This window comes from Scomber scombrus, chromosome 7, assembly GCF_963691925.1.
Source record: "Scomber scombrus chromosome 7, fScoSco1.1, whole genome shotgun sequence".
Classification (NCBI taxonomy): domain Eukaryota; kingdom Metazoa; phylum Chordata; class Actinopteri; order Scombriformes; family Scombridae; genus Scomber; species Scomber scombrus.
In genome coordinates this window covers 26,934,469-26,998,940 of record NC_084976.1, presented here as the reverse complement: position 1 = coordinate 26,998,940, position 64,472 = coordinate 26,934,469, and the positions used below count along the sequence as shown (strand labels likewise).

Here is a 64,472-nt window from a genome sequence, read left to right as displayed (position 1 = left end):
CAAATCAGAAAAGTGGGTAACCTTTGCTTTCTTTCTTTCTTTTTTTTTTTTACACACATGTGACAGTGTTATAAACAATTACTATTCAACCCTGCTGTGGACACAAGATATTAGACCAGGTGCTTGAGCCAGCAGTCTGATAGTAAAATTAAAGGCCTTGTGATAAAAGTCACGCCTATAGTCAGGAGGCATGTGTCCATTTATCACACATTGTCATACCATGCTTTTGTTAATGAGCCATTCAAAGTAGGGTGGATGCAAATGGACGAAAATAGCACAGTTGGCTTCCATTAGCTGCATTTTAGATGTGTTGAAATGTTGCATGTCTTGTGAAATGTCTGGAGACTGAAACTGAGATATACAAAAGTGCATTCTAAGACCTTTATCTTACTTTCTCCTCTTTCGCCCTGCTCCCCACTTTATGTTTTGCATTCAGGGAAGGTTCTTTAAGCAACCTGTGACCTGCGTCATCTCCATTAGAGAACCACTTGTGTGACCTCACTGCACACAGGAAGTGGAGGGCCCCCCCACCTCCTATTCCCGTCCCTCAGTGCTCAAGAAAGGACTTGATTTTGGAGTTGCAGCTGCACAGAGACCCTCATACACACACGCATCCCATTAAACTGCCACTGATCACCGTAAGCAGTTCATGCCCTCAAAAAAGGCAGTTAACTGAGAGCAAATGGGAATAAGAAAGTGAATATACATCATTGCCAAAGGATGTGATTGCATCAATAAATACACATCCCGAAACAAGATTACTAATGGGAGATAGGCGAGCAGAGAAAATATAAAATATTCAGTTTTAGGTAACTTGAAGAGGGTTTCGATGGTTTCTTTATTTTATCTATTGAAAGAGGTTCAAAACAAACTTACAGGGTATCGTCTTGTGCCATAATAGCATATCATAATGATGCATCCTTACATTTTACTTAAGAAAGCAGAATTACTCATTTTAGAATGCATTTAAAGAATACATAACATTTAACGGGTACAGTGATTTAGTATAGCTCTTCCATTATGTAGGGGGAGTTAAAGAACAGTCAAAATTGAAGAGGCAGAGGTAGACATATTCTTATCTTCACTCCTTTCAAGCCCCTAAAACCACTGGATTGTACTTTTACAGCAATTAAAAAATTTTCAAGTGTGAAATCAAACCACAACCAAAGGATGCATTTTACAGCTATTGATGACTCAACCGAACATCATTTGTAAAAACAGTGGAGATCCCCTTTAATAGGAGTCCTTACAGTAATTCAAATGTGTTCTTTCCTACACCTGCAAGTGTTCCCCTAAAGACCTACTTTACCTCCTGCCGAAGTGTTTTGTGCAGCATCACTTCAGCAAAGAAAACATCTCCCATCTCTTTTTATTCTAAGGAACATGGTCACTTCCACCACCGCCAGTGAGTCTAGAGGTCAGCTACTGTGAATGGTAAGGGTAACCCACAGCTTGCTAATGAAATAACAATAGCAGGAATGTTCAGAATGTCCCCAGAGAACATAGACCCAGCCTATGTTATAGACTACTGAATACACTATCTCTGCCTTTAGCAAATGGTAGCATTTTGAACAGCAGGGGTGGGGTAGCATAAGGAAAGGGTGGATATGAGGCTAATTAACTATGATAGATTTACTGGTTGAATCTTTGTTTGCACTTGCAGAATCTATTGTAGCTAAGTCGTTTAGCCAAGACAGTTTTACACATTATTTTTCCAGTAATGTTGTCACTAGAGATGATGTTAAATGCACAGTTCCAGGTTTAGTTAGGTTTCAGGCTTCATAAAGCAGCACTATTGTTTGTTATCTCGTCACTGTCTCGACTCAGCAGGGTCAAAGGCCACCTTCACCTGTAGGGGGGCGGTAAATCAAATGATTTAAGACCATGTTGTCTTTTGTTTGCTGTAGTGTGATTTAATCAGGCAATACATCACACGTCATTCTGCACAAGTGTGTGTGTGAGCAAAGGCAGAGAAGTAGGGAGAGATAGAGTGTGGGAGAGCTCCATGTTTCTTTGTATCTCTCTCTAGGGTGCTGGGAAAAGAAGCGCTGTTTGGTCTGAATCATCTGAATTGAACCTGCCTCTCATTGTGGGCTGGTATTTTGACTTGGGGAGGATGTATGTATTATACATTTTACATCCAAGAGTTTTGCCATTTACATGTTTTAAATACAGTACTGTAGCTACACTGCACTGAGACAAAGCTAGGCTAAATTTCAATGTAAAAAAGCACATGATGACTCATCTAGCTATAAGCAACGTCCTTGGCTTGTATCTGTCTTAGGCTTCATTTTTATCCCACCTCTGTCCTGGGTTGTATCTATCCAAATACATGAGCCAAAAGTAGTTAAAGGGGTATGCCAGCAATTTTTCAGTGCACTAGAGAAAAAGCTAGTGGGACGCAAGAGAGAGATTTTAAAAGAATGCCTAAATTTGAAGCAGCAGAGGCAGCGTTATTCTGACTTTAGTCCTTAGTTTGAGTCAAGCTCCAGAAACACTGGATCATACATTCCCCATAATAAAACTGTGCCCATGCCTCTGAAAATAGACACTCTGGCTTGTAATGCTTGATTTATGTCATACTGTGAATGTGTGGTCTCCTCCAGTGCATTAGCATTTATCAGAAAGTGACATTTAAAAAGGAGCCTTGAATATTAATCTACATTGTGTTGTTTTTTTCTCAAATGAAATTCTGGCATCAGTTACTGTATGTACATATTTCTATCTAAGGGAACTGGTAAATCCAAAAATGTTGAAAATAATTACACCAAGCATTTGCTGTATCCGAGGTTAACCAATAAATAACATAATCAGTCTTTGCTCATAGTTTTGGTAAGGTTATTTTTAGGGGAAATTACTTTAAACTGTTCTCCATATGGCAGACAACACAGCCAAGCACCGCTCATTAACACCTCTTGCACTGCTCTTTCTTAAACAGATTTTCCTGACCTCTCAAACAACAGGTGGCATTACCAGGAGCTCATTGCACCGTCTTCAATCAGGAATGTGATTCCACAGCAGTATGTCTCAAACAGCAGTGAGCCTGGTAGACCATGACGTAATGGCCTAAAACGTGCTATCAGTTAGAAGCAGGGCCAAAACACGTGGAGTTGGCTCCTCTCCGCTCACCCCCGGGGCCCCTCTCTATTCTCCTTTTCCTCCTCTCTCTCTCCCTCACCCCCATCCCCATCCACCTCCCTTCTGCTCCACCGCACTCTCTGTTTATGAGTGCATGAATCGCTCCATTTCACTATACCCACCTCCCAGCCCACTACCAATCCCACAACTGCTTCAATAATAGAAGTCCAACCCCCCCCATCACCCCCCTGTACTTTCATTTCCATGACAACCCACAATGAGGAGTGGGAGAGAGAGAGAGAGAGTGGGGGCAAAATAGCAGAGGCAGGAAAACAACGTGAATGAGAGGGTGGGAGTGCCTTGCCTTGACCTCTGCTTCCATTTAGGAGGGAAACCTTCACTACAACAGTTTGAGTTTCAGTGAGGTTAAACTGACCAATGAAGAGGGCAGCAGGAGCAGCATCAGCAGCATCAATGCTAAGGCATCATGCAAGGTGCGCCTGAAAGCTGAACTGACTCTTCAGTAGCAAGGAAGCAAACTCAATTCTCAAAGCACTTCTCAAAATGTATAGTAAAGTGCTGAAGAAATAAAAAAAAGAAGATGCAGACATGACAAAATAGATCACGACCAGGGCACACCTGCGCCTGAAAGCTGAACTGACTCTTCAGTAGCAAGGAAGCAAACTCAATTCTCAAAGCACTTCTCAAAATGTATAGTAAAGTGCTGAAGAAATAAAAAAAAGAAGATGCAGACATGACAAAATAGATCACGACCAGGGCACAGCTGTTCTTTGAAGTAAATGCTAATGTTAGCATGCTAGCATGGTCACAAAAACAATGCTAACATGCTGATATTTAGCAAGTATAATGTTCATCATTGTTACCATCTTAGTTTAGTGTTTAAGCAGGATAACAATGATCATTAGCACTAAAAAGACAAGAACAGTTGAGGTTCATGGGAATATCATTAGTATTAGTATTTGGATAAAATAAAATAAATAAACCAATTAAAATGTTGACACGATGATGGCACATAATGGTCAGGGGGTCACCAAATGAATTTCCAACTATTAATGTCTATGCAAAATTTCATGGGAATCTTTTCATCAGTTATTGATATAATGTAGTTTTGACCAAAGCGGGGGATCCCTTAAACAAGGGGACAAGGTTTACAAACCACAGAATATATATAGTTATAAAAGTTATAAACATAATATCAAATAAAATAAAACAACCAAAACAATATTGGCTATTTTTTAAAAGATAAGCGCTGACTTGGCTTCTGACAATTTGCATGGGGCTGAGTCATGTTGTATAATGTTACTTTATGGTCCAAAATATTACAAAAGGTACATTTTATTTCCTATACATGCATGAATGTGTTAAGTACTTTCAAAACGTAGATGCAAATTCATTAATTGTCTTTTCAACCTTTAAGTACTAAAAGGTGACAAGGTCAGTTTCGAGTGACAGAATCATTGATTCAACGTCATATTGACGGACAGGCAGCCTTCAAGGTGACAACAACACAATAGAGATAAACAATGGGTGAAAGGTCTTGAGGTCAAACCCCAGTGAAGCTTTGTCACACACACATATCACACACACACACACACACACACATACACACACACATACACACACACACACACACACACACATACATACAAAAGATTAGTGGTTTTAATTCAACTATCTGGATTACAGCCAGGATTAATTCTATATGCCTCAGAACTGGTGAGGGTAGCTGCCCATTCAATGTGTGTCACTGCTGTCTGGCCTGCTTTAATACTGTACATGCCGCCACTACAAACTATTCTTTTTCAAATGTTGCAGAGTCGAACATAAGTGATGATGTGTCACTTGCTTGTAAAATGATTCCGTCCTCCTCCTGATGGTCATAAAGATAACAAATTGTCCACTAAATGCTCTTGAGGTAGTGTGTGTGGCAAAAAAAAATCCTTCATCAAATCTCTGAATAACAATTCACGTATAATAACATATTCTTACGAGTCTTATTACTCCTGTGAGGTGATTAAAGACTAAATTGTACTATTTACATACATCCTAAAACAGTAACGTTGTATCGTCACACAGGGGAGTGACAGCAATGCAAAGAATTGTGCTTGTAATCTACTGTCATATGATCATATTGGACATGCTCCGCTGCACACACAGTAAAATTCTGCACAGTGGAGAGTCATATACCAGTTTAGAAAAGATATGATGGCCCTGATCTGGTCTATGTGTGCATGTAGTAAATGAGCATGTGGGCACCTGGAGGCATGAAAGCATATGAGAGCACTCTTTATTCAGTGCTCAGTAACAGAAGCACAGCAGGCAGCTTGTTAGTGAGCTCTGTAGTTGATGATATGTTATAAAATGAGCTATGAATTGGGAATTAGCAAGCCCTTGAAGTGGTGGAGCACGCAGGGCCACAATTAATGTGTGACTGATTCATTTTAATCAAATGAAAAAAAGAAATGTTAAAATCCAGCTTTCCCCCACGCATGTTGGCACAGGCTGAGACCAGGACAGTGGAGGTGACCTGTCCTATTGGAACTGGCAAAAAAGAGGGTGAGTTTAGTAATCCCCGAGGTTGTGGGGCCTCCTAGTGTGACGTCCTCAATCCCCCGAAGACCCTACCAAAATCCCTCTGACAGCAGTCCTCATTATTTGCTTATCAGTGGTTTAGCTCCACCTCTAGTCAGAGTAGAGATGAAGGGATTTAGAGGAAAGAACAGAGGGAAATGAGGATGAAAAGAGGAAAACAGAAAACAATACAAGCGTGATTTCCCTTGGTTCCCTTGACATACTTAAAACAAGGGAATGTAATAAGAAATGAAAAATGTGTCATTATGATGAAAAAGAAGCTAAAAGTAAGCTTATAAGACAAGAGCTACATTGTCAGTGCAAAGAATGACTGTAACCTTGACTGTGTACTCTCTCCTTTGTGAATAGATACATTCTCTGCACCGTTATGTCTGATGAAAGCTAACAGTTTGCATCCTATTAGCTGGACAAGCCTAATGCTATTGTGTTATAAAGCTTATTAGAATAAGGGAGACTCAGGGGGTTGCACTCACATTACATTCAATTATCTGTAATAAGAAATGAGCTTGAGGTGACAGTTGTTGCCTGCGTTGTAGCTGCGATAACTGTGACTCACACTTAATACAAGACTTTGGCATTGGTGTGTCAAACAACAGCCACTTTATGTGAAAGATGCAATTTGGAAACATTGTGTTCAAAATGTACATCTGCAGGCAATGTGGATATAGGTTTTCATTGCTGCCAGATACAGTAGTGTTACAGCTGATTTTACTGTTTAAAGAACTAATGATTAGTAACAGACCAAAAACCTGCAAACATGTAACTCTCAGTGGCGCCTGGCTTGACAGCAATTTAGTTATAAAAAAAAAATCTTTCAATTTCTTTTAATTCAAAGGCTTTAAATGAGGCTTTTAAATGATCCATTAATAATAGTTACACGCTGGACTGCATATATTTTACACAATGCTCATCATTAGCACGTAGAAACCTCACGGTGAAACAAACCTAAACTTTTGAAGACTGGTTCAAACATTCACTGTATAGAAGTGTTTCGCTTGTGTATTTGTTATGAATCCATTCATAGTGAAGCAGAGGAGAGGAGCGAGAAGACAGGATGATGCCATATTGAATTTTGGCTGATAGAATATGAGAATTCATTTTTGTTATGTCACCATCCAAGGACACCCTGGCTTGATTTATTGGCCCTCTATCTTTTGATTTTTTTTTTTCTCCCCAGCATTCTGGATTATTGCAGAAGTAAATCAGAGATTGTCATCTTCACCATGAGAGGCTTAATCGGAATTTTGGCCTAAGGTTATGGAGAGTTTTTTGGACGGCGTGATGATGAATGAATATGTGATGTCATTAATCTATGAACACAGGAAAGGAAAATGCCAGTTTTAAATTATAGTTGGCTTTGTACACAAGCTACAACACACTGCAGCTCATTTTAATTACATGGATGACAGCGTTTACGTTGAAGTGATATAAAACATATAGCATACATAATGAATACTCTAAATTATGGTTCAGTTTTTGCAGTATCTTACATTTAGTTTACATGTAAGAGCACGTAAGGTCACATAAGGTCGTGTAAATGCAATATGAATACATCCTTCCACACAGTAGGTGACAATCGTTCAAGACAAAAAAACTGAATAATACATTACTCATAGAAATTAAGGACCAAGCCCAGTCTCTCAATGAGGTCATAATCCTAGTGGCAGAGCACTGGAGCTGACACATACAGTATTGCATTTAACAAGCATCTGTGCAGCTTATCAAAATAACATCTTCTGATCTCACACGTGAATGCTGAGAATATCAGGCAGTGACAACACAATAGAAAAAACTAATCAGATATGTCTTTTTACACTTGTGTTAAGGTTAATACTTACTATGTTTGCTTTCCCCTTTTGTTTCTATATATTAGTTTAATATGAACCCTTACTCAAAAACAACTTCTAGGTTTAAACCTCAAAAGTCAAGTAAGTGAGAACCAGGTAAAATTACTAATAAAGACCTTGCAACAGAAGACCTATTCAGAAAAGAGGCTTAACACTAAAAACACACACATACACATACAGTAGCCACAAGTATATACACACACACACACACACACACACACACACACACACACACACACACACACACACACACACACACACACACACACACACACACACACACACACACACACACACACACACAAAGCCCACGATGCTGTTTCTAAGGAGATGTCAACATCGTGAAAACAGATGAGGAAACACGTGTGGAATTTTAACACTGTTCACCGCTTCATCACTTCTTCCACCCTATGTCACTCCTTCAAAACGTTCCTCTCTGACTGTTACAAACAAGTAACTGCATACAGATAACAAACCAATCTGAGGGATTCAGTGTTTCTTTATTGTTTGAATGAGAACAGGATATGCAGCACAACAAATCCACGTTTGTCTCTCCAGAATGCAGTGACATTTAGTTTAAATACAGTGTACTCTTAATAACTTAGGTCCTGCTAAGTTTTCTGAAAGTAACAGTAAAACAGCATCAAAAGAAGGCACCATTAAACTTTCTTGTCTGCAGACAAATCAATACTCAACTAGACAGTAAATATAATCCCACTTGCCAAAGCCCTGAGAAGATGTAAAAAATAAAATGCTGGCAAAATCTAACTTCAAAGTGAAAATTATTTTACTTTACATACTCAAAAACTGTAAGAAATGGTCAGTATCCTTAAAAAATACATTCACAGTTCAAGAAAGTAGCCATCTATCCTGCCTTACATCCGTTCCCTGCAAAGTCAGTTAAGTTCGCCACTACCGCTCCAGACGATACAGGACCAGCCTGCCAATAAATCAGTCCTTTGATGTACAACATCAGCAGCCATTAAAGAGGAGTGTCCTCGCTGTCCTCGTTGTGCATGCTGAGCTGGGTCTTCCGGTGAGCTGTGATAGCTGCCCATATTCGACACAGCATACCTCCTCTGAAACACCGATAATGGACAGATTTAAACACCGCAGGAGCGTTTTGGTAAATAGTTCAACATTTGGAGGTGCTATTCGGAAAAACACAGGCTAGCTGTTTCCCCCTGTTTCCAGTTTTTATGTTAAGGTAACTGGCTGTTGGCTCTAGCTACATATTTACTATACAGACATTAGAGTATTATCAATTTTCTCATGTAACTCTCAGTAAGAATGTGAATAAGTGTATTTCAAAATGTTAAACTATTCCTTTAACTCTAACAAGGCACAATGGGTATACTGCATCTTTTTTTACCCACCACTACGTTACTGCATGGACAGATAGTGTGAGAGTGATGTGTGGAGACAGTTTACCTTATTCCACAGTACATCAAGTCATCCCTGCAGGCTATGTGGAGGAGACAGTCCAAGGTGAACTCATGAGAGAGCAGCTAGAAAGCAGGATGACACAGATGTGGATTAATAGTAAGTAACCAGCCTTTTGGAGTAAAAAAAATAGGTCAAACTGCAGTTAATTCTACCTTATTGATTGTGCCTTGATCTACAGGTATAGCCTGGAGCCACTGCACCATCGCCTCCACATCTGGATTAGAGCTTTTCTGTGAATCCAGCCCTATATTATACAGAGATCACACCGCCAAATGATACACATTACAGGCAAGTAAGTATGTCATAGTGTTTATGTTACACACAACAAAAAACCTTATCATGATTCCTCAGCTAGACTGATAATCATTATCTGAACTGAAAAGTCAAGTTTGAGCACATAAGCTGATGATTCGATGGTCTACGCCTCTGAAAAAAACCAGTCAGGCAGAAATCCAGGGCCTGAAGCTGAGGTGTGGTAGGGCTTGACTAGCACAAGTGTTAAACTGTATGGGAATCACTGATTGTATTGATAAACCAAAGAGGGCTTGGTCGCTTGATGCAATACTGTTCATGCTGCAACTTGTGTGATTATCACAATGACTAGATGTTTTACTCCTCAAATGACAAACTTCTTTAGATAAAATCAAATATGTACTGTGACATAATTGCTTTACTACATATTACGAGCAGGAGAGGATCATAACAAAAATATTTACAATACCTGGATTTCGAGGCTTGATGATAAATCCAGATAAAATACAATATGCAAATGAGCCTGAATGTGTGTTTTAACATGCTTAGAGTACTTGAAAGGTGGGTTTTGACGGACGAAACCAAAGCTACAGGGTAGTTGAAAACAATATGAATTCAGCACAACTAGTGCTGGAAAAACAAACAAAAAACCCATATTTAGACACACTATCCAAAACCCTGTGTACGAGCACAACAACTATAGTGCTATCTAACAAAAAAATGTACCGTCAGTGTCTGCTGCTTTCTTCAGTGCATCAATCTGTTCCTGTTTCCTCTGTACAGAGTTCCTCAGTAGCTCCTGGTACTCTCTCTCCTTCTCGCTCAGCTGACTCAGCAGTCTGAAACACAAACAGCCATCATCACTCAGCAGAAACCATTATAACCTAAAATTCTCATTAATCACTGTGTGCTTCCTTATTGACAATCCAGTGTTAGAGTTAAATACATTTTTACAGAAAAAAATATTACACTTCATTTGAAAACGACATACTCCAAAGGAAGGAATTCCCAGAAAATGGGATTCTTTCTTGAAGCTAATTAAGAAAATGTGTAGTGAAACATAAAATACAACCAAATGCTACCTTCTGGTCTCTAGTCGTAGGTCTTTCAGATTCTCACTGAGTGGACAGTTGCTGTTGAAGACTATGTCTTTGAGGGAGTTGGGGCTGACTGTAGCCGGGATCTCATTCATGAGCCCTATATGTTGTGTGTCTCCTGGCTCCATCAGCTGGTCGGGGACAATAACTACAGGAGTGTCTGGGTCAGCAGACTGCTCCTCTGGAGTGCTGTCCTCAATCTCAAATGAGGACTGCAGCTGGAGTTTGAGCTCTGAGACACAGAGAGGGGGATGGTGGGAGGAGAACAGAAGAGGCAGACACGGAATAAATAAAAAACTGGAAACAAGAACATGAAAAAAGATGAATAATGGTAGTTTATATATTAAAAAGTACACAATCAAGCAAACGATATATAAATGCTGATATAGACACAAATACAAGAAGATAAAATATAAACTGAGAACTGGTTGACAGTATTTCTTCCAAAGATTTAATCCAAAAAAAGCATTGAGTCTTTACAGGAAAACAATAAATGCAAGCCAGCTTCACCTGGGAGAAGCACTGTGATTGCATCCTGTACTGCCTGTCTCAGCAGATTGTCCAGAGCAAACATCCAGTGAGGTTTCACCTGCTGTTGCCTCAACACCTTCTTCACCTAAAAATAAAGCAGATAGTTTGCCTGAAGCTGACAGCAGTATAATTACCAGGAACATTTGTGCATTGAGTCCAAAATAAACCTACCGCATCTTGGAAGCTAAACAGCACCGCCTGCAGGCTGTTCAGAGGAACTGTAGCAGCAAGCAGCGTGGCTCGAAGGTCCACTAGACTACTGGTCAGCTGCTTCCTGTCCGGAGAGCGGATGTTGTCTCGCAGGGAGCTAATGAGCTCGGTAATGTGGTCTGCAGTGAGTGATGGCACCACGCCGTGCTTTTAAGAGAGAGTACATTTTTTAAGAAAGATTTTTTTTTTTTTTAAATACAGTAGTTCTAGAGGCACTTATAGACTTTAAATAGTGCTGTTCATTTGTATAGTAACACAGGAGAGGGCTGTTTTCCCAATTTATTTGGAAGTTATTGACTGATAAAGTATTTTTTAAGTATGATGGAATATGATTATTTTCTTTCATTCTTATATATTGGCCCTTTAAGTCAGGTAGTATACTGCAGTGATATCACCTTATATTCATGAATTTGATTATGAATAAATGAATGATTAAATCAATGAAGCATTGTAAATAACACACACAAATAAATGCACAAAAACATAAGTAATGTGCAGATTCTAATGTTTCCTCTAATGAGTATGGTATTTTAGGGTTAGGGTAATAGAGCCATTACCTCTAAACATCTAGCATCACACACACAAAAATAAAGAATTCTAGGTTTTTATTTATATGAATTACTATTTTGGAAACAACCAAATGAATTAGTGAAAACAGCCAAATGCTCTTGATCTTCAATTAAGCAGATAACAGAAAAAGAACCATACTCATGGCTGAATTTGTTCTGGGCTGCCATGTATTAGTTAGGTGGTGAGAAAATGCTGAACCCAGTGTTCCCAAGAAAGATGTTTAACTTGCAAGTTTAAAAAAAAAAAGTAGTCTGCAATCACAGGAAACAGAGTTAAGCAACATGGCTGCTGTTCATATAATCTTGGGTTTTGACAGCAGCACCAACAGTGCAACACCACATTGGTGCTGCACATTTTTTGTAATATCAAACTAGAAGGGGATCCAGTAAAAAAAGGCTCATAAACTGTCCTTCAAACATCATGACCGTGGCTAATATACAAGCGAAGACTTTGCTGATACTGATTGTCTGGCCTGTTGGATTTTCTTTACTCACCTGAGGCACAGATTCTTGTATATTAGAGACAACGCAACTGATGTAGTCAGTGAGCACTCGATGCAGGGTGGCTCTCCGCTCACTGTCCTTCCTCAGCATGAAAAGACCGATATTCTCAACTGTTGAAGCTGGACTGCTCATGTCTAATGGAGAGTCCTCAGGTATTCTGGACAGCAGGGGGCAATAAAGGGATCAATCACACTAAATCAGCAGATTAAGATAAAAAAAAAAAAAAGTAATGTATCTACAGAGATGAAGATGAAAAGCCACAGTTCAACAATGCATGTGATTCACAGTTTTTCTCATGAGTAATCTTTTTTTAACATCCGATAGAGTTGCACTAACATCTTTTCATAACACACACAGGATGTAGCCTTGCCAGACATAAGACTGCAACCACAATGTGGTTTGCCACTGATGTAAGATCCTGTAGAACTGTGGGTAAGAGATTATGAGGCTATTATCTTCTGTTGAGCAATAATCTAACTCACGGCAGATAGCCGGTTGTAGGTGGGCTTTCTGCGATGTCATCTGATCTGAGGGCAGACTGGGTACTCCTGAGGTCCAAAGAACAGGACAGGTCAATGGAATCCGAGTATGAATCAGTGTCCTCCACAAGGATAGAGATTGGTACAGACAGGCTGCGTTGATAGTAAGCTGTAAAACCAAGCGAGATTATGGTTAGATAGTGTATGTAAGTGTTAAAAATCTATAAGAGGAACCAGATTTCATAATAACACTTACTATACAGGTCCAAAAATAACAGTTAGTGAGTATGGCTAACAGAAATTAGATAAGAGATGAAAGAAAAGATAAATATGATAAAAAATGTGATGATTCAAAAGAGTAAGATACTCGATACATGCACTGATTAAAACTGATAACTTAATATTAGAAATAGGAGCGGTTATATGGATTTGAAGAGCACTGAAGCCTCACCAGCAGAAAGGGGGTCTTGAGGTACTAATTCTTGTGGAGCCTTGGCCCTCTTTTTGGGGGAGGACCTGAGGAACGTGTCCGACAGCAGCTCTGTGGCTGTGGCTCTGTCGTCTGGGTTCGGCACGAAACTGTTCATGATGAAGACCTTCGCCGCGTCTGACATGCACTCAGGAACCTTGGGGTGGATCTTGAACATGCCCACCTTGGATGAATTGTTTAAAGATTACCAACAAAGTGACTGAATATCTCACAGTGTTGTGTAAAACAATTGATTCAGGACTATCCCTTTAAGAGAATTGTGAAAACAACAATATTTGCATGTATTAACATCTACATAAACTCCAGCTACTAGTTTCCCCATCTTTACCTTAAACATGGCTGCCTGAGGACTTCCCAACTCATGGAAGGGTGTTTTGCCTGTTGCCATTTCGATAATAGTGCACCCGAGGGACCAGATATCAGCAGGCTTCCCATAACCCCGAGGCCCCTGGTCTATAATTTCTGGGGCCATGTACTGCAGAGTTCCTGTTTGAAAACCATTATAATAGTGATGAAAATATGACTAATATGATCAGTTCACAGACAAAAATATGTCTTTATGATGCAGTTAAATCTGTAAATGGGAATCACTATCGGGGTTATGGGTGTTTTCAAATATGCAGCATCTTACCAGCAAATGTCTCGGTACAGGGGTTGATTCCTGCTAACCGTTTGGAGGTTCCAAAGTCAGAGATCTTCAATACTCCACTATAAGTGTTGATTAGGACATTGTCACCCTGCAGCAAAGATACATTTATCCACATAAAGATTTGTCACAAACATCTTATCCCATAAAGCCAGGATGAAATTATTGTAGAAAAACATTTGCCATGGTTACTCTGCTCACCTTAATATCTCTGTGAACTATCTGGTTGTCATGAAGGTATTTGAGCCCCTCAAGGATCTGCTTTGTGTAGAAGATGATAGTGGCTTCATTGTCTTTCAGAGGACCCCATTTGGAGCGCAGGAGGGATGACAAACTTCCTACAGGCAGGAATGTAAAATTGCAATAAAAACTGAACATTGAGTCCTGCTCTGAAAATATTATTTCTCACATGTTCATGAAGGGAGCAATGTGAACATGACATTATTTCTATTATTGGTGTCACATTGGAGGATTATAAAATTCTATCTATAAAATGTTTTCCCGAGAATTTCTGAACTACATCTGGCAATATAAACTATTGATTGGAGTTTTTCACATTTCTTCAGAAACTTCATGTTATTGTCTGAAGAGATTTTCCCCCAATGAGAAGGATGTCTTTAGAAACACCCACTTCCTTAAAACTCACTTCCAGTACATTACACAATCACACATACAATTCTGAACAAAGATGTGTGTGAAGACAGGCCAGGACTTCCTTGACAGCCTAATAAAGGCATCATCCTGTATTAAAGCCACACTGTAACTGGAGAAATGCAGACTTGAAAGCAGGGGCAGGGCTTCCTTAATTTGGCACTTCCAATGAACCACTAAATATTGGCTGGACCCACACACCCCAGGCTGCTTTCATTCCAGTGAAAGTTTCAAAGACCATTATTTTATTTGATGAATATTAATATGCCTGTGTATAACTATTAGTTTGTAGATTACATAAAATGTACAGTGTTCCAGACAAAGACAAAGGCATCAGTAATTGCATAAGCAGATGTTATGACATAAACATAAAACACAATTGAAAGAGATTATATTGTGATTATACTGATCATACTGTGTTAAAATATTATTCAGCTTTTTTGTATTCAATGTGGCCAATAACTCATTTTAGACACCCGGTTTCCTGTTTTCCAAACTAAGTGTCTGACTTTTGAGCAAATAACAAAATAAGCTTTTTGATAATCTAAATGTTTTGTTCCTTTCTAATTTTATGAGATATAGTGTGTCTGTGTGTGTTTGTAGATTAACCTCCTGGTACTTCTTCCATGAAGATCTTAATGAAACCATCCTGACTGACAGAGCCCAGGTACTGGACAATATTCCTGTGCTTCAGCCTCTTGTGCAGAGCTATCTCCTCATGGAGGGGCTGGGAATACCTGGAAGACACAATACCTTATATTAAAGTTGATTATTTTAAAACATACACACAAACAAAAAACACACGCTGACTGTTTGTAATAATAGTAATGTAATAATGTGTAAGTTAAATCTGGCATATTCCAAATAAACCAGTTAACTTGAATTTCCTTGCCGATACATGCAGCTTATATCTTGTTACAAAATATCTTGTCAGTATATACAATGTCACAAGACAGCTGCTATTGCACCACACTGAAACTGTTGTTTCCTTTCTCTTTCTGTCTGCACAACATTGACAGGATCCTTATTGTGCTGTCATTTTATATCTGGTCATCACTACCTACAAACGCTAAAAAGCTTTATAAGAGGAGTGACATAAGATTACCACTAATATGTTTTAGACATTAAGTGATTTAAAGATCGCATTTCCTTCCATGAGATCCATTATTCTCACATAACACTGCAATATGAGTCTAAGCTCTTCATAGAGTGATAATCAAAGGATGAGAAGTCTAAACATTCATCAAACTCCCCCAAGATTTCTAAAGAGCACTGGAGATCCAGTGCATGCCAATGAGTGCAATCCCTGCCAAATATTTTCCCATTATGGTTATTATGGAGAAAACATCCATGCCGGAAACACTACAGTTTAGTGTCTTCCAGTGAAAAGATGACCAGTGAATAAAAACCAGTGTGTGTGTTTGTTTCCCATACGTGCTGTCTCTCTCTGGGATCTCCTTAATTGCGATGCGTATTTGGTTGCTCGGGTCCCTCCCAGCATACACCACGCCGTATGTCCCTTTACCCAGAACCACCTTGTCGCCATTGTCATTTTTCTCGTAGATGAACTGCAGTGTAAGAAGAAGATGGCATGAATAAGTGTGGAAGGACTGAAAGCATAAGAATCTGAGAAATTGTGAGGAGTTTTGCAAGTAACAGGAAGTAGGAGAAAAGACACGTTAGAGTGAGAGAACAGATGGTTCATTCAGAGGCTACTGAAAACATGAGTGTGGAATTTTAAGGGTGACTACAAAATGATATGCTGTAAACATGCTTTTATTCATCATCTATGTATTTATTCATAAAATATATATAACACATAATGTAAAATTATGTGGAAAATATACAACCATGGGAACATTTCTTCTTGAGAATTTCGATCTTCCCTAACCCTGAGCATTCGAGTTGTTTTTCTTCTTGTTGACACAAGTGAGACTTAAAATAGAGCACACTCTGCTCAAGAGGGGTGAAAGGGTGTAACTCACATCTAGTATTCCCCCAGTTACATGGTCTGGGTCCTGACCAGGATCTTCAGCCTGCTGAACGAGAGAGCTCACCAGCTCACAGAAACTGGGGAGATAGCAGTGTGAAAAGAATGTAGTGGGAAATATACTTGTGGTAGGAACAGCTGGTTAAATAATGGCAGTGAATTAAATGAATGCCAGTAAAAGTAGCAATAACATAGAATACATGCTTGTAGACTTTTGCCAAATAATTTACTCATAAAAGGCCAAAATCCAGTATATAGAGAGGTGGAAAAAATACACTTTTCTAAGTAAACAACTGAGTTCACTTCATTTGAGCCAAATGACCCAAACTTCAAAGGACATTTACAGCATTTACAACATTATTATCCCATTTATGTAGACATGCATATAGTTTCAGTTTTATTTCTGATTTGGCATCATATAGTTCTAGAGAAAAACTACAGTCCTTGATTTGAGCACCACAAACAAAACTGAGGTCGAGTCAGTGATTTTGAAGAATGCTTGTTCAATACACTTTTTGCCAATATTTCCTAATGAGTGTCTGTTTTGTGTGTGTGCTGAAAAAAAATCTGGTGTTCACAGGGTTTCTCTGTCGTGGTGCGGCAGTTTGTGTGCGCTTGAGTGAAAAAAATGAATCATGATTTGACAGACAAAAGTGTTCAAAGGGATTTAAATCTTATACCATGAAAGAAGTTTTAGTTTGACTTTGAATTCTATTATATTGAGGTGGCTGCAGCGAAGGATCTTTTTTTGGGATGTGGGTCAACTGATTCTTTTTTCATGAGTGAAGAAATCTGTACTAGTGGGACATAAAGGAAATATGACTCATACATTGTCACACTAATTTCTCTGGTGCACTGATTAGACTTTGAAATTATTTCGCAAATCTAGTTGGCCTATTGTTTCATCTTGTAACGCAGGTTACTGCGTATCAGCCCATCTATTTGTCAAAAGAAATTGTAAATCAATTAATTTGCACTACCTCTCATAAATACACACAGAGAGAACAAAAACCTCACACTGTCTTTTATCCTATCAGTACCAACCCATTACTCACTCACCCATGACAATGAAGCTCAGAGGGGAAGCAGAGTTGGAAGTCATCTGAGTTGTAGTGGACATACAGGAAGCAGCTCCGCTCATCAATTTTTGAAGCACTTTAAAAGGAAAGAGAGATTAAAGATTTGAAAATGTTCAAATAGTCCCTAAAATAATCCCTAATATATTTGTTTAGCATTGCAAACTATCAGAAAAACCTATTCAAAAGAAAAGGTTTTCTATTCTATAGAAACAACAGCTAATGTTTACATTTCAGTATCAGCTTTGGGGTAAACACGTGTAGGTAAACTGGTTTATTCAGTAAAAATGCTGATGAAGTGAAAACGTATTTCTCATCTTACATTAAAAACACTAGTCTGGTAACTCGTTTGTTTAGTGTCTTCATGTGACCCAGCAACTGACTGTTTTTTGTGATGAAAACTGCCCAAGTTGCAAATCAGTAGGCTAAAGTACACAGTGGCACTGATCAGTAACTAGAGAGGAGCCAATAAAAAAGCCTACAAGCAACAAAGAATACAGCCGTATTGACAGAAGGAAAAAAATCGGACTGACAGCCAAGGTTTCCAGGACAACCCTAATGTTTTGGGTCCTCTGGCTGTGCCGCAGGCTTGAACACACCCAAAACAGGGAGCAGATATTTGAGAGATGTTAGCACATGCTGTACTTCACTATACCTCACTCCTCGAATTGCAGAGGCTGGGAAAGTCCACTGATGTAAGCCTTTCTGTTGAGTCAAAGACAAAGTTATGGTGCACTGCACGACAAAGCAGCTTAAATAGAGGTTTTTATTTAAATACACGTGCAAGAGAAAGAAAGTAAAACAGCCCTGAAATATGAGGTCATTTTTTTCCCAAACATGTTGACACTCAAAGAGCACACCCACACACTCCTTATTAAACATTTACTGGAATGTCACTGCAAGAAAGTTGGTTCCTCCTTGTTTAATGCAATCTATTCTGCTATCTGAATTTATGAGGGTCTCAGTATTCAGATTAGGGAGTGGGTGTGGGTGTGGGTGTGGGGGATCGGTGGGTGTATACAAACCTTTAAGGGTGTGACATGTTTCAACTGAATAGTGCGACTTTCATCCTCTTCACTCACACACACTATAGCTGGCTGAAGGACTTTGCTGGGCTCCAGGATGAGCACCTGAAAAAGCAGAAATTCAAACTTCAACTTCTTTTTATAAATACAGCTGCAAGTTATTTAATTTAGTAACTGTTATGGTAATCGTGTCCTCTTACTGGGCAGCGGTCTGTGGAGACGGTGGGTTTACAGGTCTGCAAAAGCAGCTCCATCCAGAAATCCATAGTGTCCTGTTTAGGGGGTCTCACTTCAGGTGGCTTGGAAAACTGACGGTACAGGATGTATGTCTCCATAATAGATGCCACATACCTGAAAGAAACACACCAAACTCATTAATCCACATACATTTAATATAGGAAAATTCTGGTGAGATAAAGAAATCCAGTTTCCTTCTAAATGCTTTCTAATCCAAACAATGTTTCATATTTTTTGAATCAAAGAAATCAAATTAAACTGACAGAATCCAGATGATGACTGAACACCTTGTGTATCTGTCTATTTACTACTTATCAATATGTGGTGCTTAAGCCTTACCAGATAGGGGCCTTGAGCCTATAGAGTTTGTCAGAAGCCTCTATGACTTTCCGGTATTCATTAGCGAGGATGTTAGCTCCGAGGTAGAAACCTACATCCCAGTAGTCCTTCATCTTCTCCAAGCTGCCCTTCCTACCAAGCAGGGTGCTTAGGGTGACACCTATACACCAATGAACAAAATATGTGTAATACAGATATATAGAGAACGTAACTGAATCATACATATTATGTGTATTGTGAAATGTGACTGAACTCTTTAGAAATAAATTCTCCTGTATTATTATGGGCTCTGCACTTGTTTGCACGTGAAGCCAAACAACATGAAATTAGATGTCTAGACGCTGATCTCAGCCAGTTTATGGTTAATTATAAGAAAAACATGTTTTCTGTTTATTGCATTGTATCTGCAGAATAGTTGCAATATTACCATAAAACTGTGGCCAGACAAATCTAAATTGTAGGGTGCATCAAGGCAAAGTTTAATGTTCACACCCCTATAAGATAAAAGTGTAATGGACTAGTGGTATAAACTTTATGACGCAATGAATCTGCCGACCATAAACTTGTATTATCTCCACATCATCAAAGCAGGTTTTTGTCATACATCATGTGCCATAGAGAAAGCATAAAACACCTATTTTTCGCAGCTCAATGGAAGTATCAAATTCATGGCCAGCTGCCATCAGAAGGACCACATTGTTGATGCCCGAGTGAAGAGTTGGCTCTGTCTCAAAAGCTTTCCCATACCTGAAATTTCATATACAAAGGTATTATTGGTGGAACATACTAATGGATGGAGTGAAAAAGTGCTTCAGAAAAATAACAAACTCTAAACAACAATCAGAAAAAAGTAACTATAAAACAGGGTCTGTAATGACAAACTGCAAACCCGGTGCAAAAGACAGACAAATGCCCCATTAGGTGCATAGCCGTGCACAAACTGGATGTACCAATAGCAGGCTTGGTCTCTGCTGCGCTGGTCAGTGAACCCAGAACTCATGAACATGTCTTTGTAGATGCGTCCACACAGGCAGTGGACATCTGACGCCACCTTGTCCCCGGACTCCACAATGGGCAGAATCACACTCAAAGCCTTAGCACGATCTCCTGGGTGATTCCTCCTGAGATGGGAGGATTTGATAATATCGGCAATGATGATTCTTTAAAAAAAACCTTGGTATTGTGCATGCATACAAAACAAATTCAGACTACAATCAAAGTGGAGCATTAAAAAAAAAAACACTACCCTGAAACTCACTGAATAGAAAAAAGAATGCAATAGGAGCCATTTGGGTACCTGTTCAGAGCAAATATGTAGTGAAACTTGATATTCTGATGTGCTGCCACCAGACACATTGGCAGGTTGTTTAGCGTCTCCACCAGTTTGATTATGGCATCGTAGTCCTGAGAATAAAGGGTGCAGAATTACAATGTATTATTTACCACAATTAAGTCTGATTACTTTTTTAAAAACTAAAACTACTGATATGGAACACCTGGCTGACATACTATCTGATCCTGGGTTCTGGTTCATCGTGACTCTTGCAGGCTGCTTTTGTGGATAGTTATGCTCAGTAGTCTCAATAGTGAAACACAGGCTTTTTCATGTTTCAGACAAAATAGGCGCCTATTAAGTGCTGAATGTTTTAAAGGTGATTAATCAATCAGTTGATCTAAAGATGTTTTGACAATAATTATATGTTAAGTAATTCATCAAGTAACAATTACAAAGTCTCTTGTTTCCAAATTTTCCAATGTGAGTTTTCCATCTCATATTACTTAAAACTGGAACACAGCTATAGAATAACACCTCTGGTACAGTGAGCTTGTGATCGGCATTTTGTCCTCATTTTCTGACATTTTTAAACAATTGTTTGTTTAAAATGTGTTAATCTTAAATATTTTAAAATGTTTTTTAATCTTAAATATTTTAAGATTAACTAATAAAGTAAATAATCAATAGCGACAGCCATATGCCTTTTATGCACTCACAAGCAAAATACACACATAAACACACCTGAATGTCCCTGTAGGACATCAGCAGGTTCATGACTATGTCAGGGGTGAGCAGCTCTACACTGTCCAGGCGTTTCTGGATGCGACCCAACTCCTTACTCCGGGCTTGGCCACTGAACCGCTCCCGTGCCATACGAATCTCATGCCTGATTGATTCCCTGAAGTACTCACTGTCGGCGTAAAGAGCAGAAGGGTAATAACAACCACCACTTTAACGATCATCGGCCACTCAACTGAGTGAGGTTAAACACTGAGAAAGCGGTGAGTTACAGCGTAAGCAAATGCATGTGCAATCCGAGATGATAATGTTGGGGGAAAAGCAAATGAAGGCGAGCAGAGCCCTCCAGTTCATTCCTAACCTCGACTGAACCTGCACATTGTTGAGTAGATTCACCAGCCTCTCCACCAGCGGGGTAAGCAGGGGTTCCAGCTGGAAACTGGGCTGGATCAACTCTTTGATACCAGTCATCATTGTGGCATCGCAGGCAAACACTTTACCCTGAGGTGACACTACGTACGGGATGAATGTGTAACTTCCACACTGCTCCTGAAGAAGACAATACATGCATCATACAGAGACAAAGTCACAGCTGGATATCTTGTGTGGCATCAGTGAGGCTGTAGGGTTTTTTGTTTGTTTGTTTTTTTTGTTTTGAATACTTAATTTTGTATTTCAGGCACACTCTCACATTAATAGATTTGCTTTGCTCCTGATTCCAAATTATTGTTAGCCTTAATCATAGAAACAGCACAACATTCAACAAATCTCTAAAAAACCCATTCTGAACAAACACTCCCTCATTTCAACTTCTCAAATGTGAAAAATTGCAGCTTTTTTGTTGCTTTTTTTAATCATTGTAAATTGAATATTTTACCATATAGACTGTGAAATTGTGATGGATATTTTTCAACTTTTTCTTAAAAATTAATATAACAAACCTTTGATCTGTCAGTCAAGAAATTAACCACTAGAAAAACATTTAAACTGGAAATATTTTTGCTTGCAGCCATGACCATATTAGCCTGCTAGGTGGGCCTGGGACAAAAAATAAACTGTGTGCCCCCAGTACCCCAATTTCCTCCAACTCCCATTCAGCACATTGCACACAGTACAAAACACGTCACATTAATGATTTGCATGGAGCAGAAAACAACCTGTACTCCTAAAATAGAATATTTGGCCAGAGCTTTTCTGTTCAATAAGGAAAATCTTAAAACTACATACAAGACAGGGCCCCTAGATTAGCTTTAGATTATTGCAGGACTCTACTTAAGGTCCATTTCATTGCAGTTCATACTGTATTTGAGAGGTACATTCAGAAACATTCAAGATATTAAACACTATATGACAAACAATGTTCCTGACGTCTTGGGTTCTGGGACAGTGCAACTGGGTTAAGTGCAGCTTTTGTTTAAACATTTATGTATCATCATCAATCATTGATTTTTAACAATAAACGAGGGGTTGCCATGTTTCTGTGCAAGTTACCTTTACAGCCTGTAGATCACTATCTTGCTTGTAACAGTACAGTATTGTGTTATTGGTCATGCTGAAACTTTCTCTCACGCCAAGGTGGTAGAAAAGGGAAGGCTGGCAGAATGTGTCACTCATCTCAACGACTGCTACATCTGTTGGGGAAATTTGAAAGGGCGGGTCAATTTGCGTAATTGGCGCAGAAGTATGTGTGTCATCCAAGTTAGCCTCCACTCAGCATGCCTGCACTTGCCTGCATTGTAGAAACTATCCAGGATATCTGCAGTCCCCAGGGATATTCTTTCAAAAGGGATAGTTTTGAACACCGCGTGTGCGTCCGCGCAGGCTTCCTTAAGACATTTCAGTGACAAGTTCTCCTCCGATTGCGGCACTGATGCGTCCTCATTAACGATATAAGCCACAGATACTGCTCTGGTGCGACTCCGTGGAGAGACGATCTGTATACCCAAACCGCTGGAGCTCAGTTCCATCGTCAAAGGGTCCTGCCATAAACTTCCAGCTGACACCCAAATTGGATCTTTCCTCTTCGGTTCATGCAGGCTCATTCGCCTGCGCTCTGTCGTGTACATTTTCTTGCTTGATTGTTCCGCAGCTGCACCTCAACTCATGTCCTTCGTCGGGAATACTTCCACCATGTAAACGCAACAGCTGATTGCGTGGTGCGCAGCCGCCTCCGCTCCACTAACATTCCCGGTACTCCTCTCCAGTGGACCCGCCCTCCGCTCCGCTGCGCTCACTGACATTGTGAGACTGACTCGACTCTCTCATGACCTCTGCTGTGAAAAACTAATTTTCAGTTAGGTCACAGTTCTGGGGAAAACTGATGTGGTAGTTACTGTGAACCAAATGCGGTTGCTGTAACATTGAATGGAAGGTCTAAAGCCAGCGGATGTTATTCACTTACGGGTCAATTGTGTGAAATAAGCCTGACAAATAAATACAAATAAACTAAATGTACCTAAATTGTGTGCCATGAATAATTGCTTCAACACACAATTCTTAATCTTAATGTTTATTCATTTGTAATTGAGCAGAATATTTTCCAGAGCTCTTGAGTGGCGACAATAAAACTCTTGAGACCATCAAAATGTTCACTGTCTTTATTTACAGTACAAAAATGGAAATTTACTACGAATGCTGTGTGCCTCGGTACAGACAAAATAAAGGAGGATCTCTTTAAATACACACTGCATGGTGCAAGAAAAACACACAAAAGCGTCAACTATTGTCCCTGCACTACAAAGCAAAAACAAAAAGAAGGCAATATATCATTACAAGTCACATTCAATACACCATGAACACTGACAAATACAGCCTGGACAAAGACAAGAGATAAGTCTTTAGCTATACTTAGCACTCAGTGCTGTGATCCAAAAAAATATATAATTAGCTATTGTATTAGCACGGTATTTATCTGGCACCAAGAACTTTTTTTCATTTTTTAAATGGTGAGCACTGTCAGATGTGAGATCAGACATGCAAAGACATTGCACAAACAACCTGAGAATAGGAAGTCTTCTTTCAGACAGTTGAGGCAGGTTTAAGCAATAGTTTGGTAATTACAAAATATACAAACCAGCCTTGCTCCATTATTTGTTTACTAGTTCCATTTATTGTTCCTCTCCCTGCAGAAACAGCTATTTGTTGAACATTGACGATAATGATGATGTTATCTAACCTGAACAAATTTAGCAATGCGGTTTATGGGAACAATTTACTCATCGAGTCCCTCGTCATCCTCTTCCAGCTTGGCGTCCACCTCGCTTGTGTCTGAGAACTCGTGCAGGAGGACATACTCGCGGCTGCTGAAACCAAATTTGAGAACGTCTTTTTCTTTGAGCTCATAATAGCGTTGGGGGTCGATGCGCTGGTTGTTCAGGTAAGTGCCGTTGCCGGAGCCCAGGTCAATGACGTAAGGCTTTACTCTGCGGCCAGGGGTGCCATCTGAACGTGTAAACTCCATCAGTCTGGAAGAAATATAAACAACAAAGGTAGATATGTTTTACTCACACAGGAGAGTGAGTTTAATGCAATACATTTATTAACAGAATCACTACAGATTAATATTTCTAAAACATACCAGAGTCAAACACCTTAGCCACTGACAGCTATTCTCACCTGTACTGGAATACTGCATGTTGCTTGGAGCAAGATGGGTGGTCAATGGGAATATCAGCAATTTTTCTCTGCCGCCCCAACAGATAGGCACTCTGTCTGTGAATGTACATGACTGGAAGAGGTTCGTCGTTCTTGAAAGGGTACAGTCGCCATCTTCGCTTGGGAATGCGAGCCTCGGGTGGCTCGTTGTACTTGATCACCACTCCGCGGAATGTGTTCGTATCTTCAGTGAGCGCGCCTGATAGTCCAAAGTTGGGCTTCTCTTTCTCAACAGGAGGATCGTTTGTGTCACTCCCTTCTCCGGACTGTCCAAAATCTTGCTCTTGGTTTTCTTCACGCCTCTGACGGTTTTCTCTGCGCCTCTCATCGTGCTGACGTCTCTCAGCTTGTTGGGATCCAAGAGCGCCTCGTTCCCGGTGTCTTTCTCCACCACGCTCTGTCTCCTGAGGTCTGTCTGATTCCCACCTGCTCCGCCTTTCCTCTGGCCGGTCGTTTCTTCTTCTCCGCTCGTCACCGCTAGACCGATGCTCCTCCCGTTCCTGTGAGATATTTGGTATGAAGATCATTATTAGCCAAATCAGCACAGTTACAGCACTATACATTTATCATAACAGAGATAATACCCTATTCAATGTAGTCAGATGTTGTTTTAGGCCCTATTCTTAGTAGCATATTCTGTCTTTATACCACTGTTGTTCTATAGGCATGAGTCTGCTACATTTTCAGTATTAACTTTCATGTGCTGCCTTTGTGGTAGCTATGCTGCTAAATGGGCCAACTTCAGTCAAATGTCACCCTCTGTAAATAGAAAGCATTTCCTGTTGGACCAAGACCGAATTACAAAAAATAAATGACCAGCGTGTAAGACTTAGTGGCATCTGGCGGTGACCCTCCCCTTACAAGCATGTAGGAAAACCTACCGTCGCCATGCCAAAGACCCTTTCTAGGGCTAGTGTTTGGTTTATTGAGAAGGGTTTATCTGCAGTCTTGCAGAACTACACCACACATCCACTTTACTACACATCAACCCACTGCCCCGTGTTGTAACCGTAACAGCATTCCCACAATTGATCAGCTGTATTTTGTGTGTATTTAAATTGTATTTATTTTCACAAGGCTGGTAATTGTCACACTATGATACTACAGTGTTTAATTGACAGCATGCTGTATGTTTGAGCCATTAGTCACTGAAATACCTAACTAAGCCTGCAGGATGTGCTGTCTATGTGTTGGACACTGGTGGTATGAACCTTTTAGGATGCACATCCCTGTAAATTCTGGTATAATGTTTTGGTAATCTGGCACATTTTTTCTAATCTAAATTCACAAAAGTCAAAAACCTAATCACCCGCTTTATTCTGACGTCAGCACCACGATTAGGACTGCGGCTTCTCCTATTTCTGGGAGATCTGCTGCTCCGTCTGGTGGGAGACTTCTCTCTTTTATCCGGAGAGCGATCCCTCATTCTGGCAGGTGACCTACATGAAGAACACAAAAAATGGCTGGGTATTATTGATGAAGTCAAATATCACGATTAGAGCCTGACGGAGATATCAGTCAGTCGATACTGACCTATCATCGATATAATGGTATTAGCATATATATTGCTCATTTTACGAATATATTGTATAATACATTTTCTCTAATTCAAGTTTATTAAACATAATTCCTTATGTCGTAGGTGTATTTATTTATAGTTCTGTATAATTATTTAATTATTATTTATTTATAATAATGAATTTCAAAGTGGAGTTTGCTGTTTCAGTACATCAGTCATTTTAAACATTAAAGTATTTCATACACAACATTTGAAGGATCATTGAAAAAAAAAATCAGTGCTCATATATGAATTCTGTATATATAAGATTATATGGCAATTTATCAATACCATTTTTTTCACTCCCTGATATTGGCATTGGCCTCAAAAGTTCAGTATCAGTTGGACCTTAATAGCAATATTTTTGACCAACTACTTAAATATTGGGACAAAATTGAGGATTTAATTGAAGTCATTCTAGAAAGGCCACCCTTTACTTAATGTCTTCAACAGCCTTAAAAGCTCTTTCAGTGAGCGACTTGCTTTAGATTATGTTTCAAAAGTATTTTTTAAATTTTTTTATTTGACTGTATTGTTCGTAGTGTTGTGTATGAGCTGTTTGGTGGCAAATAAGTTTACCCCACTGGGGGATTAATAAAGTGTCTCTTATCTCTAATATTGTAGGAATGACTATTGGTGCTTTTACAAATAATTACACAATGAGATCTTTGACAAATGATCATTAGTAATGTGGATATAATGACAAAGGGGGTAAATACAAATTATTAATAACAGCTTTAACAGTCTGGTTAGTTCAGAAAATGGCATCATGTAACTGTAGTGCATCCTTTAAAGTCAAAAGACAACATGTATGCCATATCATAAAATCCCAAATCTAAGACGACATAAGTCTCAGATAACGATATAGATATAATATCGATATATTGCCCAAAACTAACATAAAAACAGACAACAAACAAAAAAAAAAGAGTCCTCTAATTTCTGTTTTTTGTGATTGCTTTACTATTTAGGACCAAAAAAACAAAAAAAAATCTTACAATTTAGACTTTTGTGTGTAAATTGTGTGTATTTTAATTTTATAGAACTATTTTAGTGTGAAAAGACAATTTAGAAGACAAAAAATGTATCCGATTTTGGCTTTGTGGTGTTATTAATCCAAGAATACATTTGATTTGGATTGTTTCACTAGCTTGTTTGTTGCAAGGAATAAAGTATATTTTCTACTGAAACTGAATTAATTGCCAAAAATCAGAAAACTTTGTCAATTTATGTTTTGTTGAGAAAGAAATGAATTGGGCTCCAGTTTGCATGGTTATAGGGTCATGTTGACACCCAGGAAGCCCTGCAGGTAGCCCAGGTGTGAATCTAATATCGTTGAAAAAAACACCAACAAGTGAAAGCAGTAAAAGGAAATGCATGTAAACAAAATGAACTGAGTCTCAGGATGATACATCATCCATGTGTGGCACACTAACACGTGATTTACGGTAAAAACACAAATAACGCGGGTTGAAGCTTCGTGTGTTGAAGCTAACCTGAGGGATTAAACTACTCTTTCTCGCTAATAACGACTCACAGGTCCAGTTTGCCTCGTTGATAAACCCAAGATACCTGTCAATAGCGAGGTGATATATGACTACCGACTATACCTGCTTGTTCCCTGCCTCGGTGGACTGGAGTAGCCGGGGGATCTCGACCTGGAGCGGCGTGATCTCTGTGGCCTAACAGGGCTCACTTTCTCCTGCTTAATCTTGACTTTGGACTCCCGGTCCGGAGATTCTCTCCTTCTGTGACGCTTTTCTTTGGTCATTTTAGGACAGTTGTACTAATCCTACCGTTTTTTGTGACTCAAACATACACTACCACCCACACGAAAGCCCGTAAAAACAAAGAAAAACTCCAAAAATGTGGCGATTACAAACTTCGCCTGTTACGCTCAGCTGACGTGTTTCCGTTTCCTGTGGTGCGCAGTTAATTTAGCTCGGCGTTTCATGTCTACTTCTCACTTTGTGTTCCGCATCTCGTTTATCTTTACGAGAGATATTCACAATATTCTTGTTTAAGAAAAAAAAGGAGGAGCGCTATTTGTGTAAGCCGAGTTTTACGGAGTTTATACTGAGCTATATAGAACTGATTAATTCCCGAAACATCAGCAGGAACACGCACTGTAATATGAACATTTTTAAAAATAAAAATGTCTTCTTTTGTTGCGCTGATTAAAATTGATTTATGGCAGTATCCTGCACATACTACAGAGCATCTTTGGCCCATATTTGTTAAAACCAAGCCACTGATTCAACTCGGACAAACCAAAATGAAACGCCGGGACGCTGTTGCCATAACAACGCAAACAGTGGAGCACAGCTTTCTGTCTTCATATTTGTGAAGGAGAAGCAGAAACGAACAAGTTGGTGGTTTTTTTGTTAGTAGCTTTATTTTTTTTCATAGTACGACACAATGATTCCACCTGCCGAGTCTCTCCTGAAATACGATAATCCAGTTTTGGTCAGCAAAACCACAGATAGAAAATCCCCAAAGGTGAGTTTAACTAACTAACGTTACCTGGCAACGATGGGCGGAAGATTGAAATGGTACTAGGAGAAGCCAAAGCTGGAGAATATATTATTCACAATTAACAATTAACAATTAACAATACAATTTCCTCAGAATGAAGGAGAAGAGGGAAAAACATTACAGGGTTCCCACAGTCATGAAGTTCCTGGAAAGGTTATGACATTAGAAAAACTGTTTTTCCAGTCCTGGAAATGGTTTGGAATTAGGTGAATGTTTTGGAAACGTTTTGAATTAGGGATGGACCAATCTGATATCAAAGATAACAGATATAAGACAGGCTGCATGAACTTGGATTCCCACTTTTACCATGTCAAAAATCAGTAGATTCATTTAATATGAATATAAAAATCATCAATTTCTATATTTAGCTTTTTAATATCTTCTAATTTATGATCTAGGGCCAAACGCTTCCTCTGGATGTAATTATAAAATGTACCCATCATTTAGTGAGATCAAAGTGTCAAAACACATGTTAGAAGGCACCAGAATACAGGAAATTACATCTACTCTGTTCAAAATGTTCTGGGGGAGGACCCTTTGTTAAACCTTTGTTAAACTACTTAAATTCAAAGTCATGGAAATTGGGTAAAATATTATGGAATAGTTATGGAAAAGTTTTGAAAATTCATTGGTAAAAATGTGTGTGAACCCTAACATTAAGAAATGAACTCCCTGTATGTTGCTGTATGTTCATGCCTTTCTTTGTTTTATTATCCATTGCCCCCATCCTTTTATTAAGAACTCTTCCTTCATTTTCAATTTATATGTAAGATTCTCCATCACAAGTATATAATCCATGATTGACAATCATTGTCTGTGACTTTTGCTTCAGCTTTGAGCCAGTTCTTAGTAATGGCCTACTTTCCAGCCTCCAGGAGGATCTTGACCAAATATTGGTCTCCTACATGCACAGTTCCTTCCAAATGTCCGAGGTATAAAACAAGACAATATTTAGGAATCACATATCCCAATACTTCACAGAGAGCTGAAAATACATGCATAAAGAAAAAAAAGGCAGCTTTAACATAAGAAAAACCTACTATGAAACTCTATCGTTGCAGGCGGCGTAAGCACTGAAATTCCAACTTCTCTTATGAATTTTATAAGCTACAAGTAACTAAAAATGTTTAAAATTAAAACAGAAAACTGTTAAACATAAAATACTTTTCCTTACAGGGACGTCCTTTGAAAGTGAGCCCTCAGCAGTCTGCCGACTCTTCCCCTGTGCCACCACCTCCTAAACCGAAGTCTGCTGCTACAGAGGCCACCAAGCAACAACATGAGGAGATCCTCAACGCCATCCTTCCCCCCAGGTATAGTTTCCCCTCATCTACAATATACTGTCTAACAGTTTCAGCCCACACTGTAACTTGTCTTACCTCTGATATCACAGGGAATGGATGGAGGGAAACCAACTGTGGGTGCAGCAGGTGTCCAGTGCCCCTTGTACGCGCACAGACGTGGTGCGTCTAGAAGAACTATTGGACACAAAGGTGCAACAAAGGCAAGCCAGAAACACAGGAATCTGCCCGGTCCGCAGGGAGCTATATTCCCAATGCTTTGGTAAGGAGGAGGCTGAGATGCTAGTGACCGCTCAGGCCACTGTGGTTAGAATGATGGATGGACTTTAATATTAAAAGTATAAACTGCAGCAGACATACAAACATGCAGCTCAAGGATTGTTATCACAGCTACTTTTTGATACGAGTCTTACATTTTTAGCTTTGTCTTATCTTTTGTTAACCTTGCACCTAAATTCCAATTATGAACCTCATTTTGTCATTGTTTTAGACGAGCTGATCAGACAGGTGACCATCAATTGTGCTGAGAGGGGTCTGCTGCTGCTGCGGGTTAGAGATGAGATTCAAATGACCATTGCTGCCTACCAGACACTGTATGAGAGCAGCGTGGCTTTTGGCATGAGGAAGGCACTGCAGGCTGAACAGGGCAAGGATGACATGGAGAAAAGAGTAAGGATTATTATTGAGTTATTTATATTTTGAGATTTAGCGTGGCAACTATGTAAAGCTATAGGAAAATAAGTTATTAGCTGCATTTCAGTGAAACATCCAGCAGAGAGCACCATTTCTCTTTAAGAGTTAATGCAACATAAGGACGGTGACGGTACGCTTTGCATAATCAGTCCCGCATCTGGAACTAAGAGCATGTTTTACTACATACCTAGATTTCTGAGCTGGAGAATGAAAAACAAGACCTAAAGAAGCAACTCAATGAACAAAAAGCTAAGTGTGATGCAGTTGAAAAGAGGGAAAGCGAAAAGCGTCAGGTGGAGGAAAAGAAGCATACAGAAGAGATTCAGTTCCTGAAGAGAACCAACCAGCAGCTCAAGGTGATGTTTTATAATTGCATATAAAAGAAAAATGAATTCTTTAAGATCAAGAATCAATAGCAGCTGTGTTGTCTGTCTTAAAATTTTGATTTTTCTTCCCATTTAGACCCAGCTGGAGGGGATCATTACACCAAAAAAGTGAATACGACAAACAAGGACCGAGTTGCCATTTCCCAGCGCAGAATGTCACTAAATGTATTTTTACTTGTTTCTTTATTATAACAATTAATGTAAACTTAACTGTCTAATAAGCAGATATTTTATTTTTTCTCCTCACAAAGCATGACATGACAAGTACAGTTGAAACATTTACTGTACATTTCTCTTGAACATCAAGAGAGCATTACACAGAAGATGAAATGATGAATGAAACATCATTCAAAAACACTGTGCTGAAGGGAAGAGTTGAAAGGCAAGATACAGTCATATCCCTGAGGGTTAGACGAGGTCATAATAAGGCATCTAGTGGCCAACTGGATAAAGACCATTTAACACTCAGTTAGCATTCCACCTTTTTATCAACTCAACATTTTCATTAAAAAAAACATAGCCTTTTGGCTAATTTAAATATAGAATTATTGCATGTTGTGTTTTATAACTCCAGTCTACTGCTTTGATCTCTTGGCCTTTTGGCCTCCTGTGGCAGCTGCTGGGGCCTTTCTGTTCTTGTTTTTGTTTTTCACATTGTGCGTTTCGTAATAGCGTACACCGACTTTCTTCGACCTCTTAGCACGGTCCATCGCTCTTTTCTGTAGAGATGGACAAAGAGGAACAGAGAGGGAGAAAAAAAAAAGATGAAAAAAAGAACAGAGCTTTTCATTTTCATTCCTCTTACATCAAGTAAGAGGAATACACATTCATCAACTGTGACTAGTCAGAGAGATTGGCCTGTTTGATGTCAGTGAGAACACTGCATACCTCTTTAGATGACAGTCTGGGCAGCTGGGCGGACTCCTCGCCCTCCTCAGCTTTCCTCTTCTTGCCCTTCTGGACTGCAGCTGAATTCAAGCAAAGATTAACAAAGTTGAATAATGACATGCTGCACGTCAGATCTAAAATCTCAATGTCAACCTGAACTAACCGTACACATGCTTATTTTGTGTGGCTGCAGGTAAATACTGAACAATGAGTATTAATGTATTGTTTGTGTCAAACTTAAGAAAATAAATCATACCAGTGGCATGTGTTTTATGTTCTGTTATTGTTTTGAGGAAGACTTTTTGAACCCTGACCAAATCTTGATATCAGGGATCCTGATAAGTTTTCCAAAACAATTTCTACATGCAACACCATAAAAAGTCATGACAAACATTTTGATTGACTACCTCTCTTCTCTGCTGCCGCGGCTTGTTTAGTCTTGATGTCTATGAACACTTTGTCAGAAAGGGCCTTAGGTATCCTGTCCAGGGAGAAGCAAAGAGACGAGTATTATTTTCTACCCAACAAGCAAACAGTTAAGTCTTACTGGAACTGACTAAAATGAACAATAATTAAATTGGGCTCAGAGTAACAAAACAATTATAATTTGAAATGAGATGCAGAATAAAGAGCACAAATGCTAAAGTTGTGGAATCGGCCAATTCACAAACAGTGAAACTGATGACTGCCATCCCCAGAGCATTACAGAATGGGTAGCACAGACCACCTAAAATGCATGGCATCTCTCTGCCGGACATCATGTTATTTGACTCGATAAAAGAAACAAGGACAATATACAAAACAAAGAAAATATGTAAGTGAGGTTTGTGTGAGAGCAGACAGACCGGATTGCAGAGAAGCGCTTGGATTTGGCCTTGTCCAGGAACTGCTTGTACTTAGAGATTTTCTCATCCAGCTCTCGGATCACCTCGCGTGAACTCTTGTTGTAGTTTGCCTTGCCAGTTCGAGTGGTTGTTGGCTCGGCAAGCTCAGTCTCTCCATCAGCTGGCTCAACAACGGTCCTGTCTTCTGCTTCTTCATCCTCCTCTCCTCCTTCTTCTTCACCACTGTCTTCCTCGCCATCAGAGCCAGAGAAGTCAGACATGTCCAGGTCTGGCATCTCCACAGGAACCAAGTCTTCCTCACAGAACTCAGGTGCTACATTGATCTTGCCAAAGTTCTGTCGCACATTAGACAGAATCTTCTGGACCTGCTCCTTTTTCTGCTGATGGTGCTCCTGTTCCTCACGTCCTGCTGAGGTGGATTCTGCTTCGTCTGGCTGTTCCTCCTGCACATTCTCAACTACCTCTGAGGGTCCTTCAACTGCCAGTCGCTCCTTGTCCTAGAAACATTACAGTAATAAAACACAGGCTGACACACAGATCTCAATTTGGTGTAGAAAAATGTAATCTACTGAACAAATACATCTCGGTTAAAAGGTGGAAAATTCAGTAAACTTACCGCTGGATCCCCCTCTGGTCCTGGGGGTTTCACAAAGAAGGGGATACGTCCCCTCTGCCAATCATTCAACACCATTTTGGAGACTGTAGAGAGATCCGGTTCACCCCCCTGCACAACATCAAGAATATTCTGTTCAAACTCAAGATCTAAAACAAGTGGTTCACATAAGCTTTGCTATTTAACTGGAAGTCTTTCCAGTATGGCAAATAATGCAAGCAGAAAGTGGAACATGTGAACCAAAGATGGATTTGCTCTTGCACTTCATAAAAGGGACAATTAAAATCCTCTGGTGTGCGAGTTAATGTTCTCCTGTGAGTGTTCAGACTTAAACTGAAATAACTACTCATACTGATAATGAAGTTTTGTTTGGTAACCGCACTCTCTGCTTGTTAGAAGTTATGGCAGATTTTATGAAATAAAATAGTAAAATAAAACAAAAACTGGAGGCACAGCAGTTTTAGATTATGACCTGTTAAAGTCCTGTTAGCACCAAAATATAAGAGGTAAATTCAGACCTTCAAGAGTTTCCCAGTGCGAAATGCCAGCTTCTCAAGGAAGTCTTCAGCTGAGTTCCAAGTGGGGATGCGGTAGGTCTTCTGAATATATTCTGGCTTGGCCCGCTCTAGTACTGCCCCAATGTGCTCTTCTGGGCACTTGATCTTCTCCACTTGAACCTAAGAAAGAGAGAAAAAGGCATTAGATTTAAGATAAAAACCTGAAACCTTTCAGTTACGGGGACCACATGATCTACAAGTTAAACCTTTGATCCGGAAAAAGGATCTGGAGGATCAGAATCTGAGCTGATCAAGGCATTTTTTTAAATAACAGGGTATTTGCAATATGAAGCTAAAACCACTTCTGATCCTGTTCACTGCACTCAAGCTGTCAAAAGTGCCACATTAACAGTTGGAGGATTAGGACTGTCGTAAGTGGGACATTACTGTTGAGTTTTACTAATGCTACCGTTTTTCAGTGCGGATATCACAAAACCTTTGCACATAAACACACACACACACAAAAAAGAAACTTACCACTCCTTTCAGAACAATATCAGTTTCACTATCTTCTGAAGGATAGACAACACCAGGGCAGTCAATGAGGAAGATGCGCCTCATCAAAGTGATGTACTGCCACACCTAAAACAAAGGAGATTTATTTTTTCAGTACAGATAAATCATTCCAGTTTCAAACAAGATGTGAACTCTTCTGTGATATTCTACTATGCTGTTGTTCACTGATATGAAAAGGTGAGATAAATATGAGAGCAGCAAATATATGAAACTAATTATCTTTGCAACAGCAATGAAAACAATGTTTTAACTCTAATCAAAACAGTATTAACAGTTTGGTTTCTTCTCTCTCCTCAAGCTACAAGGAAGGATTTTAATGTAACCATTCACTTAAACACAAAAGCGCATCCATTCTAAAAGTTGAAGTCAAATCAGTGCTGCAGATCATGAATTTGTTTGGCTGTCACCACCAGTGTCGGTTCTGAGCGGAGAACCAAAGTAAGTGGGAAATGAAGGAGTGCTGGCTACAGGCCCATCAGATTCGTTGGATAGGTGCGTTGCACTCCAAGTTCGCAGCTTTGGTAAGCATAGACAAGTTAAGATATTTTCCCTTTCTTTCGCCTTGACCCCGCTTTGGACACTGGGGATTTCAAGCCGTTGTTCTTTCCAAACAGGATAAGCAGCCCCAGAGAGAGGAAATTAAGGATAAAAATGGTTGTTGTTCTTTCTCTTGGCCCGACATCCAGTTAGATTTTCAGTTATATAGTTAAAGACACGAAGCGGACTACTTCTGTTGTTGCAGCTATCAACAATTACCGAGCTAGGAAAAGGCACATGATGCTCCTTTCACCTCTACGCTCTTTACATTTTTCTAAAAACACCACCCTTCCCATTTCATTCTTCAGTTCTAATTTCATTGATTTTATTAGCACTGCCTGCGTACTATGGCTTTGATCTTCTCTTTTCATATTCTATAGTCTGTATTTGAGCAACATCAGAGACAGATTTCCACCGTGTTGTGATAAATGGTAATGTCTTATGAATCTGAATGTACTGCCAAATTTTTCTGGTGTATGTAGAAATCACAAAGCAAGTATAGACCACAAAATAAATAAACCTTCGGAGCGCACATTTTATTCCGTTTCAGTAAATCAAGAACATGTAGTTCTTGTGGTCTTTTTCACGGGATTGTCCGTTGCAAATGTAAATTTAGTTTGCATGGTTGAGATGATACCCAGAACCTACCTTTGTTTCTCCGGCAAGGGGTGCCACATTGCAGACCTTTTTAGACCGCAGTGTGTTGATGACTGAGCTCTTTCCCACATTCGGGTAGCCAATGAAACCCACACTTATCTGTTTCTTGTCTGTGTGGAGCTGTAGGGAGGCAAAAAATAAAGTCAGAGTGTCGTGTTTCCTAAACAACAGTCTCAGTCTGTCTTCAGTTCACGGAGGTAATTTTAGATTGGGCTCTGTTGCCATTAGCAATAAAAGAAGTGAACTTGTCATCACTCCAGGACTGCAATGTAGTTTGTTCAAAACTCATACCAAAGGATCTTTTAAAAGGGAATTTTTTAAAAACAAGACAATCACGAAACCCTGAAACCTTTCAAAACAAGAGATATAACTATATTTCATTGCCTGTGTTTGTCCCAGAAGGTGAACTCTGGAGGCTGTTTTGGAACAGACTTACTTCTGTGATGGGCAAAAAAAATGAGGACTGAAGAAGGCTGAAACTCAGGCACTTTTGTTTTTCATAAGTAAATACATAAATCTTTTACAAGAGTATTAGGGCAATTAGAAAGATCAGAAAACAACAGGAAATCAAATGTGGTGTAATTTGAATATCCAAGGCCTTCGACTAAAAAGCAAAACAATAAGCTCTGTTGCGGATTTAATGACTCCACATACCAATCCATAACAGCTAAACACGCAGGACTTGTGCTTGTTTGTTATTGCATCAGTAAATAGTTTAAGCTCATAATGAATTTAACATATTTTTAGAAATATTTGAGGGTATTCTAGCCATACGCTTACCTTGCCAAACTGTCTGAGCAGCTGGATGAGGGAGCCCTTACCAAACGAGTTGGTGAGGCTGGCATGGAAAGCCAGAGTGGGGTACTCCTGGGACAAAACTGCTACCCACCGTTTCTAGTAAAAACAACAACAACAACAACTAGTTAAGACACAGTTAGTAAGAGCAGAACAGACAACACAGTTTCTTCAAATCTCATGGAGGAGACAAACACAAATGCACTATTCTGAATATCTTACCGTGACCCAGGTGGGGATCAGGTCACACTTGTTTAAAACAAAGATCAAATGTTTCCAGGATTTCTCCTTCTTTATATAGTTCTCGATGCTCTTGGAGCGTGTTCCTATGGGATCACGGGCATCCAGCACTTGGAGGATGACATCGGATGAGTCGATCACCTGTAGCAATTAAACAGTCAAGAGCTGCAGAATGTATCTCTGAACACTTATCTTACTCTTATCAGTGTAGCAAGTCTACAGAAAGGATTAACATAATGAGCAGTACTGAAAAAGGATGGAAGCAATACCTTGTAAAGCTCTCCCCAGATCCTCTTGGACTGACCCTTTTTGAAGATTTCCTCACGCATTTCGTCCCTGTTACAAAAATGTGGATTAAGACATTAATTTATATTCAGAAACTATGTTTTCGATCAGTAAGAGGTGGTGGATAGTGATTGTAGTATCTTTTGACGGTCTTACCGAACCCCTGTGTCCTCAGTCACAAGGTCTTTGTCATTTTCTGCATTGTAGCTCTTGGTTGAAGCCTCAGCTTTTTCCAAGAGGTCCTTCACATCCCCTACCATGAGGTTGGGCCTCTTTCTCTGAGACTTGGGCCCAAATGTTGTCTCAAAACCCTCTGTGTCCAGAATGTGCACTTTTGAGTTCTGCAGGTGTAAAAACAGAGTGAGAGTCAACAGCAACCCATTTAAGGCTTTCATTTCTAGGGATGTCTCATTGGAGTTATTTGCCCGAGTCATTTAATTATAAGTATACAAGGTTACAAGTTTGATTACAAAGTGATAACTGATGAGACACATGCTACAGTAATACTGCACTGAAACAGATGGGCAACAGGAGGGTTTGTGTTGGTGTTACAACCAGTTTTTGATCCAGTCAAAGTGATACAGTCCTTCTAAGGGGTTCAGATACAATCACAGAACAAATGCATACAATAAACAGAACCCCCAAAAATGCAACAACCCAGCCAATGAAACAGCCAAGTCCTTGCCAGTACTGATTAAGTGTTCCAATTATCTTAAGGCATAAGCCATAGCCCTAAAGCAACACTGCCATACGGGGTGGAACAACATACAGTTCATGGTTTTTGTCAAAACAATGATTTTTCAGGTTGCCTTGACTACCTGCCAAGATCTTCTACAGGGAAACCTGGTTCTTTAAAAACACATTTCCCTGACCTAGTCCAAACTCTGGCTTAATTCTTCTGCCTTTTTGGAGCAAGATCGCTCCACTGGTCAATCAAAGGTCAGACAATCAGATTGATGAGCATTGTTTTATGCTTACTCGCTAAGTATTTTATCAAAAGCATCAAAGGTCATTGGATAGAAAACAAATGAGGAAGCACTTCTTGGCTCTGACAGCGATGTAACACAAAACAGGTGCTCCTATGCACGGGTAGGCAATCAATGTCCATAAAAAGGGGAATGAATTCCCCAAATGTCAAAGCACCAAAGTAAAAAAACAATCCTTTATTATAGTGGTTACAAGATAAAAACAAGACCAACGTGTATCGACTGCACACAGGTCTTCCTCAGAGTCAAACAATCGTACATGCAGACAAATGAAGCAAGCACAATCCGCAATTACACACTTGAGAATTTACACAGCTACATCGCGCTCCCCCATTACAAATTTTAGCAATAAAAAAATATTATGCCACAGATAATAGTAAAGAAAATATGTATGAATAAGCATACAGGCCATGACCCCACGTGCTTGGACCAGGTTAATAGAAAGGGGGAAAACATGCGTGAGTGCTACACTGATCTGAAACCACTGCTGCAAATATTCTTAACATTAATGTAAAGAATGCAACTGGAAACAGCACATGAATGAACATATGATGTATACAATATTAAACAAGTGCTTTTCGAGAAATTTATCAATGAATGGTTAAATTAAAAGGAAAAAAATATCTTGAACTGCTTCAAACTGAATAGTCTCAATTGGATGAAGGACAACAGTGTATAGAAAAAATAGAAAAACTGACTGAAACACACCCAGTTGTTGGCAACAACATGTTGGAAGAGAACAGGAAGAACTGGATGTTATTTGGAATCGTGTTGGTTATGAGGTGGAAAAGTTAAGCCTGGCAGAGTGCAAATCTTACATGCCAAGCTCAGTGCCAGTACACTCAGGGTCACAGTGGACCCGAGTGAGAATTGAATGAGGATTAAAGCGAGGCCTCATGTTCATCCCACCTCATAAAATCCTGAGAAACAAGCTACTGAGGAAAAAAGAAGCATAATTTTCATCTACGTTGCTTGATATTAGCCAGGTAGAAACGTCAATACTTTTATGTGCCAGTATACCAATAATAAAATGTACAAAAGGTGTTAACACACACACACACACAGACTATTTTGAGACAAAAGGTGGCAAAAGTTCTTGGTGCGGTACACACAATTTATGCACAAAGAGTTTAGAGTGTTGTGTGCCTAAGTGGGGGGAAAAAAATCAGAATTTGCCAGAAAAAAGTGTCCATAGGGATTAAACATTTTAAAATTGTATATCATATTATACCAAATGGAACAAAAAGATGAAAAATAAAGGTTGTAACAAATGACGTTGACTTTCTAGCCCTGCAATGATATGCAGCTCTCCTGATTCAGTACTATCACGATACTTTAGTGCCTATTCGATTCAGAATCGATTATCATTTCAAAACTGTCCCTCGATTCAATGAATACAAAAGGGGGCATCATTTTCAGCCTCTTGCTTCAGTATACTGGGTACCAAACCCCTCACTGGTAACCTTATTCCACTGAAATACAAGCTGAAACAGCATTGGCAGATAAGATAAAGGGTTCACAGCGTTTTTTAATTGAAAAAGTTGACTGCATTAATGAATTAAACTAATTATAGCATCTTATAGTCTCCTGCCTGCATGAGAGTAATAAAATGAGAGGGAGGTGGAGTGCTTCATTATGTTATTAACATTATATCTCTAGCAGTGGAGAGCAGCCTCTCTGCTGTACCGTTAGCTCGAGGGAAAGACATCGCTGTCAGAGACACTGAGTGGGTGTAGGGTTTCTGAGATGAAACAGACTCTTATTTTCTTCACCTTAGAGTTGGTTTAACTTGATTAATTGCTGCAGTGCGTGTTGGTCTGCCGATCTTGTTTGTTAAGGAGTTAGTTGTTACGGTCTGGAGTTTGCTGCTCTGCTAACATTAGTCTCTGTGAGTGATGAAGCTCACAATATACATGATGTTCATCTTGCAAAGATAATTGTTTAGTCATTAAATCAAAAAATGCTTACAACTGCTGCATTTTTTGGAGATTAATTACAAGAGAATCACATGCCTGAATTTCAAAAGGCGGTACCCAGTAACACAAAGGCAACCTGACTTTGAGTTAGACAGGCAGGGAAAACTCTCCACACAGGCAGCAAAGGACTGGAAAGAGAAATCAGTCTTCTACAAGAAAAAGAAAAAGTATCTTGTTTTATACTCACATGGGCTTTGGCTTTGTCATGCAACAGGGACATGGGGAGTTTACTTTGTTTCATGACAACACGATATGGATCCTTCCGCACAGCACCCATCTCGTCTTGAAATTTCTGGAGGGAAGACTGCTTGATCACTCTTGTATTTGCTGGAATACAGATGATTTAGTTCAAAGTTTGAACTTATTAGTTGGGGAAATTACAGTCGTACTATCACATTGATAAATCCACATGACATCACTTTGAAGTTCAGCCAAAGAAAGACAAGGTAGCGCCATCTCACACACTGATAAGCTAAATATTGGAAATTAATATGGCAGAACTTGTGAGTTATAATCATGGGAATACTTAATAAATATTCATCTTACAATATGCCCCAGCTATGTATAATCATAATAAAGATACAACTGCTCCCTTTTAATTACTTAGTGCACTATCATTCCACATTCTCTTTCACCCGAAAGTGGCAATTGGCAGTGATGCGTTCAAGACAACGCTCTCAATGTTGGTGTTAATATTGCCAGCATGGTCAATTTTTAGTCACCAAACTTGAACACATATAAGCATTCTCCACAGGAGACATTGTTACACAAAAAGCTTTTTCATTGAGGACATTTAGGAATGTCACAGTAAGAAAAAGCATAGGTGTAAATTAAATGAATGCTGACTTAATTCTATTTTGCTGCTTTAAGTTTTGGGTCCTGATGTTGTGCATGTTGGCAAAATAAGCATCATGACTATTATTAGTAACACCTGCGCTTTTTCTAATACAAGTAAAACTGCTAGGAAACGACTAATTAATGTGCATTATGACCAATAGCACCACCCATTTACTGATGTTTTCATGTTCTTAGAAGTATGTAAATGTATCATACAAAGTGATGCACTCAGGGATTTACAGGCCCTAAGCAAACAATATAAACTGACAACTGGCATGGCAGACCCTGTTATATGTAGTAGTATGATGTAGGTGTGCTCACCAAACCATTTGATGTTGGGTTCAACTCTGGCTACTGTCCCAGGAGCCACTGTGGACTGGAACTGTAAAGGTCTGATGACTTGTCCTCTGTTATTACTGGGAACACATAATTAGTGTCAGTATGCACACAGCACATCATTATTATATTTCAGTAGTTGTTACAAAAAATGAAATCCTGACAAGAAAAATGCAAATCTATATCCTTAATTACCATCTCTGTTTCTGTCTGTACATATTCAGACGCTTGATGGTGGCTCGGTCCCTCATACTGCTCCCTCCAGCACCTTTGGCTCGATCTGTTAAATACACGTATAGTTACTTTTACAGTTCATCTGTTCAAAGGCACGCACACACACTCACACATACTCACACACACAGACACACACACATACTAACACAACTGTAAACTAAATGCATTGAAAGGGAAGCAAAACTGTTTTAACAGACATCTTATGGGCAGTTAAAAAGGCACAATAAAAGCAGCTATTGTCAGACTTTAGGACACGAAATTTAAACATTTTCTCAAGAGCTGAATATGTCAGTGTCAGATTTAAAAGGCTTAAGGTTAAGTCTCTGTATAATCATTGTGGGTTATACATTTTGTTTAAACACACTGTGAATGTATTGACAATGTTCAATTATATATGAATATGACATTTCTGGGTACAATCCCCTTCACCCGTCTAGCAACAATTAGCATTAGCTGTAAACAAACTGCGTGGCTAGCGGGGGGTTAGCTCACCAGGGTTGGAGCTGGACGTCGATTTGTTTATCGAGCTTCTCCCCTTAAACTGAGGCTTCACCATGTTGACTGCTTAGCCGGCAAAGCCGTCGACGGATAAGGAAAAAGAAGTTTAAGATCACACAAAGGTGTCCGAAAGCTGAGGTTTGGTTGCTATTTCTTCTCTTCAGCTCGACACTGTACTACACACGTGTTAGTACGGAGAAACAGGAAGGACGTCATCAAAAGATCGACAACGACAGGAACCAATCAGAGAGGCTGCTGGTATTTTGTGATAATTGTGGCTGTAAATGTATGTACGGGGTCTTGTAGCCTATAAACACGTTGAAAGTGATTATTTAAACCAAAAATTGCTTTACGTAAGTAATTCTAGGATGTACGCTAACATTACTCTCTAATCTACAGCCATGTACATTAACGAATATTAGAGAAAATAGACTCACTGGTCTATTTATTGGGTTCACCTGTGCAATCTAATTCAATCCAATACAACATCTCTGCAATACAGTCTACATTTATGAAGCTTATACAGTTTCAGTTTTTGTTAACATTGTCAAAAAAGTGATAATTCTACTTTCAGTCAATCAATCAATCAATCCGACTTAATTTATATAGCACTTTTCATACAGTAAAATGTATCACAGAGTGCTTCACATAATAAAAGCAAGCAAGAACAAAGCAAAGCAAAGCCAAAAGTTTTTTTTTTTTAAAAACCCTCTCTCTCTCTCACACACACACACACACACACACACACACACACACACACACACACACACACACACACACACACACACACACACACACACACACACACACACACACATAACACTTGCATACACACTTGAATTAAATTTACTTAATGTTTATTACTGAGGCCGTACTAAGTAGTGGTGGCGTACTGAGGTGCATTATATTGACTGGTGTTCCTATTATTTTGCCCCCCTCATGTATGTTAATGGAGTGGACAAAATTATTAGGAACACCTTTTAATATAATGCACCCCAGTACGTCACCACCACCCACTATGACCTCAACAATAAACATAAAGCAGAATTATCACCTTCTTGACAATTTTGACAAAAACTGAAAATGTATAAGCTTCATAAATGTAGACTTTAGAGCAGAGCTGTTGTATTGAATTGAATTAGATTGCACAGGTGAACCTAAAATTAATTTCATACAAATGTATCAAGTCAAGCAGCTGTCAAACTGGCAAAATGTCACTGTTGGGGCAAAAGGTAATAAGCTAATGCAACAGAATCTAAAGCTCCATTATTGTTTTTATTATTGTTCACTTGCATCCATTTTAAAATGCTGGTGCCAATCTAGAGGGCCCACACACCCCAGTATATTGCTGACCTCTTCGTCCCTTATAAACCCAATCAGACTCTTAGGGCTGCTGAACAAAAATTGCATGGTTGCCCTTCAAACCTGTTAGGGAATTTTCCATAACTAATATGCACAGGGTCAAACTAGGCTTTGCGGTCATAGCAAGGCCACACCAAAATATTGGGTTTAGACACTGTCTCCCCTTGAGATAGTGGTAAGCAGTGAGTCTGCTCCTTTTGGGGAAAACAGGAGGCATTCTGATAGTGTTGCTATAGCAGCCGAGGTCAGATATGTCTTTGACTGTTTTCCCTGAATGGGGTAAAGGTAACTGGAGTCAGAGGTTTGATATAGTGTTGGATGTAGGACAAAGGTCCTGAGTGAGGTCTAAGCAATGTTTTGGCTATAGACCAGTAGACTACATTCTGTATATTGTAGATGTCTGCCCATATTTGGGCATGGCTCAACCTTGGGCATTATCTGTGTGGTTTAAAGTCTATCCCCGGAGGAAAGAAACTTCAGAATATGAAGGGAGCATCAGAACATAACGTGTACTGATCATTCGCTCATTTCTCCTTGGCCAAGAAAATAAACCTTTTCAATGCAAGACCCTCTGGACTCCTGTCTACTCTCTCCATTGATGTATGGGCTGCATAATTAAAATCAGTTATCAAAACCCACTACAAAATTCGGATTGACTGCTTTTCAAGCACCCATAGTACGAAAAGCTGCAATCACAGACTCCTGTGACACTTTTATGAAGGAACTGAAAATGTTTTTATGCAGACAGGCTAACCCAAAGCCTGTCTGAATAAAATAGTGGAATAATAGAATAATGGTGGCTGCACTTAATTTATTGCCTTTTCTTTTTCATATGCCCTCATCTGAGTCTTGGAACTTGTGTAATCTCTGTCCTCATTTGTTGTTGCTGTGATTTTGAACTTGTCAACCCTGTGCTATTTGTGTGATTGATATTTTTAATACTGCCTTTAATAACGTGTTTTTCATTATGTAAAGTACTTTTGAATCAGTGAAAGATGCAATACAAATATAAACTTTACTTACTTACTACTCTTTTTTATCCCAGAAGAGGGCGCAACACCGTTTCTATTAACATAGTATTATGATATGCCAACATGCCCTGCTCAATATCCATGGTCTGTGATGCTGACTTCAGCTCCTCATTACTCGAGCGGCTGCTGTCTATAAGTGAAGTGCAGAATAAATGCATATGAGGCATAGGGACTGAAAGGAACATGTGCTTTGCATGATGAAAAAGGAATAGCCTAATATTCTTAGTTTGTGGATATAATGCAGTTAAATGCTAGAAAAATAACTTATGAACAGAGTCATAACCAGGAATTTAGAAATAGTCAGGTATTGATTTTACCAATTCACCAAAAAATTCTTGAGAATGTTTTTAATTGTTAAGCTTTTCACATTTTATTTGTGCTGTTGTTCATATCAGTTTTCTACATTTTTCCCTAACCCAAAGATCTAAATTCAGCTTTAAAAAAAACAACTCCATATTTTTATGATTACAATTCTGGTTGGGAAATACAGAAGCTTCCTTTTTGTTGTCCTTAAAGAAATCCGTATTGAGTCTAAAAATACTGGAATCAGCCTAAAATATCCATAAGGCTTTTATTTATTTTGCAGAATGTAGCTACTAAACTCTCCAACCACACAAACCGTTTTTTAAAGCCCTAAAATTCCTAAGCAAATGCCGAGGACATGACCTCAGTATTCTAAATGGTAGTTAATCCATTTAGGGCATTGAGGATGCTGCCTTCCCAGTGTGGACGGTATGTTATACAAGTCAAGGTACACGTAGTTTCAAATAGTTGCTCCGTATCCATTTGAAAGGAACTTTGAGACATTTTACCGTGGCTGATGAGGTGAAAAGAAAAAAAGAATAGGCCTGGTACTCCCAGGACAAAATTGTATTTTCTTACTCAGGTCGGTGATTTAGCCTGTGTAAACGCTGTACTGATGCAGGCCTTTAGCAGGCTTATTTGCAACTAAACTTTGCCTGTGATGATGCTGCCTTCCCAGTGTGTATGGTATGTTACACAAGTGTGGCTCAGTGCCAAGGTAGGCTAGTTCGTAGAGACTCCGGTCTGGAGAGGCGCCATCCAGTATTCAGTTTATACAGCAGGGAGACTGAGGAATGTTCTCTGTTCATTTTCATACAGATGAAATTGGAACTGACTGCATCAGCAATCCACTGCATTAAATTTTTTATTTTTTTTTAATCAGAAAGTGGCATTTCCCCCCCCTTCTTTAAGCTAAAATCCAAGCAGAAGAAACAAAAAGAAGCCATTCATTTCAATGTAAACTTTTGTTAAATTTTTAAATATACACTCAAATGTCCTTCTTAGACAGAATATTTGTACACACGGGAGAGAAACAAACATTTTCAAATATTTTTTTCAAATTTTAAGCACACTTGAAACCAAACAGTTAAAAAAGTTGTAGAGTGTAATGTTTTATGGTGTAACAATGCTGTGGTTAAGGTTAGGGTTAGGGTTAGGAAAAGATCATGGTTTAGGTTAAAATAATCACTTGAAACGTGGTTAAATGTGGCAATCGTCAACAACAGTATACACCACGTCCAGGTTTAAACATGGTTAAATATGGCAACCATCAGCAACAGTAAACACCACGTCACAGTTTAAACGTGGCAATGTCTTAGCAAATGCATCCCCATTATTCAATTGGGGAGAAAAGTTATGGTTTTGCGACCCCATTGTTTGTCTTTATAAAAATAAACTTATCATCACAGTCTGTCAATCCGCACAGGAGTCTGACTGTTTAAAAATGTGAGAAACATGCCATTTAGTGTAACTGCAGTCACTAACTGAAAATAGAACATACCAAAAGATAGGCTAGCGTATGTTGAGTGAACCTGCTTGGCCAACTGACTTCAGCCAATCATTAAATCAGCTAAAAGTAGGATTGCATTGATGTCAAAATTCAACATTAGTTAACTTTGCCAGTCCGTCTACCTAAAGTTAGCTCGCTGATCAGTCAGGATTTGACTTTGGAGATGGGACGTTTGTGAAGGAGACAAATCAGAGTCAGCTCTTTTAAATGTAATGCATTGACAGTGAGACACACGCAACTGACACTTTTCACATACTCTCACATCACATGTCCATTTTCCCACACAGTGAGAAACAAATTAATAACTGATAACATCACAGCACTGATGGCTCACAAACAGACAAGAAAGAGCAGCACAACACAACAGCATGACTGTACAGATAATTAGGGGAAAGTGAGAAATATACACACACTGTATTGTTATTTATTCTCATGCATTCCGCTCAGTCAGTGGCTCTCCTGCAAGTAATGCAATATTTTTTTCTCTCATTTCATGCCATGCACACACAGGCAGGATTGAGTGAGTTAATATGATTACTACAGGGACACTCTGTGTCTGTGTTGCTCTGACACTTTTCACACAATTCCCAATAATAGTTTTTTAGGTCAGTATGAGGCATACTTTCCCTTTTATTCTTCTAATAATTATTTCCTGTCCTGATCCACCCAATTGTATACTGTTTTTGATGCATTCTTTGTCTTCATTGCAACCTCAATCTAAATAAATCTATGCTAGTGCAGGTGGCCATTTCTTGACTTTATCCAAGAGGTTAGGTGGCTTGGAAATGTGGGGAATTTGTTTTAAATTTCATTTTTTAGAAGAACCCCCAGAGACCCCTGCCAATTATGTATCTTTCCAAGTTTGTTCTCCCATTTTGCAACATAACCAGGCACCAATAGTTAAATGTGGTAAAAATATCCCAATGTTACAGTAAAAATGTCCGGTTGAAATGGGAAACAAATCTTACCATCCACAACACCCACCTGAGCTTATATTGCAGTCATTTGACTGCGTCACTTCCCCGGGTTATAATTCCTACGGCCGCTAGATGACGTCTGTAACTCAAAGGTGACCTTCAGTTTACCAATAGATTATAACGGCCTTGAGTAGGAGGTAGAGTTAGGCCATTCTACCACAAAAGTATGGGTCCCCATGGCAACTGAACCAAGGGTGACAACTGAACCAAGGGTGAACATCACAGTTATGGATCCCATTGTTGTTATGGACAGAGATAGAGATACCCAATCGTCATACTACTATACTACCCCAATCTTACTATCGTACCTTGCCCCAATCATCTTTAACCTCTTAGGTAAATATAACTATTTTTAGTGTTATGCCTATACACAGCCCTCAATCTCTAGAATCACTTAAAACATTCAAAATGTAAAATGCACAGAATAATTGCCTTTCAGTACTTCTTACCCCTAATGTACTATGTTCAGTCACTATAGCAATTAATGAATTGTTAATTTGCATGTTTTTGCTTCAAAAACTCACTCACAATGATTAAGAACCTATTTTAAACCATTATTCTCTGACTTGGATAAATTAATTTGTAGCAAAAGACTGCAGACTGAATGAAGAAGATTTTTTATTGCCCTGAAGAAATTTTGTGTCCCTCTTAAAAAGCCACCACAAGTTAACCTCTTCAATTAGCGCTAGCTCTAAACACAGTTTACAATATGTAGGCTCAGTCATTCTGTCATCAGATTGAATGCAGGGTATATTTTGTCTGTCTTCACCTCAGAATTCAGTGGTTGTGCATTTTACTGCCACTGAACCAAAAGAGTAGCTGAACTTCATGTGGCCTTTACTTGCATGCAGTTAGGCAAGGTGCTGATACAAATGAGAAAACTAATTGGACAAGAATTAAACAAAATTTGCATGCAGTAGTTTATCAGGATAAGTGTTGACTGATTGATGTCCCCAGCAGTGGGAAAAACACCAGATTTGATTGGCTTGTAAGACTTTTTTAAACCCAAGAGAGTACGTACGAGTATGTGTAGTCGAAACAAAAACTCCATCATTTGGAAGTCATAAGGTGGAAAAGTAATTTTAGTTGTATTAGCTGTATTTGAACAATATTCCCTCTGTACCACTCAAGCAGGTTTATTTATAGTGCATCAGTCAGCTACTCTCTTTTCTTATACAGACACAAAAATGCATTAAAAAAGTCTAAATTAAACTGCTTCAATAAATAGCAGATTTAGGGAACAATTTTTATATTACAACTTACAATTTTGTTGTACACTAGATTTTATAGACCCATATAACAGGAAAAAAGCTTGGAAACAGAGGAGCTCCAGGTCTTTGGCCTGCAATCAAGGTGCAGAAGTGAGAGCACTTGACATATGATGTGAAAATTTCCCCTGTTGCCTTCACTCTTTGGTCTCCTAACTGTGGAGCATGGCAGGTAGAGCTTGTTTATTTCTGTCTAACTACTGAATATGACTAGCCAACCACTGAAGTCACAGCATCCATCTCTCAGGCAGATATTTAGACTCCACGTGTGACTGACAACTCTGGAGTTGAAGGGAGTGGGACGTCAGCAGTTAGCACTGGAGCACCTGTGTTTAATAAAGTTACAACAGATTCATACCTTAGTTCCAGCATATGTCTTACAGATTTTAGGTATTCAGCTAAATAGGTTCATTCCAAAATGAAATAACTGATGATATGTCCGCTGGTCAAAAAATGGACACATTCTTTTGAAGTGATCCTTAAAAAGCATCAAAAGGAGAAGAGATGTTTTAACTTTGTCACAGGCAATAGACCCACGGAACACCTCACACCATTTTAGATTTATTGAATGATCTCACTACAAACACAAGTGTTAATCTTACCTGTTGCCTTGATCCTGTTCTGTTTAGTGAAATAAAGAAATTCTTGCAAATGTTCCATAGGAATTATGAGAAGAGAATAAAATGCAAAAAACAATAAACTGTGTTTAAAAGGGAATCTCTTAATGGAAAACAGTGAAAATCTAACAAGCTTACAGCAGTAACAAATTTACAACGGGTTGTAAAACCACAGCAGCCCAAAAGTACACAATTTCATAAACAATACAATTAAACTATTACTTCCTCGCTGTTGCTCGGCGCGGCTATAATACGCTGTGGCAGGAATTATAAACATTTGCTTTGAACGTCCCCCATCCACTTGGTGAGAAATACCAGATGCAGAGGATTTCAGTGGGTAGAGGTACTTGAGTTTTTAAAAAGAAATCTACAATACACAGTGAGACAGGGGGTAAGTCAAATGGGGTTAGTGTGACAGATGCTACCTCACAATCCAGCGGCAGTGCATTGAAGGTCCCCATAACTGTGCATGTGAATGTGTGCATTTGTGGATAATATTTCAGCTCGGCTCTCTTTCCTAGTCTCTGCTTTGAGTCAAATTTGGAACACCAGCTACATGACGTGGACAGCCTCCGGAGGGCCTGACTAAACAAAAAGAGACAAATTGACAGAGGCCTGGAGGTCGCTCCTTCTTGTAGCCTCACTGTTGATGATGTTTGCAATAAAAAGCCAACATTTCTGTTGAAAAATGCTTCATGGCTTAACTAGAGGGGCTACTGAAGTGCTGTGGGTCGCTGCTTTGTTACGAGCCAAGTTTTGTTGTATTTATACAGGGTTTATACTGCAACATGGTGCGATACTGCAGAAACGCATGGATAAAACTAAATCATGGCAAACAGTATCTATGGGATATTTTAAAAACCTCTTTGCTGACTCCTTTCTCTTGTGTCCATAACAGCGTTTTCTTCCATCTTTAAGCACTGAGCAGAGCAAAGCCCAGTGTAGCCAGGAGTTCCTGTCTTCAGATAGCAACCACACCTCATTTATATATAGAGATACTATTGCCAGTTTCAAGAGGGGATTAGACAGATTTGGAATTTCATAGAGGCAAAAGAGGGAATAATGAGAAACGTGAACCATGAATCATGAAACAAATGAAAAACCAAAGTTGGAAAAACCCAGCTGGAGATGAAGTGATGGAATATGTTACTTTTCAAGTGAATGTGTTTCACGAATGCGTAATATGTTCTATGTTTATTTTCAGCAAACCTAAATCTTCCACTTATTTTGTTCACAGCTTGTCGCGGCCACAATTTTCACACCACATAAATCATAGCATAATCTGTTGGCAAGGACCTTTGGGAGGCGTTCTCAGAGCCCTCTAATGAATGGTGTTTATGAGTGCTAATCTGTGGCATGTAAACCACCGTTTTTGGTTGAGATAAGCCACAATAAGGTGAAAATGTATTTCTGTGTGTTCAGTGCAGCCTGGACTGTACCCTCACTGAACTTGGCTTAAAGGTCAATTTCCAGTTCTGTAATGAGTGACCTCCAGTTTGAAGCCCATAATATCTACCATTTTCTGACGTCACAAGGATCTTAATATAAAAATGAGTTAGAATACATTCACGTTATGTTTCTTACTTAATCCAAATTTGTGGATAATCGTTTCACAGTACATCCATTTAAGTACTCAGTTTCTTCCTTCAAAATATTGACACGCAACTCTAAACCACGTCTGATGTTAGTAAAAGGAAAACATTTTGCCTTGGCAATCCTTCAGCCAATTCCCCAGGTGAAGGTAATAAATGATTGTGGTTTATAGAAATATGGGGTTTTACAAGAAGTTGTTTGGTTACCTGAAAGTTTTTTTCTCTTTTGGTTACTATTTTGCCTGATAAGATTGATATCTCTTGAGAAACATGTGGGAACTATTACAGGAAAATAGTCCTAAAAGGTCTAAATAACCACGATTTGAAGGGATTTTAATGGAACTACGTTGCAGGCCTCTATAACGGTAAACCACAGTGCATGACTGATCTAACAGAGACAGGCTTGTGTCTTACAGTTTCCATGGAAACCAAGCATCAACCAAAAGTTCTCCCACACTCACGAGAGAAAGAGGAAAAGTTGAAGCCTGTCTATTTTCCTGTGCCTAAAAAAATCTTGTCTGTTTCTTGTGGCCTGAAATGTCAAATAAAATGCACCACAAAAGGCAAGAATGCAAGTTATCCCATAGTGTTTAATGGAACAATAAAATAATTACCTACTGATAAGAAAAATATGTGTGTCAAGAGTTTCTCAGAAACCTAATACTAATCTTAAGTGAAATGCAAGAATGCTCCCCCACCCGCAATCTTGATGTACCAAACCCGTTTGGTTGCTGCCTGAGCACTTGCTCAAAGAAGCTGGCAGCACGTCCGTCTCTAGTTCATCCAAGACAAACACACTCCTCTCACTCCAAAGTCCAAAGATGAGCTGTCATGGAGTTCAGACCCTTCTTTGCACCATGTCTGTGCATCTGGTCCGCAGCACCAGCTTGACCTTGCCAACGCAGCGTGTTCGTGCAAACACAGTTTGGACCTCTACTATACTTTGAGTGTCAGTAATTGGACTGTGGTTCAGTCATGATATAAACTTGAAGGGTCAGCTAAAAATAAGCGTTGCATGGCAAGTTTCAGGTGGGCTGCGCGCCATGGTCCTTCTTGCCAACAATTTTCTCCATTTGAATCGAAATAGTGTTCACCGGAGGTGGGCACCACCACCCCTCTCTCCTCTATCTGCTTGTTTTTCTGTGGCTCACCAAGGCAGCTTGTCTCTAGTGTTTATCTGCTGCCCTTTCAATTAGATAGGGACAACAGAGAAGCCTATTTGGACAGAGGTCTGTGTCACCTCAAGGCTATGGTTGCCATTGCTGAGGTCATGCCTTGAAAGGGAAATGGAGCACTACTGTTTCCCCTGAGCACTGTGAAACAGAAGTGATTACACTGACTGATCTTTCCAAGGAACCCTGGTTGGTGAGGATCAAAGGCAGCCTGGAGACCACCTGGAACTCCTCTTGGCAGTAGACATGTCCTGTAGAGGGATGAGAGGCTCTGGGAAAAGGGCGCAGAAGCACTGTGCCTCTCATTCTCATCCTGATCTTCGTGAGAACACAGGCTCTTTGATTGAGGAAGCTCATTTGCATCCAATGTGATTTTTCTAAGCATTCAGTGTCACATTCAAATACATATGAAGATGAGTGATTGGGAAGAGGCCACAGTTCAGAGAACTGAGCATGGAAAGCTTGGCTTCACGGATCCATGTCCTTACTCTGGCACAATCTAAGCAGACTCAGGCTGAATGGGTCGCCATAGTTGAGCAACTGGTCTCTTTGGTCTTAGCCTCCTGGTAGGTCCTCATGGACCCCCATGAAAGCCAGATAAATTAGTTAGGACCTGGCACAGAAAGGGTGCATCACAGAGTGTAACAAATTGCACCCACATATCCAACTTAAGTCCCAAAACCTACAAATAGCTAATATAATAATCCAGATATATTGTAAAAGATTAAATTATATTTCACGCTTCATACTCATATTTCATTCATTTTTTTTTAGCATTTTCCACATAAGGCAATGCCAGTGTTAGCACATGCTTATTACACAGATGACAACAACATTTTCAATCAAAAATGTACATTCAATTTCTAATCACATTTTCAAAGAATAATTGCATTTTCAATTTCTCTGAAACATGAAGCAATTTCACCTAAGTGTATTAAATGCTGTGAAAGGGAAGAAATATGGAAAAATTCTGCAAATCACAGAGGGACGTAACAAGAGCAAGTAAAATGTTGGACCATTTAGCTCCTAAATTCCTATCTATGGGCCAGTAGTGTGGTTTGGCGGAGACATTAACCCTCTTTCTGCCCTATGACAAACATACCCAAATGTGCTGAGTTGCAGGGTGGGTCTGTATAAATGGCAAGAGGGTTCAACTCTTTACATATAAGATGCATGTTGGGGGAAAAAGAAATGCGTTCCCAGAGGTCTGAAAATATGTCTACACGCAAACTAATATTGCATGCATACAGGCAATATTTTGAACACATGGCAGTGGTGTACAGAGTCTTTACATGACCATGAAAAATCCATTTTGTGTGCTTTATTAAGTCCATACAAAACGGTTTAACAACACATTGATTGCATCTTATTGTGGTTTGTTGCTTTTTTGGTCTGTTGTTATGAATGCAGGACAATTGTGCTGAACTTCTTCTTAGTAAAGGAAATCAAAGAGTAGTAGCAAGTTGATTATTCTATAAATGTTACCCACTTGTATCCAAATAAGTCAGTCTATATAAACTGTCGATAAAACATGAGATTGTTCAGAACTAATGGTTTTGTTTGTTTCTGTTTCCATTGCATCCATCCATGTCATTGTGGTAGATAGCAAACTAATGTTACTAGTGTTTGTGTTACTGAACCCAATATCGTCATAAGTTACTAGTGGAAAAAAAGACATGGGGATGTTTGTTTCCACCACCTCAGGTCTTTAATGATCTGTGTCCTGAGTTGTTGCTAGATGGGGTTGTTTCCCAACAATGTGTCCTTGGCAAGCATCAGTGACATTACAGTTTAAATATTACCTTTAAAGGCAAGAATGGCTTAGATGAGAGTCAGGATAAGTTTTAATCCTACCTTTCTGTTATCTAACCTGCAGCAACTTTACAACAGACCAGAAAAAGCAACAAGCTTTTTAATGACATCCTTTCACATAGGAGGCATGTTTACTGAAATGCTGTCATGGTCAAGAAAACCATGGTGCAGTTTGTCAGTTAATGAACCCAGCAAAGGTGTTAATGAAAAACAAAACCCCCAACCTGCATAGACTTGATGAAAAGTGCTCTTCAGTGATTCCACTAAAGTGACCCTTGTTTTTGGGACTCTCACACATCTGTAATGGCGAATGTGTAGCACTACATGGGAGACTGGACCTCACCAATAGGAAAACCAAATTTGGACTGAATAAAAGAGTCTAAAAGATTCAAAGACAATGAGGCCTGTCAAAAAGCAGTATCATCTGTGCTCACAGTCAGCATGGTCCTGTAAAAAAGATATATTAGTTTATCTTTTAGTAATATCAAGAATGCACCGCATGCTGGGTGAGGAAATGCTGACAAGGAGATAGCTCAGTGAATATAGTGCTTTGTGAATCCAACAGGAATGAATACAGCTGAAAGAATCATTGTTGTAAATGAAATTTACTCTTTGCCACAGTGGAATTTGTATGAGTGCTAAGTGGCACAAGAGCTGCAGGGCTTGTTTTTTTTCTTTTTCCTTGTATTTGGTCCAGTCTTCAGAGGCCACAACTAAGTCATGACTGACATGCAATCTAAAACATCATAAACAATTTCTTGGCATGCTTGGCTGGAACTCAGAGTATTGTCCACAAATATGCAAAACAATGATTTATACAGCCAAGGTCCCTGGACCTGAATCCAGAAAGAACTTTTTGGCACCCAGACAGATTAGCAAGACCGTCTTTTAAGAGAATGTCCTCAGGGGTAGATTAATTTATGCCTTACGTATGGAGAGAAAGCTTTGCTTGAATTTTAAGTGACTACTTTAGACACCGTGTTTAACTCCTTATAATAGCTTTCTAAAATTGGTCTGAAGATGATAAGCAGTTAGTCCGCTGCCCCCCTACCATGAGCTATATAGATCTGAAATATTGGCTTCAAAAGGGGAGTTGGGATAAAGAGCCAACCTGCGTCTGTCTCCAGGAGGAACTAAACCTGAGTCTGAAGGAATGTTCCAGACCATAGAGAGTTTCTGTGGTGCAGATCAGAACCCAGACGAACAGGCTATTGTGAAGGGATTATTAGTTCCCATGTAGTCCTTAGGCCCTCCAACCCCCCTTTTACTTCTCCACACTCGTCTTTGTGCCTGACTCTACTCCCTGGGTCCACTGAGCTGAGAAAATTAGGTTCTGCTCCTTAAAGATTCATGTCCATTATCTGCATGACTCAGCATCTGTATCGGTGGTTAGATGTGTTGGTAGGATGTAGAAAATATCTCTTTCCATGACATTGGCCTGCAGATTCTGGGTAGTGCCATATTTTCATGGCAGTGTTCATGAGAACACTTAAGAAACACTTTTGACCTCAGTTCTTTTACTGCCTTGCACTTCCTCTCTAATGGCTTCAGTTTGACCTGACCTGAAGAAAAGGGAACAATTCGCCATTGGCTGCGGTTTTGGCGCTGAGGCATCCCCAGCCAACCACAACACTCTCCATGGTGGGCCTGAGGACCTGTAAATTAGACAAGCTGCCCCAAAACAGCAAAAACGGCGGATTTGGCACCACCCTGACTGTCTCGCTGTGCAGGGTCCCATAAATTTTGCACTGAGTTTTGGTGTTACTGAGGTCGATCTGCCTTTCCTCTCACTCTGTCTGTCTGGAGGATGAGGAGAGATGAAGACACTCAGCTAGCTCCTGTGTTGTTTTGCACTGGGGTAATGTTGCATTGAAACTCTCCCAAATCCTGGGCCTGGTAGCCTATTTATGGGCTCTTTCATGCCTCACCTACTTTCAAAAACATTCCATCATTTGTGCACCATTAAGTTTGGTGTAGATGGATGTGAGATTCCTTAGATCACTCTTTCCAGTCTCCCCAATCTTGGATGCAATTTTGACACGTTTGTGACTGCATTTCATCTTTGCGGTTATAGAGTATGTTAGCAGGCAAACATACGATCAATAATAACTGTAGTGAGGAAGTTTACGACACTATCTGCTCAATCTACTGGTCCATCTATTGCATCTACAGCACATGGTGGAGGTACACGAGGACAAAGATTATGATGTTTTTAGGAGGGAGGGTGGATATGGTTTTTAAAAAATCAGCCTGATTACATAAACATCACATTTTGTACCATTATAATTCATCACCTTATGCCAGTACCCATGTCTTGAGAATCTAAAAAGGCTTTACAACTCTCCAAATCCTTGCATAGTGCTGAAAATGAAATGGAAATGGAATTCTTATTGCATTTGCTTAGGTCTGTCTTGTCTTGTGATAGACTTATCCTTATGTCATTTAGTCTATTTTTGAACAATAAACAGATAAACAAAGACATTTGTGCTGTCCACTTTTTGATATGCAGAGATTACGAACACTGAAGCCCCCTATTATACAGTCTCAGACCTTCATGTGCATTTTATGAAACTAATTCATGCAGCTTAATATTTTACCATCTTTTAACATAAGGAAATTCTATAACTTGAGGACAGTTGCTTTGATGTTATAATTATGGAGCTGATTACTGGTTAAAATAGCTATTTAAGCACCAAGGGTGGGTTTTTCTTTTAATTATGTTTACAGTATATAACAGGATTTAAATGACCATTTTGTTGGTTTGTTTTAGTCCATTCCTGAAAATCAGAAATGCTTTAGACTCATGCCGACCATCTCTCACTTTGTTTTGGTACATTATTTGATTGATTGCCTACCTTCCAGGCAGGCTCTGGTTTTAATTCAGTACAGTCAATACAATAGGAAAACCAAGAGGGTTGCTTGATATTATAAATAAATCATGATGAATGTATTGTCACTTAAATGTTTTTGTAAAAGTCTTGTAATCCTTGCTTGACAAGGTATATGGAGGCAGGGTCTGTTGTGATCATTGATGTTGGGATATACGCTGGTGAAAAAGTAAACAAACATGAAAGTAAAAAAAAAAGAAGCATAATTGCATTTAAAGTCGTGCATTACAAATGTTCAGCAGCTGATTCATAAATCTTTTGTTGCTTTAAAATGAGTCACAAAGTAAGATTTAAAAAACAACAACAACATACCATGCAAACCATGCCATGAAGAATAAGTTAAATTTGACAAAAACTGTAGCTGTGCAAACATTTACTAGGATGAATGATTTATTTCTGTAGATTTTCATACTTAACGGAAATAAACTGAAATGAGTGGCTGTCTTGAAGGTAGGAAATCAGTTTGAAATTGTAATTGCAATAATTGCAATATGGTCTCATAAAAATATCACATTAGGGCCTAATTGATACCAGAGTAAAACTAGTTTTACAAGTTTTGGAGGAACTATTTTCTAGGATTTAGTTTTTTTGTTGTTGTTTTTTTGGTTTGGGCGTATTTTTTAAGAGAAAATACAAATACTCTGAAATGCAGCTTCTCACATGTGAATATTTTCTAGTTTATTTAGTCTTAGTAAACTGAATATCCTTTGACTGTGGACTGGTTGGGATAAAAAACAAGACATTTGAACATGTCCTCTTGGGCATTAGGAAACTGAATGAGATTTAAAAAAAATAATTTTCTGACCTTTGAAGGACCAAACAACAACAATCGATTAATCAAGAAAATAATCAAGAAAATAATCAACAATTAATTGATAATGAAAGCGATTCTTATTTGCAACAATCATTGCCTATGATCCATCATTATGTGTTAGGACTGAGAGTCTATCTGAACCAAAAAACAACATATTTTTTGTGAGCATTTTTTTTTTTTTTGCCTGTGCTTCTGACAATGTGGCCCCTCTACAACATCTCGTTCACTTCATTCCAGGACCTTTTGAGACTAAATGTTTTTGAGCCCTGCTGCGAATGCGCCTGGAGGTTTTCCGTAATTGATCAAGATATGGCATGTCTGTATTCAATGTGACAGTGATTGGCCCTGCGGCATAGTTTGTGGTCAGTCAATTGCTGCAGGGATCATTTTCTCTCCTCCATTTATTTTTTTCATTTTTTAAACAAGTCTATCTGTGAGTCCCACAGAATTTGAGGGGAAAAAAATGAACATGAATCTTTTACCAAAAAGCATACACATTAATGTCTGATGTTTATTTTAGCTCCTTAGGGCTGTTACCTGATGTGTGTGTATCCCTCTGTGTGTGTAAAAATTGTCTATCTGGACTGAAGTGGTGAGAGAGATAAAAAGAGCACACAGACAGATGTTTTTTGTTTTCCTTTTTAGCGCTTGTAGAGACAACAGGTAAAAGAAAGACAGAAGAAGGATGCTGTTTGGGGAAAGAAATCATGTACCTTTGTGTATATGTGTGTATGGGGCGGGGGGCCTTTGCCCCTGCTTCCTCTCTCACCTCCTGCTTGATCCACATCTGGAAGGGATCAGCTGGAAGGGCTGGAGACCATGAAAAATTAAGAAACACTTAAAACACAGCAAAATATTTAAATTGAGCGAGCAGATAGGATGTGTGAACTACACCTCCTTGCACTTTAGGAATGTGGAACTGGAGAAGCTGTGGAACATGCATACCTCGTTTCCTTTCTCCACTGGTTGTATTTTAATACGCAGTCTTGATGTTACACCTTGTCTAAAAGTACCATAAAACAAAAAATGCCTTTTACACCTGCTGACCATGTGTAGTCTTTTATTGCTGTCTGGCAAATATTGTCAAAAATGATTTGTTGAATATTTTTCTATCAAAATTCCAATCTTTCCTTTTCCTGTGGGTGTCAAATTTATGTTAAACACCTATAAATATGCTCACAGACTGTGCGAAGAACAATCCAGTGCCTCCCATCATTTACAACTTTTAGGTTTACGTATTATGTCTTAAAGCAAACTACCTATCACAGCAATAAATAACACAGACACATAACAACATTTCTAGATGTTTTTTGTTTTTTTACAAGCAAAAATGTGCCAATGTGAGCAGAATACAGAACTTGCAAAAGGTGCATGTATATACAGTACTTACCCAGAGAAACTTTTTATTTCCTCATTTATATTACATTATGGAGAAATAATATTGTTGCTGTGTTGCTGGTCCATAAGCTATAAGATAAGACAAATAATTGTAATAATTTTTAAACCTTGTCACAATCCAACTTCAGGACGTGTATATGTGCTGAAATGGAAAGCTTCCAAATTAAGGTGCAATTTTAATGTCATGAAAGAGTTTTTAAAAGAGCTAAACAACACTGTCAAGGATGAAAGTACTATAATACTATAATACTAAAATACTCACATCCTATTGCTGCAAATCCTCACAAACCCAACTACTATTTAGGACCATTATGTTTTTAAACCACCCTCCCAATTCCGACATTTCTGCCCTTTTTTGTCACTTCATTTTCAAACATTACAGCCCAAATCATGCCATCTCTGTTTATTCTAACACACAGTCACATGTATCAGTCATTTTATCTGGCATCTTTGTGAGATTTACTGAAGATGATTAGTGGCACAAAAACGTCCTCCTTTTCAACCCTTTTAAAAAAGAGGTTTCTGCCTCTTTATCTTCAGACATTTAACACGTCTTTATCTTTTGGGGTTATTCCGCCAATTTCTAAATTGGCTGTCGGTCAACCACTACTGAAAACAATAATCAAATCTTGACACAGACAATCTTAATCATTTGAGATCCATATCTGAATGACCCTTTCTTGCCAAAGCAGGAAGAAGAGAAAGAGTGAAGAAAGTGTTATATTCTCAGCTCACATCTTTTATGAATGAGCACTCACTCTTTGAAAAGTTTCAGTCCAGTTTTCAAATTCATCATATCACAGAAACTGCACTTCTAAAAGCTTGAAATGACAGGATGAATTCAGATGTCTGATGTTGACCTCTCTGCCGTATTTGATACAGTATTTATTAATTGATTGACAAGAAAACTGGGTAGGCGTGACTAAGACTGCTCTAGACTTACCTGAGTGACAGAGCCTTCTCTGTATCAGTTGTCTCCTCTACCTATGCAAATATCACCTGTGGTATTCCTCGAGGGTCTATTCTTGGCCCTTTATTGTTCTCCATCTATTGTACATGTTACCACTGACTCAAGTTATCTGCAACTTTGATATTTCTTTCCACTTTTATGCTGATGATACACACATCTATTTGTCCATAAATCCCTTTGACTCAGTTACCTCACTCACAGCATGTTTTGCATGAATAAGGTCCTGGGTGTCCAATAACTTGCTTACAAAATTACAAAACTTAAGTGATGGTGTTTGGAGCCAAAGTACTCAGGGATTGTATGAGCCAGGTTTTAGTTTCCCAAGGTTCGCAGTGCACCTATGAGGCCAGAAATCTGGGAGTAATCTTTGATTCAAACCTGAACTTCTCTAAACATCTTAGCAATACCACCAATCGGCTATCGGTCAAATCAGGAGTATTGCCAAGATTAGATCATTTCTTTCATTCAATGATGGACGAACTATTTGTCATGCTTTTTTTTTCTCTCCAGCCATCTAAATTACTGTGGCTCATTATTTGCCGGACTATCCCAGAAATCCATTAACCGCCTCCAACTATTACAAAATAACGCAGCTAGTGTTCCTACAAGAACTCGAAAATATGAGCACATTTCCTCTTTTCTCGCCTCATTGCACTCGTTACCCGTGGTGTTCAGAACTGACTTTAAAATGTTATTGCTTGTTTTTAAATCACTGAGCAACCTCGCCCCATCGTAGATTATTGACCTTCTCACCCCTTACACCCTTGCTCATACTCTCAGATCTGCAGACTAGCTTGTAGCTCTCGGTCCTCACAGCAAGGCTGGAGACAGAGAGGGTAGTAGGTTATCTGCCGTAACGGCTCCACAACTGTGAAATAACCTTCCACTGAGAATCAGACAAGTTACCACTTTGTCCTCAGTCCTTGTTTTCTTTTAGTTTTTTTGCTTTTATTAATTGATATATTCTTAAGACTTGTTTTCATTGTCTTTTATCAATGTTTCTATTTCTTGATTGTATTGAAATTCTTCTTATTTGTTATTGCACTATATATTTTCTGTTTTTATGTCTGAGAGGCACTTAGTAAACTTAGTTTTTGGAAAGTGCCATTTGTGGGATTATTATGATTATTATTATTTTATTATCATTATAGAAGATCTATTCATAATGAGAGATGGAGGGCAAAACCCAGGGTCCTCCTTCCATGCATAAATGTACTTAAACATTTATTTGAAGGTAACATGAGGCTTCAGCTATTCAAATTAGTCAAAGCAAGTCAATATCTTTCAAAGTTACCGTCCTGTCGGTGCCAAAATTCCCTCTTTTTATTAATATCCTTCTACAACAGCTGGACAGGAAAACATTGTCTGTTGAAAGACAAAAATGGACTGTTTCGTCTTTTTGTTTTTTTAACTAAAAAGTGTGGAAGATATCCTTGACATAATCACATTTTTTGAATACAGTTTTGCTCAAAATGAGGACTGTAAATTTTTATCTCCCATCACTTGTAAGTTCAATGTTGAGGGGGATTGTGCATTGGTCAGTTTGAGCAGGAGGAAGGATTACAGGGAGCAAAAACCTGTTTCAGTGTTCATATTGGCACCTGTTTTAAGACAGACTTAAAAAAGTGAACTTATCCTCTAATTTCCCAACCAAAGCCATTTCCAAAGATTTTTTTTAAATTTAAAGCACACAAGGGACAAGGTGGCCATAAGTAACTATTCAATAAGATGGTCAAAATCAGCTGTCCAAACCTGTTACAAAGAGGTCTTTAGTGACCAGATTAAAAGTGGATGTTACTGAGCCCATGGCGCTGACCGTCAAAAGTCTGCGTGTGACATGTAAGAATGCTTTTGCAGTATATAAAACCAACATTACAGGATGTTAAATGTTGTCTTTAACAGCAATACAGTGGATCCATCTAAGACAGCTGGGATGAATTTTAGAGAAACCCAGATCAGTGTCCTATTTTTTGTTGTTCTTTTGTGTGCAAGTCTTGGATTTCATTGATGTCCCACTCTCTTAACGTTCCTTTTTTATTCAGTTTCTGCATTGATTGTATCTGTTCAGTCATATCTCCAAAAACAAAAAGTTCACAGTTTTTACCCCAGAAAAAGAAGTCTGTGCTTGTTGCTTTTTTCATAAATACTTTAAGTTCTTATTTAATGCATATTTGTAACCACTACAAATAATATATGCAATGTGTTTCACAGTTAAATCCAATATAAAATGTGGCTATTATTGCCACTCACTGAGATAGCCATATAATAGTCATCTTTCTGAGGGTCTGCAATGGCTTATATTTTTACCAAACAGCCAATGAAGAAGTTTAAGCATCCCGGCATTTTATTTTTAGTGATACAATGTAAAAGAGAGACAATACAAAAAGAAATAAAATGAGAGCTGACAAAATGGTATTTGTCGAAAAAACACAAAAAAACAAAAAACAAGAAGCGAGAGAGGTGAACATTGGCATTAAATGTAATCTTCAGCATTCTACAGAAGTTGTGCAACTGAATTTGAAACCACAGCGATGGCATCCTTCCTGCATATTTCTACCAAACTTTCATCTCAAAAGCACTCGATTTGATTTAGAGGAATTTCCAGTCTGTGCCATATCTTTTGTTACACAAACTGATCTTTTGGTTCCTCAACAAATCTTCACTGGCACCCTGACTTTCTTTTCCTAAGTAATCAGTTATTTGATCCTCCATAGATTTTGCCTCTACTGCAGCACTTGAGCTCAATTATTGGGCTGTGAGCAATTTGTAGACAGTTTAACTGACTCTTGAGCCCTTTGGGGGAAACTGAATCTTGTCAAAGATTTTTTTTTTTGTCTGTTCTTTTCCTTCCCTGTACTTACAAACTCACATACAAATCAAATCAAAGTCATTCTTTGAGGGGTCAATTAGGAGTTGTTAGGACAAATGTGATGTGTTTATTAAAGGACTATTGGGGGTGCGCATGTCTGCTGTAGATGTGTAATCAGCTCTGATTTCTGAGCAGTAGGGGGTCATGTGGGGTTTTTTGAATCATAGTGTTTACTGCACAGTGACATGCTAAATCACTAGCACATTCAGAGCTCCAACTCAACTCTTCTTGTGTTTTACTTTTGCAGTGGGAAACAAGCACCATAAATGACTTCTGCTACCACAGTTCATTGAGTGGAGACGAATGCATGTTCAAAGAGTCAGTCTGCAGTGTCACACACACACACACACACACACACACACACACACACACACACACACACACACACACACACACACACACACACACACACACACACACACACACACACACACACACACACACACACACACACACTCCAAATGTATAGCTGTTAATTAAAATGTTATAAATATTTAAATATAATAAGTCCTGTTGCTATATTGTGAAAGAAAAAAATAAATATTGTTAAATATTCAGTCATCAGTCAAGCTCTAACTGTACAGAGAAGCTGTAGACATGTCTGGTATAATGCTGCTGGCTCTTCAAAAATCGTCTTTGCATCATGAACACAGAATATACACCATGAACAAAAAATATCTGTTTGATAATGCCTGGTAGAGGGAGAGACATTTTGAATAAAAGACAGAAAAGAACTTTCCTTCCATTGCCTGAGGAAACACCACCACCACTATCGAAATTCTGTTCTTGTTTAACAGTTGGCGAGAAATACTGAAAACGGGCTATTACAACCATGTTTGCTGTAATGGTGTCATTGGAGATCTTTATAAATGTCTTTCAGTGTTATGAACAGATAAGACAAACTATTTCAAGAGCGACGTAACAATATAAAAAGATAATATACGCAGTTATTACTGGTTGACATAGCAAGCAATCTTCACTATAACAACTCTACAGGTTACAGGTAGGCTATAGGCTAATACAAAAGCAAAGCCTGTGCTGTCACTCCACATGTTTTTTCTGTAAATGTGTTGAAAGGTATATTTATTGAACTAAGGCTAAGAGAGTTGTTTCAGATGGTTTCGATTCATCAGCCAGATTGGACATCTGTTCCTGGCTCAACCAAAGAAAAAGGACTTAACTTACAAAATGTGTTTATTTTGGAGTGTGTTTTAAATGACCTTTCCAATCCTAACAAGTTGTCAAGTATATGCAACAGGCAGGTAAATTGCACGGCGGTGCCTTCCGTCCTGCTCTACGACGTGATCGCTATTTCAAGCATAGAATAAGAAACGTGTTTTTACTTGGATTGCAAAATGAGACACACAGTACTTTACAAGATATTTTACTTCAAATTAGATGTCCTAAAATGCATATCCTCACCACAGAAAGAAAACATGGGATTGGAAACAGTTTTCCATTCTGAAATTGATTGACAGTGCACTTACTGCATTATGTTAAGGCAAAAAAGAACAACATAGGACAGTTAAATATTATTTCCTGGTGCTGCAGTGGTTTAGTAAGAATTGTAATTTTGTGATTTTCGAAAAAAAACAAACAACAACATACAAACAATTTAATTCAGTTTGGTTAAACAAAGCAGGACTAAAATGCTATTGAAATAACACCATGTCTTAAACTCACCTATATTCAAAACATCTGTTGTAAACATCTGGTCATAAAAAAATACTGACATTTTTTTATTTTTTTTAAAGAGAACTTAAATGTCACATGCTGTTTATCTAGCATGTTTGTACCCGGAACTCAGCATGTTATCAATGATGATCAATGGGCACAGAAAACAAAGGAATAGACAGGAAAGGTAAAAT

The 64,472-nt window shown here is 38.9% G+C and overlaps 4 protein-coding genes across 4 annotated transcripts; 1 reads left to right on the top strand and 3 right to left on the bottom strand.

Annotated features, from left to right (window-relative positions):
* Positions 1-8,039: 8,039 nt before the first annotated feature.
* si:ch211-1i11.3 (mitogen-activated protein kinase kinase kinase 5) lies at positions 8,040-23,414 on the bottom strand. The gene is made up of 28 exons (XM_062422128.1): positions 22,824-23,414; positions 22,586-22,725; positions 21,456-21,643; positions 21,098-21,266; positions 20,378-20,484; positions 20,031-20,201; positions 19,715-19,827; positions 19,081-19,240; positions 18,705-18,855; positions 18,505-18,609; positions 18,135-18,184; positions 17,463-17,558; positions 16,399-16,483; positions 15,848-15,981; positions 15,023-15,150; positions 13,964-14,100; positions 13,748-13,853; positions 13,445-13,602; positions 13,078-13,279; positions 12,630-12,795; positions 12,139-12,304; positions 11,036-11,221; positions 10,844-10,949; positions 10,319-10,565; positions 9,963-10,075; positions 9,137-9,228; positions 8,970-9,046; positions 8,040-8,617 (listed from the first exon to the last, which is right to left on the bottom strand). The coding sequence occupies exons 1-28, from the start codon at positions 23,158-23,160 to the stop codon at positions 8,521-8,523; spliced, it is 3,987 nt and encodes a 1,328-aa protein (XP_062278112.1). The 5' UTR covers positions 23,161-23,414; the 3' UTR covers positions 8,040-8,520.
* Positions 23,415-23,680: 266 nt separating this feature from the next.
* snip1 (Smad nuclear interacting protein) lies at positions 23,681-28,207 on the bottom strand. The gene is made up of 4 exons (XM_062422594.1): positions 27,917-28,207; positions 26,058-26,187; positions 24,710-25,248; positions 23,681-24,558 (listed from the first exon to the last, which is right to left on the bottom strand). The coding sequence occupies exons 1-4, from the start codon at positions 28,075-28,077 to the stop codon at positions 24,306-24,308; spliced, it is 1,083 nt and encodes a 360-aa protein (XP_062278578.1). The 5' UTR covers positions 28,078-28,207; the 3' UTR covers positions 23,681-24,305.
* Positions 28,208-28,724: 517 nt separating this feature from the next.
* dnali1 (dynein, axonemal, light intermediate chain 1) lies at positions 28,725-31,347 on the top strand. Its single transcript, XM_062422919.1, has 6 exons — positions 28,725-28,805; positions 30,018-30,154; positions 30,235-30,404; positions 30,633-30,811; positions 31,027-31,191; positions 31,298-31,347. The coding sequence occupies exons 1-6, from the start codon at positions 28,725-28,727 to the stop codon at positions 31,331-31,333; spliced, it is 768 nt and encodes a 255-aa protein (XP_062278903.1). The 3' UTR covers positions 31,334-31,347.
* Positions 31,348-31,432: 85 nt separating this feature from the next.
* Positions 31,433-42,209, bottom strand: gnl2 (G protein nucleolar 2). Its single transcript, XM_062422918.1, has 16 exons — positions 42,016-42,209; positions 41,485-41,569; positions 41,275-41,369; positions 40,304-40,443; positions 37,311-37,495; positions 37,139-37,205; positions 36,852-37,010; positions 36,615-36,728; positions 35,826-35,954; positions 34,602-34,706; positions 34,086-34,244; positions 33,571-33,678; positions 32,955-33,451; positions 32,517-32,590; positions 32,110-32,189; positions 31,433-31,940 (listed from the first exon to the last, which is right to left on the bottom strand). The coding sequence occupies exons 1-16, from the start codon at positions 42,077-42,079 to the stop codon at positions 31,797-31,799; spliced, it is 2,205 nt and encodes a 734-aa protein (XP_062278902.1). The 5' UTR covers positions 42,080-42,209; the 3' UTR covers positions 31,433-31,796.
* Between the last annotated feature and the right edge of the window lie 22,263 nt (positions 42,210-64,472).

What these genes read in the sequence shown, in the direction of transcription:
- si:ch211-1i11.3 (XM_062422128.1), bottom strand. Translation starts at nt 23,160, where the DNA reads ATGTACACGACAGAGCGCAGGCGAATGAGCCTGCATGAACCGAAGAGG. An exon ending in AACATGTCACACCCTTAAAG is followed by an intron (nt 18,185 to 18,504) that starts GTTTGTATACAC and finishes TTGACTCAACAG; the next exon opens with AAAGGCTTACATCAGTGGAC. An exon ending in ATCAAGGCACAATCAATAAG is followed by an intron (nt 9,047 to 9,136) that starts GTAGAATTAACT and finishes CCTGCTTTCTAG; the next exon opens with CTGCTCTCTCATGAGTTCAC.
- snip1 (XM_062422594.1), bottom strand. Translation starts at nt 28,077, where the DNA reads ATGACCAAAGAAAAGCGTCACAGAAGGAGAGAATCTCCGGACCGGGAG. An exon ending in CCGAGGCAGGGAACAAGCAG is followed by an intron (nt 26,188 to 27,916) that starts GTATAGTCGGTA and finishes TTCTTCATGTAG; the next exon opens with GTCACCTGCCAGAATGAGGG. An exon ending in CTGACGTCAGAATAAAGCGG is followed by an intron (nt 25,249 to 26,057) that starts GTGATTAGGTTT and finishes AATATCTCACAG; the next exon opens with GAACGGGAGGAGCATCGGTC.
- gnl2 (XM_062422918.1), bottom strand. Translation starts at nt 42,079, where the DNA reads ATGGTGAAGCCTCAGTTTAAGGGGAGAAGCTCGATAAACAAATCGACG. An exon ending in ATGACAAAGCCAAAGCCCAT is followed by an intron (nt 37,496 to 40,303) that starts GTGAGTATAAAA and finishes TTACACCTGCAG; the next exon opens with AACTCAAAAGTGCACATTCT. An exon ending in CCCTTGCCGGAGAAACAAAG is followed by an intron (nt 34,707 to 35,825) that starts GTAGGTTCTGGG and finishes CCTTTGTTTTAG; the next exon opens with GTGTGGCAGTACATCACTTT.
- dnali1 (XM_062422919.1), top strand. Translation starts at nt 28,725, where the DNA reads ATGATTCCACCTGCCGAGTCTCTCCTGAAATACGATAATCCAGTTTTG. An exon ending in CAGATAGAAAATCCCCAAAG is followed by an intron (nt 28,806 to 30,017) that starts GTGAGTTTAACT and finishes TTTTCCTTACAG; the next exon opens with GGACGTCCTTTGAAAGTGAG. An exon ending in GCTATATTCCCAATGCTTTG is followed by an intron (nt 30,405 to 30,632) that starts GTAAGGAGGAGG and finishes TCATTGTTTTAG; the next exon opens with ACGAGCTGATCAGACAGGTG.